We start from the raw sequence: 72,089 nt of genomic DNA on the forward strand, positions 1-72,089 counted from the left end.
TGATTTGACTGGGGTTATGTGTTTTGGGGAGAAAGAACACAGAGGTGAAATGCCATTCTCATCACATCGTATCACAGTACAAACTATCAATGTGACCTATCACTGTTCATGTTGACCTTGATTACCTGGCCAACATGACATTTGTCAAGTTTCTCTACTATAAAGTTACTCTCTTTTCCCCTTTCCACACTCTGTATTTTGGAAGGAAATCACTATATGCAGCTCACACTTCAGGAATGAGGAGTCATGCTCCTCTCCTTGAAGGCAGAGTATCTACATTAATTAACAGACGGTACACCTTTTATATGTTTCATCCATCAACCAAGGGTAAGGAACCTGTGCCAATGCAGCCAGGACACAGTGGCTAACGTGGGGCTTCTCCATATTCTTACTCCTCTGATAACTAGAACCTGACTACCTCTGACTTAGACCCCACTGCTGCAGGTGACACTTTCTCTGCTACGGTCCCTTTTCAGCCCCAGCATTTCTACCACAGGGCATGATGGAAAATCTAGGATTCCAGAACCAAAAAATAGAAGCTCCACAGGAAATGGTTATAGAGGAACCCTGTTAATGGTTGAAGTGTATCCCCCAAGATGCATATGTTGAATCCTAACTCCTAATACTTCATAATGTGAATTTATTTGGAAATAGGGTCATTGAAGATATAACGAGTTAAGTTAGAGTGAGGTCAAACTAGAGCAGGATGGGTCCCTATCTGGTGTCCATTATCCATTATCTGGTGTCCTTATAAAAAGGGAAAAGTTGGACATAGAGAGACACACACAGGGAGAATGCCATGTGAACATGAAGGCAGAGATCAGGATGATGCGTCTATAAGCCAAGGAACGCCAAAGGTTACCAGCAAACTGCCAGAAGCCAGGCGAGAGCCAGGGGACAGGTCCTTCCCTGGAGCCTTCAGAGGCAGCACGTCCCTCCTGACACCTATATTTCAGAGTTCTGGCCTCCAGACGGTGAGACAAGAAACTTCTGTTGTTTAAGCCACTCAGTCCTAGGAAACTAACACACCCTTCAAAGACTCTCCTCTCCATTGCACAGAGGAAAAGAGAACTCTTTCACAGATCTATATAGCTCCTTCCACGACCAAGCTGAATTCCATGGACGCTCATCCACTACTGTATTCAGCTGTTGTTGACTGAGCAGCTGCACCGTGCTCAGAACTCAGGAGCCCCTGAGGAGCAGTGGGACCTTAAAGATCTGGCCATCAGGCTGAGGACAGAGACAATGCAGAGACACCGTGGCATTTTATTTTACTGCCTATAACTCTATGCATTTCCAATTCTATATCTGTAAGCGTTGTTGATATGTTTCTCCCCCACATATTATCAAGTTGCAGGATGTCTTAGATCAGGTTTCCTACAAAACAGACTCTGCGATTTGTGTGCAGGAGGTGTTTACTGGGGATCGTTCTCAGGAATGAGACCTGTACAAAAGTGAAGGAAGCAGGACTGGGCAGACGGAGAAGTTGAACAGCGATGCAGCTGCAGCAAAGGCCTCAGTCAATCCTCTGGGGAGCTCTGGAGCTGGGATGAGCCCTCAGAGCCGTCCAGACTTGAGGCAAGGGGCTGGGTCTTTGTACTCCTGCACTGGCCACTCATTAAATAACTTCGATCAGGGCAGCATGCTTCAGGCAAAGGCAACTCCTGGGGAGGGACTTACCTGTGAGCTCCCAACAGTCAACGTTCCCAGAAGCTGGAAAAATAAATGCCTGAGTCTTGAGGAGAATTCTGGATAATGTGTTACAGCACTCACTTCAAAAGATATCCATTTCTGGAAGAAAAAGAAATATCTATTAAACAACATTTAAGTGGGCACCTAAGGGAATTAGTAGACAAAGCTAACTAAATGGGCTCCCTGAACCATCTTCCTGGAAGGCCATAAACCAAGAGATAGGCAACCTTTGAGGTGGAGAAGGTAAGTCAGCTCTAAGGAGAGTGGTGCAAGATCAAATAGCTAAGAAATAGGCATTGGGTCAATTAACTCCTAGATTTCGCAAAATGAAGAGCTGATCTATTCTATCTCTTTGTAGGGAAATGGCCCTGGGCACAGCTGTGCAATAGACCAAGTTGGGCCATCTCCTCTTTCTTTAGGCACCTGTCCAAGAATCTGATCCTTTGTAAATTGTGCAAGTCTGCTCAGTGATCCCAGGCTCCTCCTGAAAGTAACGCCCCAGAGCCTTAGCAGAATTCAGACTGGCTTGCAACAACTTCTCCTGGATGGAATAAACCCCAGGGCTGAAAAGTTACCCACACAGAGCCATTGGTGGCTCCTGCCTCTGACCTACAGCCATCAAGGGAGATAGTACACTGCTCTTACATCAAACCCAGCTTCTCTTTCCAGTCTGTATTGTTTTCCCACAATTGCCTTAACAAATTGCCACAACCTAGTGGCTTCACACAACAGAAATTCACTCTCTCACAGCTCTAGAGGCTAGAAATCTGGAGTCAGTGTGTCAGCAGGGCCACTCTCTCTGAAGGCTCTAAGGGAGAATTTTCTCCATGCCTTTCTTTTAGCTTCTGATGTTGCTGGCAGTCCTCGGTATTCCTTGGCTTATAGATCCGTCACTGCAGTCTCTGCCTCCATCGTCACATGGTGTTCTCCCCGGGTGTCTCTGTGTCTCTTCTCCTCTTCTTATAAGGACACCAGTTTTATTAGATTAGGACCCACTCTACTCCAGTATGACCTCATCTTAACTTGATTACCTCTGCCTTCCTAAGTGAGGTCTCATTCACAGGTAGTGGGGATTAGAACTGCAACATACCTTTTAAGGGGACACAATTCAATCCATAATACCATCTAAGGTTATGATACTTACTCTAATTAGCTAATACATACCAAGACAAGAAACCTTGATGTTTACTTAGAGCCTCTCAGCACAATGCCTCCATCTTTATATTTTGGAGAACAATTGAAATCCTGCAGCTGAATCTCTGAGACCTAATGTATAAATAGGTCTTCAGGATAATTTCGTTGCAGGTCAGAGGGGCAAGATGAGCCAAAGTGAGACAAAAGGAAAGGTATTTTGAGGCCTCTGGGACCTTAATGGGGTCTCTCAAATAGAATGCACCAACTTCACCTACTTTTGGGCAAACTCCATTAATTCTATTGGTTCAACATATTATATTGCACATGAGGCTAAGATTTGATCTTGATCCAGAAGTATTATCTCCAAACTACAAGTTTCATCCTCACTGACCTTGTCACAGAGAGAGCAAGAACAGTGGTCCAGAAGAGACTGGTCAGAGAGGTCAGGGCAAAACCCATCCCAGTCACTCGATAAACCGAGCCAAGTATCTTTCCATGATTGGGTCACCAAGGCCTCCATACTGATAAAGGATCCCATCCTTTTCTAAGTAGTGTGACTTGAAGCCTGCTGCATTTTCATTATGTTCTTAAACAGAAATGATGACAGCTACTGCAGAACTCCAGCCGTCCATGTGTTGATACAAATCACTGTGAAGCTGGCACCAGAGGTTGCTGTAAATTTCAGGAAAGGAAAAAGGCTTCACATTTATATTTTGTGGCTGGAAGAGAGAGAGAAAAAAAGAGAACCTTTTTTTTTAGAGTCCTCTAAGTTCACATGTCATGTCAGGCCTACTTAACTGCTTCCTGAAAAGGTCGTTGAAAGGATAACAGAAGAAAAGGGCTCTATCCTAAAGCCCAGCAATGACTGGAAATTTCAGGAATTAACCCAACAGCCCTATCAGATCCCATAAATGGTGAGGTAACTTCCAACATTGATGAGCCTCAGGGCTGCCTTGGAAGAAAAAAACCACCCAAAGACCGTGAAGAGACATAATGGCAGCTGAGCAAGCTGTAAACTGTTCCTGTTCAGAAACCTTCCACAGGTTAACTAGACTTGGAGCCTAGTTCCTTCTCCCGTAAAATGGAGATGATCAGACTTTTCCTAGGAGTGGTGGAATGTAATGGCCAGGTCATCAATCCCAGTTCTCATACTGCCAAGACCTTGTGCAGAGAAACTACTTAACCTCTCAGAACCTCAGTTCTCTCGTCTATAAAATGAAGCTTTAATATTTATTCTCACAGGTTGCTGTAAGAATTAAATGGATACGATCTGTTAAACGTTTGCTATTTACCAGGTCCAGAATGTGCAATTTCCTGTTCCCACCTTGTATAAGATAAAGCACCTTTAAATTAGAGATGCTCACATCTGTTGGATCTTTAATGCAGCTCACAGACACGTCTACTACCTGGATGTCCTGCTTCATCCAGCACAATAAACCCAGGCATTGGAGATTGTTGAGTGGGATCGGTTAAATCCACAAGTAGATGGATGGGTGTTGACATTCTTTTGTTCCTTAGGTTATGGGTAAAAATGTAGCTCAGCTAGAGAACACTTAACCCCATTCCAGAAATCAATGAAGTGCAGTGTAACGTGGTTGGAGCAATGCGGTTCAACACAGGTAAACATAAATACAAATTAAACATTTGCTCTTTATTTATTTGCTCTTGTTTTCCCTTTAGTGTCTCAGTTCAAAATTTCTCTTTGAGGGCCCTCTGCCTCTGGTGACTCAGGGTAGGAAAGGGAACTCAGAGAGCTGCAAAGAGAAGTAGAATAGACAGCCTTATCCCTTGTGAGGCCCTGTCTACCAAAATAGTAACCGCAGCTCGGTGCTTTTAGGGGAAATTCGGGCTTATGACAGAAGAAAGCAGAAGAGGAGATTGTATTGATCAGGAGGCTGGCACCGACAATTTGGGGAGCCTTCTTTACTTATCAAGGTTTAGAATTACCCAGGAGGACCTCACTTCTTGCCTAAGTAAAATGACACATTCCACAGCCTGGTTTTAAAGATCCTTTAACCTTTCATCATGAAGAAGGCAGGACCTCTGTAGCAGATCAGAACTTGAGCAGGAAATTAACGTGACCACTTTCTGTTCCTTTTGTGACTCTGGGTTGAAGGCTTTTGTTTTCACACCTTTTCCTTCTGCTGCCAACCTCTTCACACATCCACACCTACCTGGAGATAGCTGTATTCTTTCCCCCAGCAGAGAATAGCGACTGACTTTAACTCCTTTCTGCCCCTAAAATGTTTGCATGGAGCCATGGCTCTCAACCTTAGAATCATTTGGGTAGCTTTAAAAAAATCCTGATGCCTAGGCCACATACCAGACCAATTAAATTAGAGTCTTTGGAGGTGAGACCAAGGCATGGGTATATTTTAAAGCTCTTGGATTATTCCAATGTGCAGCCAAGGTTAAGATCCACTGACTTAATGAAAGAGTGAACTGGAGCGTAATGGCATGGTAAACTATAGTTCTGGAGCACCCAGCCTGTCTTAGCTTAGAGACTGTCACTTGTCAGATCCTAGAGCACAGGAGTCTGGTTCTCCAGAATTCCTAAATGTTATGTGGCCAGAGCATCTAGGGTGGGCATCAGAGTGGCTGTAATAGTCTGCTCAGGCTACTGTAACAAAATACTATGGACTAGGGGGGTTGAACAACAGATACTTTTTCCGTCACAGTTCTGGAAGCCAGACGTCCAACCTCAAAGTGCCGTCATGGTCCTTTTCTGGCGAGAGCTCTCTTCCTGACTGTAGATGACCACCTTCTTGCAACGTCCTCATGTGAGATAATGAAATACACGTTGGTCTCTGCCTGCAGTTCCTGACACAGAGCTCCTGAAACCCTTGTGATTCCCTAAACAATCAGAGCTCTAGGAGCAACTTTGTTCTAATGTTTGGTCTTTGACCCCAGTTCCTAACACAGGGCTCTTGAAACCCTTATAGTTTCCTGGGTGATAGGAGTATGTCTTTTGTTCTAATGAGGTGACTCTGGCCGGGCTCCTGGCTGGCTCCTGGCTCGGGGCTGGTCACCAAAAAGAAGAAGCCAGGATTAGAAACTTGGAATTTTCATCCTCGTACCCCCAACCTCCAGAGAGGGGAGAGGGGGCTGGAAGCGGAGTTAATAATCAATCATGCCTGCGAGAGGAAGCCTCCTTATAATCCCAATAGTACAGGGTTCAGAGAGCTCCGGGGTGGGTGAAAATATCCACATGGGGAGGGTGACGCACCCCAGCTCCAAGGGGACAGAAGCTCCTGCACTCAGGACCCTTCCAGACCTCTCCCTATGTTGTCTCTTCGCCAGCTCTTCATCCTATATCCTTTATCATATCCTTCAACAAACTGGTAAACATGAGTGTTTCCCTGAGTTCTGTGAGCTGCTCTAGCAAATTAATCCAACCTAAGGAGGGGGTAGTGGCAACCTCCAATTTGTAGCCAAATCGGCCAGAAGTTGTGGGTAACCAAGTTGTGGGTAACCAGGGACCTACTACTTGGGATTGGCATCTGAAGTGAGGTGGGAGCAGTCCTGTGGGACTGAGCTCTTAACCTGTGGGATCTGACACTGTCTCCAGGTAGATAGTGTTTGAGTTACATTGTAGGACACACAGCTGGTGTGGGAGAGAATTGCTTGACGTGGAGAAAAACCTCCACACATTTGGTGACCAGAAGTGTCCTGTGTGAGTGTTCTATGTAAATGTAAAGTGACTCAAAATGGAAAACTGAGTTTTTACTTTGTACCTCAAATGGCCTTTCCTCTGTGCTCATGCTAGGGAGAGGCGAAGGGGAGCTCGATGGGGTCTCTTCTTGTGAGGACACTAATCCTATCAGAACAAGGTCCCACCCTTATGACTCATTTAACCTTAATTATTTCCTTAGAGGCCCCACCTCCAAATGCAGCCACACTGGGAGTTAAGGCTTCGACATATGAATTCTGATGGAGGACACAAACATTCGGTCCATTACATTGGTCATGGCCCTAACAGACGCTTTAGCAAGTATAGCTCACTCAAGTGTCATATGCCCTTATTAGTCACAATGTGGTTGAGGGGCCAGCAGCTTCAGTGTCCCCTGGAAGCTTGTTGGAAAATGCAGAATGCTAGGTCTCAACCCAGCCAGAACCACTGAACCGGAATCTGCATTTTAACAAGATCTCCGTGTGATTGGTGTGTACATTAACGCACGAGAAGTGGGTGATGGGGAATGAATTCAATGCTGTTGGATTTGAGAAGTCAAGACAAAAAGTCCAGAGTTACTCTATCCCCACCGACTCAACCCACCTCTTCCTTTAGCATGCTCCACCCTCTTCCCCTTTCCCTTAGCTTCCAAGGATTTTTCCTGAGAAAAACAATCAAGATGAATTTTGAGCCAGCTGAAATAAGCACTCATGAGAAATCTCACCTAACATTTCAGTCCAGTCCCACTGGTTGAGCAAGAGTCTGGTGCTCAGGGGTTCCCTCAGGGCCTGAGAGGAACTAAAAAGGGCAGAGTTGAGATGAGGGTGGGGCTGGCACAGTCACGGCCCTACAGCTCCAATGACTAAAGTGTGGTGAGTGAGGGCAGCTGGCCCTGGTCTTGGGGGTAGTGAGGCTTTGAAAATCAGGATGTGTGTGAGCAATAGAAAGAACTAAAGAGCCCTCCATCTGTCTTGTCACAACTGTTGCTCTGATAAAGTTGCTAAGAAGATTGAATCTTCTTAGAAATTCTTTTTTTTTTTTTTTTTTTTGTCAGTAATGAAAGCTGCAAGAGGATTGGGTAGTTAGCACCAGTGTCATGTGGGGGACATCCAGGAAGACCCACCCGTACACCAAAACTCTCCCATCTGGTGTGGATGTCTGAAATCCTGCCATTAGATTCTCTTCATCCCTTGAAGTTTGCAAGTCTGGAGAAGGATGAACACCTTAGGTAAATAAGAATTTTGGATTGCTTCTTCTGTGATGGGAGAAGGAAAAAGAGCATCTCAGATCTATTGAAAGAAGGTCTAGGTAGAATGCGGAGAGGCAAGAAGACCCCAAGGACAAAATTCGCTTGCCACAGGGTGGATTTACCTGTGGGGTGCAGCCTGCCTGACCCCGGGATCTGCACTCGAGTTCTCACCAAGACTTCCACCCAGAGTTCCAGAAAGTGAAGGACTCTCTGTCTTTCTCTCTCTAGGTGCCTGCATTTCACAGGGACTCAATTCCAACCTTGGTTTGCTCCAAACCATGTAGGCTTTTTAGAGCCTTTGGCCAATTCTGCCCTCGACTCCACACGCCCTATACCCACAGACTGCTCCAAACTGGCCACACTTGGGGGACATAGTGGTGGTGAAGTCAAACTACTGGCCAGGGCCGGACTTACCAGGGCAAATTAGATTCAATAGACACATACACAGGCATGCACACAGGCATACACACACGCATACACACATACGCATACAGTTTTGTCCAGATACAATAAATTGAATTAAGGGCAGCCTCAAAGGGAAAAACTGTCACAGAATGGTGTAGGCAGCCAAATGGGGATGTTTGGAGGGTGGGAAGGACCGTCCTGCTACATGGCCTTGGTAGGGTGGTGCCCTCATTTTTGAGGAAGAAAGAGAATTCCCATATTAGACTTATTTTTTACTCTTAAGTAAGAGAGGTGTGAATGTCAGAGCCTTGGGACAATGAGGCCACACCATCTTAGACTTTATCACAGACCAAAGAAAAAAGGGAACATTGAATTTTGTTCGGAGAAACAATGGGTCTGGTCCAACAGCTTCAGAAGGGCAAGTTCTAGAAAAGCTGAAGTTCCAGGGACATGCCCAGGAGGACAATGAGGACATTTCAGGCATAATCAGAGCCAGAAGGAGGAATGGCGGAGCCCACTGCTTGGTGCAAGTGATGCAATGCTGACAAGTAACGGAGAGAAAGTGGAGTTACCCCACCTATCCACTTTCTGTTTTCTCTGCCAGGGAAATAATGTTCAAAGTAGAAAGGATAAGATGAGCATTGTCAAGAACAAAATGCATAACAAGATACCAGGAGAATTTTCAGCTGCCTTAATATAGTTGAGATTTTCAAGTTTGTGTGTCCACGTGGCTCAGCTGCAGTTAGCTACATTTCCCCAAATCCCCTTCCCCATGTGGTTCTGGGAAGAGAGGGCCAAAGAGACATCTTGTCCCAGACGTGGGAGGTGAAAGGGAAGCAGCGGTCATGTGCTTCTCAGGTTCCAGAGGTGGGAGCAGCGTCCCCACAGCACCTCCCACTTGTCCCTATCTGCTGGCTCACATCGTTGGCCTTGGAGAAGCAGCCAGAACTCCAGCTCTTGGACCCCCCCAGCCAGGGAAGTTTAGGTCCAGACATGGAGACAGTGAGAGACAGAAGTGAGTTCCAGGCTGTCCTCTCTCGATTGCATCCACCTTGCCATTCTGACCTACTGCCCTGCAGAGTCCAGACTCTAAACCAGAGGCAGAACCACGGCACACAGACGCCTCGAGTGAACCCCGACAGCGAATCCCTGATTCTATACCACTCCAGTGGTCCTGTTTCTCTGTTCAAACCCAAACCGATGTGAGTGATAACCCAAAAAGCTGGAGAAAGTTGCAAAAGTAATTATGAACTTCTTGTTGATTTTATTTAAGAAGTCAGCTCAGAATAGGAGAGATGGGCATGCACACTACTTTCCTGAAAGGGAAGCAGTTTCAGAAAAGCAGGTAATTTGATATTAGTCCTCCAAAATTCTCGCATGGATTTTAAACTTATGCATTATGATCAATCAAGGGAAAAATGAACATGACAATCATTAGACACGAGCATGGGTTTATTAAAAATAATTTTATCTAACTAATTGCATTTAATTTTGGATGAGATTACTAAAATGGTATACCAGAGGAACCAGTAGTTACCATAACCTTAGTACCTGGATGGAATTTAACAAAATTTCTCTCATGTCCTTCTGTAGCCAGATGTGGGAAGAAACTTCCAGTTGCCCAACCTAACATCTATTATTGCCTCCTTCCTTACTAACAGAAACCCTATGTATCCAAGACTTCTTAAACGGAAGAGGTCCCTTTTGCTTCTGTCCTTTCTCCTTCCTACTGGCTGGATTTGGGATATAATGGCTGGAACTCCAGCAGCTATCTTGAACCATTAGGCAGTCTTAAGGATGGAAGCCACATGTGGTAGAGCTAAAAGAGAGAAAACCTTTGGGTCCTTGATACCTTTCAGAGTTGCCATACCAGTTCTGTGCTGCCTATTTTCATGTTTACTTTAAGTGGGAGAGAACTAAACTATCTTATTTATTTACTTTTCTGTTATATGCAGCTGAACTTAATCTTAACTGACATTGAAAGTAAAGAGTGTTATTATTTTAAAAAGCAAATATATGTCAACCTAGAGGAAGATTTCTAATGCCTCTGTATTTGGTCAATATTTTTATTAGTTCACTTAATAAACTTGTAGATGATCTTACTATATTTATGGATAAAAAATCTTGGAGGGTCAATTATATGTTAGATAATAGGTAAGTATCCAAAGAGATCTCAAGAGAGGGAAACAAGAGGTCAAAACTAAAAAGATAAAATTTAGTAAGAATAAACATAAAGTCTGGCTTTGGGATAAAAAATGTCCACTGTTTACGTGCAAGATGGGAGAAACTGATTGAGAATGATAAAGCTCAAAATAAGGACTATTAATACAGAGTTCCAGTATCCCCTACATAGTAGTATGTTAACACAGTCTTGGATATGACATTTCCTAAAGGTCGTTGTTGGCTCAGAGTCACAGCTTGGACACACACGTTTATCCCTTCTCTTCCCAGGGCCTTGTTGCACACGTATTTTTTTTTTGTCCTTCTTGCAATCTTTTGTCAATCTCAACACACCTACTAATTTGTAGAGTTTATTTATCCATTTACTCAAAAACTCATTCATTCACTTAATACTTGTTGAGCACCTACTATGTGCTCTGCTATGAGACTACATTGATGCGTAGCCCATGGTCACAGAGGGTATCAAGGACCAATAAGGACAACACGCGTGAAGGAAGACTCTACCTTTCCCCTCTAATGTCCACTCCTGATCCTGGAGGAAGCAGAAGCGGCAGAGAGAGGAGGTAGATGCACAGGCCAGTAACAAACCACGCCCCATTCCGCTCCTGCCGGTCCCCGGTCAGAAGGTCCAGTCTGAGCTGGAGGGAGGACAGAAGCACTGCAGTGAACGTAAGACTGCAGCTTCACTCTTAGGCTAGGATAGGCCTTTTAAGACCTAAAGGGATTTGGCTGATGTGCTAGCAAGAAGTAAGTAAACAAACTTCTGCTGAATGTAAGATAGTAATGAAAAAAACAAGTAAAGCTGTTTTCTGGTTGTGCCCTATGTGTTCAGCCATTCAGTGAACATTAAATACACGCAGAATCTCTTTAGAAGAAAGAACAAGAAACTAATAAGAGTGGCTGGAAGAGGGGAGTGGGTGGCTGGGGGCTGAGTGGGAAAGAAACATATTTGTATCTTCTGAGTTTTGCACTGTATGTGGGCACCACCTGTTCAAAAACCAAATAATTTTTCTTTGAGGACTTAGACAAAGAGATGGGCAAAATGGAGCTAATTCAGAGGAGAATGACTGGAATCATAAGGGGTCTGATCACTATATTCAAGGAGAAGTGGTTGATGGATTGGAAAATGTTTAACCTAGAATGAGAAGATTTTGGGGTGTGGCAATGAGGGTAGTGTCTTTGTGTTTTCAGAGGACAAGACTGGGAGTAAAAAGAAGAAATCATTAGTAGGTGAATGTTACGTCACCTTCACTTTCCTTTTTAGGTATGAGCTTCCATCTTGTTAGAGAGAAGAGATTCTAAAGTTTGCCGCATCGAGTGGAAAGTGGCCTAAACAACCAAAGTCATTTTCAATTTACAATCCAATGACAATGGAGTTTCAATGTGGTACGTACACGAGCCTCAGGTATTTTTGAAGTTAACCTCTGCCAACACTACCTTCCTAATTCCCACCTGTCAGTTCTCGCCACTGCTCAGATTCAGTAATCATAGCAAGAGGGATGGCAGAAACTGGAGAATAGCGGGAAGGTTCTGAGGGGTAAACTGCAGTCAGCTGGCTGCATTCACTCAGCTCTGAGTGAGCGGGCAGGAGTACAATGTGCTGGTGTGTATACATGCTGAGGTGGAAGAGTCAATGTCCGTCCAAAACCATCAAGGCTCTGAGATTTTACCCTGCTCACAAGCTAACAAGTTAACCTGCTGGGGGTTCATAGATGCTGGCAGAAGACACAAGACCCCAAGGTCAGAGATAAAGGACTTTACTACTCACGGCTGTACTGATTCTCCTTACCCCCAAGTCCCGTGGGGGCAATGCGGAGGAAGGCCCAGGTGGATGGATGCCGTGTGCATAGTGGGTCTGCGTCACAGCTGAGGAACCTTGAGCTGAAACCCCCAATCTTAGGGAGGCACTAGCAAATCTGCCCAACCTTTGCCCTCGAGGGAGATAATATCTTTCGTTAACTCAGTCAGGAAATACATTTGCCCTCTTTCCTGAAGAGACTTCTATCTTTGCTAAACAAACATCCTTGAAAACATAGAAAACATGTAGAAACACCATAGAGAATTGCTCCTCAACAGCATCTCTGTGTAGGAGTGAAGTTCCAGACTAATCTCCGTGTGTTGTAGTTGGATGTAGAACTGCCAGCTGGCTACGCAACTCTGTGCTTGAGTTAATATCTTTCTAGACCAAGGAATCAGGCAAAGGTCATAGGGTTGGACAGACCTGGATTACAATCTTAGCTCTGTCATTTAACAACTGAGTAAATTGTTGCTTTCTAACTTGGAAACTAGGCCAATGATACTTACCTCAGAGTGTTGTTATGAGGATTGAAGTAAATAATAGGTATAATTGTCTGAATAAGTGTTAATTCACCATCTAATATTCTTTGATTTTTACTTAGAAAAAAGTAACATTCTGGATACCCAAATTGTAAGAAACTTATAAATGCATATACGGAGTCAGCTGTCTTATTCTGTGATTTGGCTCTATAAATTGGAAAGGAAGGGATGTGGGGAACAGGAAAGGACAAATCTTTGAACTTCCCCAATTCAAAAATACTCATTTGTGCCTCTCAGTAACTCTTGGGGCAGAAGATCTCAGATCCTAAAATTACAATAACCCTCCAGGTTGGAGAACAAGTCATCTTTGCTTTCTCTTCTCTTGGCTCACATTACTGCTGACTAGCTTCTTCTCTCCGCCTTCCCATTTCTCCATTTTCCAGCGCTTACCTCAACCCTGCTTACTTAGAATGAATTTACTTCCTCTTCCCTCAATTCTACACAATAAACACCCCATCCTGTAATAGCAGAGATTTCCCTAGCAGACTTCAACCCAGTATCTCTCTAATTAAACCCATTTGGGACATAGTTTTTTCTAGCAATTTCAAGCTTGATAGATGAAGAAACGACGTGTAAAGACTAGAAAGCAGCACGTTATAAAATAATGCTAAAACAGATGACTTCATTATAGGAGACTAAATAATTTGCCTCCATTGCTTCATAAGATTATTTTGCTTTGCTGGTTCCTGGTCCAGAAATAACAGTAGGGCCCCAGGTGTGTCTTTTGTGTTTTTTCATCTCAGGTGAGCCGAGACTTATCGCTTTATTACTGAGAGTCATCAGAAAGAGGGAATCTGGTTTTGCTGCAGGCAAGGAAATTAGAGATAACAATTTAAGCAGCTCAGCAGATTTTTAAAAAATACTCCCTTGTCATCTAAACTGGTTCTCAAACTTTATTGTGCAGGAGAATCACCCAGGAGACCTGTTAAAACTGATTGCTGGGTCCTGTTCCCAGAGTTTCTGATTCCATAGGTCCAGGGTGGGGCCTGAGAATGTGCATTTCTAACAAGTTCCCGGATGATGCTGATGCAGCTGGTGTGGGGACCACTCTTTGAGAACCAGGGCTCTAAAGCAGTGACTCTCACCCCGGCTGTCCATTGCAATCACTTGGAGGAGCTTTTAGAAAGGATTTCGTGGATCCCAGCCCCCTGAAATTCCAGCTGAATTGGACGGGGGGATGGGCCTTGGCATCTGGATTTTTAAAAGCTTCCCAGGTCATTGAATAGGATAGCAGGGTTGAGAACCCCAGCACATCTAGAAGTTTCCCAGATATACATGGTCTTCTCTCACCCCTAGTTCAGCAACTCAGGCGGAAGATGGATGGATAGAAACAAGTCATTGTGATAGCCTGGTTGGATGTAAAGAAGTCATTTGAAAGCCCGCTGGAAAGTGAAGAAGAAGAGGATCTGATCCGCTTGGCATTGACTGCTGGGACGGGTGGTCTCTCCAGCATGCGGTGACCCCGTTTGGAATGCTGGGCTCCTGAGCGAACACCTCCCCCAGAGGCTTCTTTAACTATGAAATAACCAACTCAGTAGTCCCTCCCACTTCAACAGAGAGGCGCAGCCTGTGGGTCTCAGCCCAGTGAGAGGAGAACACAGACAAGCTGCTCCCTGGGGGTGGTGACTCCCTTGGGACCCTTGGAGGGGAGGAAAGGGTGCCATTTAGACTGGTGGTTCTCGGCACTAACTGTGCATTAGAATCATGAGGGACACTTGAGAAAACCTCCCTCCACCCAGGACGACCTCCTAGTCCTAGAGTTTCATGACGGTCTTGGTTTTATAGTGTAAGTTCTACATCCTGGGAACCCCTCAGTCCCGGGCAAACAGGGACAGTTGGTCACGCTGCCCCCCACCCCAGAACAATTAAATCAGCAGCTCTGGGCGTGAGTCCCGGGCATCAGGATTTCAGAAGCCCCCCAGGGGATTGGAATGTGCAGCCAGGGTTGAGAACTGGTGGCTTTTAGGTTAAATGAAGTTGTGTGTAGTGCAGTGTGTGGAGGCTGTCTGCAGCTCTGATAACCTCCAGGTTATATTAGGGGTGTGTGTGTGTGTGTATGTGTGTTTTCAAGTGGAGAGAAAATGGGCTTCCTCCAGTTACATGTGATTTCAGGGCCATTTACTCAGGACTATTTAAACAACTCTGACATTTCAGGTTTCATAGAGGCCATGCTTTAGCCACCGCATCATGTGTGACCATCTGAGAATGTTTAGCATTTGTGGAGTGTGGCACCAACAGGTTCCTACAGGCCAAGCACTTTAAAAGTGGTCAGCAGTGGCGTGGACAGCTGCTTCAGTCCTGTTTGCAGGGACAGTGGAAGTCACCGTTGGCAATGCTGACAGTCCCTGATAAGGAAAAGCCCCTTTCCACTTCCAGGCAGGTTTTGCAACTGGTGATAATTTTTTTAAAAACCTAAAAACGCATGAAGCTACAGAAACAGTCAAGTGGGCAAGATGAGACATGTAATGCGCGAGATGGTGAATGATGCTCTTTCAAGGATAATGTCAGGAATGTTCTTCCTTTAGAAACCAATAATTCAATTTCCACGGGCGCAAACCAGGAGGCCTCACAGTGAACAACTTTTCCTCAGTGTGAGAACTGTCTTGTTAATGGCAAAAGGAGACTACTTGCCCAGTTGTCCTGTGTACTACGTGTGTGACAGTGCATTTTACTGCACTGCCCAGAATTAAAGGGGTCCCGCCATCCTGATGAAGGATACGGGTGGTGAAGGGCAGGTCAGGTGCCGGGCCTCACTTCTAGGTCCCCCCGCAGCCCAAACCAGATCCTCCCAGGAAGACCAAGCTAAAGTGCAGACAGTCGGCACCTAGAGAGCAGAGCGTGGGAAGGCGGGCCCCACCCCCAGGAGTTAATACTCTAACATCTAAAGAAGAGCTGCCAACTGACAGCAGGAGGCCCAAGCAAATTACGGCTTCCAGTGGCTTCTTCCTACCTGGATAAGAGAAATAAGCATTTCTATGGAGAAAAGTGAGACATGAATTTTAATTCGCAACTATCCAACTCTCAAAAGTTTAATTTAAAAAAGACCAGCAGCCTCTTCCGACGTGTCTACTATTCTGGTTTTGGATGCCGACACTTGGAGTGACAATGTGGTATAGTGAAAACAGCAATGACTTTGGGCGTTGAAGATTGAGAAATGGCTTCCTCAGGAGGCTACTTGACCTCTTTCGAGAGTAAACAGGTTTTGGCTTGGCTCGCCAACCCGCATTTCTTAAGTGGGGTCCAAACTGACTGAAAGGAATGCCATGGTCCATCAGCCACACAGTCCAGTGTGGCAACTGAGAGCCAGGCCACCTGGATTGGATTCCCAGCCTTCCACTTACTAACTGTGTGACCGTGGGCACATCACTTAACCTCTTTATGCCTGTTTTCTAATCTGAGAATGGGGATAATAATTCTACCCACCTCATGGGGGTGGTTGTGAGGATTAAACGAGAGAATGCCTAGAAATTGCTTACTGCCGAGCCTCACACATAGGCATGCCCCATAAATGTTAACTGTTATTATTAATTAGAGTGATTTGGTTTATTCAGAATAAAACAGAGAAGGACCTAGATCATGGAAAGTCTTGAAAGCCATGGAAAAAAGGTGGAGAATATTGAAAGTAGTTGTAGGAAGCAAGGTTTTCCTTAGCAAGGAACTGTGCAAAAATGCCACCCTGAGGTCCCCCGGCTAGCACATAAGATGCGATCTGTGCAAAACAAACCCATGACCTTCTTTGTTCTTTTGGCTTCCCTGCTTCCACTGATCACCCTACTTGTAATGCACTTAAAACAGTGCCTGGTACATAGAAAGCTGTCAATAAAAGTCAAAAGTCGTGGTGGCGGTGCTGCTGGTTGGTGTTAATACTAATGCTATCCACAATCTGGATAAGAAGCAACACTGACAGTAAAATCGAATCAGACGATATGGGTGAAAGTGCTTTGCAAACTGGAAAGCATTTTACAAAACTAAGGTATCGTTATCCCCCTGCCCCAGTGAAAGTGATTAATCACACAAATATTTGTGAAGTGCAAACCTCAGGCTCTATTTTGTGCAGAAGGAGCTGATGATGTTACCTTATCTGGACTTGGGTTCTAACAGACTCTCTTACAGCCCAGTGGAGCTTTCCTCAAGGCTGGGAGATTTTAACCTGTGTGGGATTCTTGACGCCGATTGAGATTCCCAACAAATAACCATTGCAGTGTTCACAGAATCAGGCAGTTGACATGGCCCTGTTCTTAACAACCTGTTTAAATATTTGGAAAAGAGAGCAATGAAGCCAGAGAAGTGTGGGGACCTGCTTGTTTTCGATAAGCACAATATAAAGAAGCTGGGGACCCCCAGCAGGCAGGTCTGCATGACCCCCAGTCCATGCCCTCCCCCCAGGATGGGACAACTCCAGGCTCAGCTTTGTGCCAAGCAGACACTTGACACCATGCCAGCCGCTCTCTAGGCAGCTCCTTAAGCTGAGTAATGAGACTTGGTTTATTGGGAGCCTTTAATTACCAGTTTAATGTACAAACACATTTCTCTCTAGAGACGTTCTCGCAAGCACAGTCTTTGTGCAGCAGGAAAAGCAAGCTGCTTCCTCCTCCTGACAGAGAGGACATGGCTCCGGGGTGATATTTCTGAGTGAAGAAATCCACCCGGCTCCAGCTGTGATACCCGCACAGTCTTGCTCCCCGACCCAAGAACCCACTCAGCTAAGTCTCTGACTGTGTCTGCGAGCTGATGGTCCCTGGCTTCCCCGTTATTCTCTCTGTATGATGTACATAATGACTCTATTTAGAACATTGTCCTAAGCACTAAGAAGATTTACAAAGCAAGAGAAACATGAATTCATTGCTTTCCAGGAACACTGAGTCTAACATGGAAGATAAAGAAGTCCGCATAGTACGACTATCTGAACATGTTTGTCTTTGTTGATACAATAAAAGATCCTCTTGCAAAGGATAATGGGAAGACACAGTCATCCTAGAAATAGTTAACATTTGTTGCATACCATTTGCCAGACACCGTGCAGAGCCTTCTTCCTGAAATGGCTCTTTCAATCCTCACAAAGACCCAGAAGGTAGTAGCTGTTGATCTTCATCTCCATTTGACAATAACCTTCCTAAGATTACTTAGTAAGTGATGGAGCTGGAATCTAACCCTTACGGCAAGGCTTAACCCTGATGCTCTGCTGTCTCAGTTTCTGGACATTCATTCATTAGTTCATTGGCAAACTTTCAAATGAAAGTTTGAATGTGCCAAGGTGTATATATACATACATATATATATATATATATACACACACACACATTTTTTCCAATATTTTATCCCTAATATAATATATGTATATTGATTGCATTCACACCTGATGCTGCAGGAGCACAGAGCCTGGCCATTCCTGCCCTCCTTGGGACTCCTCTCATGGGGAGTCTTTGTACGCCCATCAGTCTGGCCAACACTTTCTCAAGCGGGACAGGACTCTTAAAAGCTTCTCCTACCCAATCTTGCTTCCTGCCCCCTCCTTCCGCAGGGCCAGAGCCCAGGGTCTGACTTCCCCAGATGTCAGACCTACACTGTGGTCTGACGGCTCTCGCCACCTACTCTCGCTCCCTCTCCCCTTTACCCTTCGTGGTGTTACCCCAATAAATCTCTTCCACATCAAACTCCCTCTTGCCATTTACTTCTCAGAGGACTCCAACTGATGCAGCCATCATGCCACATCCCTGGGAACTGCCCCACTTCTGAAATCAGGGGTTCCAATGCCCCACTCTCTGACCTCAGATCCTGCAGGCTTGCACTCTCAGCCTCTGCCCACTAGGTCTGATCTTCACCTGCTCATATCTTCCTGTTCTGTGACCTGCCTGTTTTTCCTCTCCCATCTTTACCTGCCTGTCTATTTGGCTTGGTTAGAGCCCACCGTCCTGCAGTTTCCATGTTGATCAATGGATAGATTGGTAATTTAGGGGGGAAATGATTTGTTGTGAGGTACCCTCCCACGCATTGCAGGACATTTAGCATCCCTGACTCCTGCCCACTAAATTCCAATAGTGTTCCCCATCCTCGTGACAACTGAAGACACTCCCACCTGCTGTGAGACACCAGGGCAGGGTGGTACTGCCCCTCCTCCACTGAGAACCTCTTGTCAGTTTCCTTTGCCATTGTCCTCCCATCATACTACCTGAGAACACCCGCCCGGGAAGACTAAAGCTGACTGCCTGCTCCCTGCCCGTGAGTAGGTGCTGAGTGCTGCTGGGAACAATCCTTCATGTGGACAGAGCGATCTCACTTTCAATTCCTTGTCATTAATCCCAAGCAGGCTCCTGATACTGATGGTAAGCTACTGCTTGCGCTTCCACGGGATGACCATTGAGACCTTCCTCATTCTTCTGAAATCTCCAATCCTCAGGCCTCACAATCTCAAAGAGAGAACTTTGTCTATCACTGCACAAAGAGAGTAAATACCATCAGACCACATGTCTTGGATTTCCTGCCCTCGGCAGCTAATTCCTGATGCATCTGCTCCCTCTGCCCCATCCTTCCTCTGTCTAAAACCATCCCACCATCAAGATCCCATCCCTTCCTACATTTTCACAGCTATTAACGTACGTAAGTATTCCCTGTCCTTCATCTTCCCTCTCCCCCAACTCGCTAACGTCATCTCATCACCATCAAACCTGTGCTTCTTTTTCCAACATGAAAGATTCATTGTTTAGATGAAATATGTAATACAATTTCACATAACACCTTTCTAATGCTTCATCCTGGCAGATAACTTAGCGTGACTAAGGATTGGAAAAAAAAACACTTCCCTCCTTTGATCCCACGTCACCTCTACGAATGGTCAACCCTCTTTAAAAGACTGCCTACCCCCATGGTATCTATTTCCTTATCTCTCACTCATTCTTGAATCCTTCTAAGGAACCTAGTTCCCAACATTGCAATCAAAACTACTCTTGCCAAGATACCAAAGACTAGATGCAGCAGACATGTTTAGCCCTCACTTTGTCTGTCCTCTTGGCAGAATCTGCCGTGTTGATTTATTCTTGTAGACCCACTTTCTGCCTTGGCTTCTATAACATCTCCTGGTTTTCCTCTTACCTTTGGCCATTTTTCTCCAATGGTCAACTTACATTTCTAATCATCTCTTAAAAACTGGTGTTTCTGAATTTTCTGTCCTAGGCCTTCCTTTCTTCTCACCCTTCAAATTCTTTCTTGGCAATATCTCCCTGGATGATCTCACCCATTACGATCCGTATGTCAATGACTCCCAAATTGCCAGTCCAGTCCTCTCTCTTAAATTCCAGATCCATATATCTTTGTGTCATCCATCTGGATGTCTTGCACGTTCTACAGACTTGCTGTTTCTATATCTGTTAAGTTTCAGTTGCTGATAGCATGAGCATTCTAGACATTTTAAGAAGAAAGGGGCTTCTACAGGGATTGCATCCTTAAACATAGTTGGAAGGACTGGAGAAGGCTGTAGGCGAGGTGTCCAAGAGTGATAGCCAGGATAACATTGCAGAATGAACCCTCTAGGAGAAGCATTATCTTTGCCATACCAGGAAGCTGAAGCATTAGAAACCTGCTTCCCCAAATGTGGACTTAGCTCTGATGCAGCCATCAGGAAACGGTGGCCAAAATCATTGGATCCAGAGGCTCTTACACCTGCTAGATCTGCATCAGCAGGATGGATGCTTCGGGCTCTGCTGCCTCTATTCTGAGTCTGAGACTTGTGCGAGTGTAGCTAACTGATGGATCTAAACCGTGCCTTAATTTTAAGGGAGTGTAGAAACACAGTTTTTGGCTGTGTAGACTCTGGATGGGCCAGACAGAGCGTAGACTAGAAGCCAAGTGAGCCAATCTACTATATCCCTCACAACATCTAAAAGAGCTCATCCTTTTCCCAATAAACTGCTTTTCTCCTAATGCCCTGTATTTCCATAAACTGCACTCTCTCTAACCAGTTGGTCAAGTCAAAATTGGGAGTAATGCCCTTGCCTGCTCTCCTCTGATCCATACCCGATTCATGCCAGTTCTACTCTAATTACCTTTTAATTCCATCTATGACTTCCTCTCTCGTGCATCCACCATCTCTCACCTGGGCTACTATAACAGCCTCCTAACCCCTAACAAGTCCCTCTGCAACCATCTCTTTTCTAATGCATTCTCCACAAGATAGCCAGAGCAATCTTAGTAAAATATAATGGGAACATGACACTTCTCTGTTTAAAGAAGAATGGCTTATTTAACATATGTCATCTCCTCCCGCTGGTAATCTCCATGAAGGCAAGTATTACGTCTTAGTCACAGCTGTATGCTTTGCCAGAACCTAGCACAGTACCTGGCACAGAGTAAATATTGTTTCTATGGCAAAAGATTTTGCTCTTCCTCCATGTAAACAATCCCATCCTCATGTGGTAATTAGCAAGGTTTCCTTCTGCTTGGTTGTAAGCAATAACTCAGTGAGTGAAGCACAGCATTAAACAATATGAGTCAATAGCAATATGAGCATGCTTGCTGTTTGAGGTTAATTCCTCAAAATAAAGTTGCCTCTTAGAAATGCCTATATAGGGCCAGCCCTAGTGGCCACTATAGTGGTTAAGTTCAGTGTGCTCCGCTTGGGCGGCCCAGGTTCTGTGCCCTACATCACTCATCTGTCAGTGGCCATGCTGTGGCAGTGGCTCACATACAAAAAGAGGAAGATTGGTAGCAGATATTAGATCAAGGCAAATCTTCCTCAGCAAAAAAGAAAGAAAGAAAGAAAGAAAGAAAGAAAGAAAGAAAGAAAGAAAGAAAGAAAAACGTATATACAGCCATGCATTGCCTAACAATGAGGATACATTCTGAGAAATGTGTCATTAGGTGTTTTCATCATTGTGTTAATATCACAGAGTGTATGTACACAAACCTAGATGGTATAACCTATTGTGTACCTAGGCTATGTGGTACTAATCTCATGGGACCAGCATCATATATGCAGTCTGTTGTTGACTGAACCATGGTTATGTTATGCAGCACATGACTGTATGGTCTTAAAAACAGTTTGAGGAAGGCAGAGGAATTCAACTTTCCTTCCTGCCATTCTGTCTTCTCTTGCTCTGTCTAACACTCATTCTCTCTTATGGCTCACTCGTCTTACTCTTTTTCCTGTTTCACCCCACTTGTCTCTTTTCTCTCCCCCACCCTCACTCTTCTCATTTAATACATACCTCCTTGCAACCCTAGTGGAAAGCTACAGGGCCTTCCTCTTAGCCCTGATCCCTTGTGAACATGGATCTCTTGTCAAAACTTGCACTGCACAAGTGAGGGTTTATTTAGTGCTTCCTCTATAAAACCTTCTTATTCCAGAAACGGTTTTCCTCTAGAACCTTTGCCCCATAACCCAATATTTCCATTAGAGCCAGGTCTCTGCCAGCCCCATACGGTTGTGTTTATCGTGGCAATTCCTCTCTACCAGAGTTTTCTGGGAAGTCTTTTAATAATCTCAAAGCATTTTCTTGGAACCGGATTCAGAATGTCCCTGGAGGAATAAACAGGTTGCAAAAAGGCTTCAGAGGAAAACAGCAACTTTTTTCAAGGTATTCTTACTTTTACTTACATCAAAACAGTAGGACACCAGCATCACGACAGGAAGGACACAGACAGCGGACTGCAGGACGCCTGAGGGAGGGGTCTTGAGAGGCGTTCCTGCTGCTCTCCACTCGGGAAGTCACATTCATCAGTTTCCTAGATGGAATCACTGCCTGTCACTTCTTAATGCCAGCTCTTGGGCTTTCGGTTGGATGTTACTCCAGGAGGAGATGAGAGAAAACACAGAAGCCAAGGGAGGCCAAAGGACCCTGAAGCTTCTGTTACCTGTTTTTATACGTATTATCTCTCTGCAAGGTGGATGCTTCTCATGGCTAAGGGGGTTGCTGCTAGGAGGGGACTCCCTGGCCCTTAATTACTCCCTCCCTGCACTTCTTAGAAGGAGACCATGTGCCATGAACAGAACTGTGCATGCATTTTTTTAGTGCTCTATATCTCCTTTTTAATGATAAGTGCTGTGTTTTGTGATCTTTTATACATCTGGGAGACTACTATTAACTTGCTGAGGTAGTTTATTCATCCTTTTACTCCTAATTTCATTCATGCATTTAACGAACATTTGCTGAGTACCTACTATGTGCTCTGCTATAGGAATACGTTGATAATATCGCATAGCAGGCACTAGATAAATACGTGTTGAGTTAATGAGTAAATGACCCTCCCCTCTTTCCTAGCACTTCTGAAGATTGGAAATGAAGGAACGTGACTCTTGCCTGATGCTGGATTAATAAGTTTAACATAACATTAATTCAAAGACGTGTATGTGCAGCTGACAAAGCCTACTTTGCTGCTCTGCCAAATGCTAAAGCTGTGCTGTTTCCATTAGTGGCTGAAACAATGTCCCAAGTCTCATCATTCAGGCTCCTTCATGTGAATCCCTGTGATTCCCTTTTTCCTCACCCTCCTAAGGACTTGAGTTGTTACTGGTCACCTCAGGGGCGTGTCAGGCCAGACATTTAAATGCTGCTGAGTTTCACTCGAGCTCATCTAGAGGAAGAGCATTTATATCTGCATCTGATAGCAGCCTCTTTTTCTCCATTTCTCCAGACTGTTTTTCTAGAGAATAATAGTTCACATCTATTGGGGGCTTGCAATGAGTCTCAGGGCTTAAGATGTCCGGAGTGCTTCATATGAATGAATTTGTTTAATCCTCACACCTATGAGGGAGGGCGCTCTTATCCGTCCCTGTTGAACAGATGGGAGAGGTGAGTAGAGAGAAAAACAAATCTGCCCACAGGTGCACAGCTGGGAAGGGCAAGAGCTCAGCTCTGAACCCAGGCGTTCTTGTGCCAGAGCTGAGAATCTGTTTCCACCCCTGCCTTTTCCTCAGGCAGGGGTCCTGAGAGACCACCTCCAATCTACAAAAGAGCCTTTCACCCTCCAACCAGACACAGACCCACTTCCCACGCATTCCGTTGGGGCTTTCAAGGGATGAATAAATAATACCCTTCTCTTCGGTACCCCAATTCAGAACCACTGAAGAGACAAATCACATGATCAGATGAGATGGAGACCAAAATCTGAGCTTTATCCTGATGAAGTCCAAGTTGGAAGATGTGGCTGTAGTAAGTGACCAAGTGGGCCCGTGAACGCTCTCAGCCACGTCACTCCCTGTCCCTTCTCCCGACTCTAGTCTCTGGTACTGCCCACATGAGAGAAAATTCTGGTCTGTAGAGCAGACACATTTATCTAGAATTGCTGCCTTGACCTGGACAGGGGCAGAGAGAAGGAAAAAAGGCCAAAGCTGCAGGTTGTTCAGTCTTTGAACAGCACTACCCAACCGTATTAGTTTCTTGGGGCTGCTGTAGTAAGAGTGGGAGGCGTAAAACCACAGACATTTATTCTCTCACGGTCTGGAGGCCAGAAGTCCAAAATCAAAGTGTCAGCAGGACTGTGCTCCCTGAGCGTGGAGGCTCCGTTCTTTGCATCATCCAGCTTCTGGTGGCCATCAGCATTCCTTGACTTGTGGCCTTATCATTCCCATCTCCGCCTCAGTAGCCATGTTGCTGTCTCCTCTTCTGTGGCAGCCTCAAATCGCCCCCTGACTCTATCTTACAAGAACACTTGTGAGGGCATTTAGGGCCCACCTGGAAAATCCCGGATAACCTCCTGTGATGGACTGAATTGTGTCCTGTGTAGAATTATTTTGTCAAAGTCCTTATTGCCAGTGTGGCTGTATTTGGAGATAAGGCCTTTAAAGAGGTAATTAAGGTTAAATGATGTCTCAAGAGTGGGGCCCTAATCCAATAGGACTGTGTCCTCATAAGAAAAGGGAGAGACACCAGGAATGCACACACACAGAGGAAAGGCCATATGAGGACACAGAGAAAAGGCAGCTGTCTGCGAGTCAAGCCGCCCACTCTGTGGTATTTTGTTATGGAAGTCCAAGCAGACTGTCGCCTTATCTCAGATGCCTTAACTCAATCACGTCTCCAAAGACCCTTCTCCCCAGTAAGGTAACATTTACAAGTTCCATCATGACTTGGTAGCCTTGGTTGCTATTATTCAGCCTACACTAAAAACCATGGACCAATGCCTGATCCCACCATCAGATAACTCATTTCTCCCCCAGCAGGAGGAAAGAATAAGGAGAGGGGCAAGAGGCCAGGGCTGTCACTTGTTGATCTAGTGGTTGTCCCTGAAAACATGAGGAGTAGGCATTGAGTGCTGCCCCCAATGCCTCCCACAGACCATTGGTGCACCAAGAGCATCCTGTCCATTCACACGGCATCTGGAAAGCTCCTAACCTGATGCCTGACCATGACAAGTGCATATTTGACAATACCTAGTTCCCTCCTCTCCCTGCTAAGCCCACTCCTACAAAGTCTGCTGTGAACCAGGTCCACTTTCTCCACCCTATTAACAACCACTCTCCCGCTTCAGCCTGCAGGCCCTGGTCACCAAATACTAAAAATGGAGATGAGAAGACCCAGAAAATCATGGTATGTGAAAATCTTGCCACAGCGTCAGAAATTAAGGCAAAAAATAACCAGAGATAGACTTTACCTCCAACAGGATCAACAGCTGCTGAAGCAGCCAAGAAATGTTATTAAGCCTGATACTTGGCATTGCGCCTCTGACGATAAGTAAATAGACACAGTCCCCAGCCTATAGCAACCAGAAGTCTCAGACAGACAGTACTGATCTGCATAGGCAACACAAAAACAGAGCAACAGCTGTCATGCATTAACAAGGGGCGGCAACATCCACGGTACAGATTAAATAGAAATTGGCAATAAATGGGTTTCTGGGAGACTTATATATTGCATGAGGAGCGAGTTTCTTCCTGGAGTAGGGACTGAAATCAGGAGTGGAATCAATTATTATTTCTGACCCGCACTTCCTGCTTTCTTCCAAAGTAGCCTGTACGAGAGTGGTGGGAATTCTCTAGTTCTTGGGGAAATTAATAAACCATATTCTTGAGCATCTGCCATGAGCAAAGCACCATGCAAGTCAGAAAACACCAAGTATTGGGCGTTTAGCACCCAGTGAGTGGTTCTGGTCCCCAAGTCTGCATTGTCAGGACCACTGGCCCATCCACTTGCCATGTAGCCAGCACCAGAGACATCCCAGTCTCGTGTATACAGCTCGATGCTTTATTTGTGCATCTCTACTCGTGAATTAGGTGGTATCAGCCCCACCTTAAAAATGAGACTGTGAGCCTCTGAATGATCATTACTAACAACTCACATTTGTTGAGTTCTGACTATGTGCTAAGCAACTTAGGTGCGTCATGTCAGGGAGGTGTGTGGAAACAGTTAAGGGACAGACTCAGGGAGCTAGAATGCCTGGTCCAAATCCTAGCTGTGCCCCTTGGCAGTGGTGTGACTGGGCAGGCTACCTGCCCTGTGCTTCAGTTGTGCCATTGCTAAATGGGGTAATACCGCTATATAGGAAGTTGATTGTTCTGAGGGGAAAAAGAGGGAATCCATGTAAAGCACTGAGGACAAGGCACTCGATGGAGGCTGATGAGCTCAGAAATTTGGTTTTACAGACAAGGCAGCTGAGGCTTTGGGAGGTTCATTAATGCCCAAGGTCACAGGCAATCAGACAGAGGAGGAGCTAGGACACAAACCCAGGTAGTCTGGCTTTAGGGACTAGACATCTACCCAGGATACCAGCTGCCTTTCTCACACCTAATGCACAGGAGAACCAAGATTCACACTCAGGTTCCACTCCGCCATGTAGAAATGCCTTGCCCTGTCCCACAGGTTGTCAGTGACAGAACTAGGATTGGAATCCAGACCAGCTCTAAATTTCATTCCCCAAATGCCCCCTCTCAAATCTCCTTCTCATCTAGATCCGCTGTGGCTCCTGTTTGCAGCTGACATCTTCCCCCTCAATGGGACTTTCCTAAGCATGGTGAACCCTTGAAGCCCCGTGCTCTAACCATGTAAATAACCAGTCCCCTCGTGCCCAAAGCTGGCACCGGGGTCCCTGGGGGCCTGTTCTGACTTTCTGCAGCTCTGCTTTGGTGTTTTCAAATTTCCAGCCGTTTTGAGCATTATCATATGCAAAACATGCCACTAAATATTTTTTCATATAAAGAGAAATAAGAGATGTATTTGCTCCCAAAGGAGTTTGTCAGCTATTCGAGGAGCTAGGCAGGTGCACAAATCGCAGAGGCATGAACAATTTGGAAGGAGAACAGAAACGAGCCACTGCTGTGGAAGCACCCCACCCCAACACTGGTTCTCTAGTGCTGCTGGGGTTGGGGGGATGACACACAGCCTCCCAGGTCTGAGGAGAGCGGGGAACAGGCTGCTTTTCAATCCATTCCTGTGCGCCGAGGAACCAGAGCATTCTGGGATCACTGGGGACCTTCCTCTAAAGCTTCTGAACAGCTTCAAGGACACCAAGATCACAGAACAACGCCGTTTGGCAGATGGCAGAAGCTGCCTCAGGGAAGGAGAAAGGCTGGCTCTGATGTCAAGCCAGGGATAGAAAACATTTTCTCTGAGTTAGAGAAAGAGAGGAGTGTCCTTTTCTGTTTAGAAGCAGCAGATGGACCCAATAATCCAGCTCTTTCTAATCATTTTGTGGGTCATAGACCCTTCTGAACATAGAATGCACACTGTGGACCCAGGCCTCAGAAAAAAGAAATTGAGCTCATACAACATGTTGCATAGCTTCTGTGGTTTCTCAGACCCTTTGGACACCATCTGTGGATTCCCAATGGGTCCATAAACTCTAGGTTAAAAATCTCCGTTTGTAGGGGCTGGCCCCGTGGCATATTGGTTAAGTTTGGCGCACTCTGCTTTGACGGCTCAGCTTCGTGGGGTTCAGATCCTGGACATGGACCCACACCACTCATCAGTCATGCTGTGGTGGTGACCCACATACAAAGTGGAGGAAGGTTGCCACAGATGCTAGCTCAGGGCAAATTTCCTCAGAAAAAGAAAAAAAAACTACTTGTATGTTTTTTAAAAATGACCGCAAATTCTTTGCTACTTCTCCCATCTGGAGGTGAGGTCCATGTCCTTCTCTTGAAGCTGGGCAAGCTGTGACTGCTTCTACCAACAGAGTATGGCTTCCAAAGCTAGTTCATAGAAGGCCAAGCAGCTTTTCCCTGGTTTACCTGGAGTGGTCGCTTTGGGACATTTTCTCTCAGAACCCAGCTCCATGCCCTGTGGACAGGCCATGTGTAGATGCTGTGGTGGACAATCCCAGCTGAGCCTGGCTGTTACAGTTTGAATTGTGTCCCCCCAAAAGATGTTGACATCCTAACCCCCAACACTGGTGAATGTGACCTCGTTTGGAAACAGGGTCTTATCAGATGATCCAGTTAAGATGAAATCAGTAGGATGGGCCCTATGTTCAGTGTTCTTACAAAAAGGGGGAATTTGGACACAGTGACAGACACGTGCACAGGAGAACACCATGTGACTATGAAAGCAAGGATCAGCGTGATGCATCTACAGGCCAAGGAATGCCAAAGACGGCTAGCAAACCACCATCTTGACTTCCAGCCTCCATGATCGTGAGACAATAAGTTTCTGTTATTTAAGCCACCCAGCTTGTGGTACTTTGTTATGGCAGCCCCAGGACACTAAAAAATATATGTCTTTGGAGTCATCTCTGCCAGGGCTTCAGGTAGGAAATGAAGAGGCCATCTCAGAAGTAGATCCTCCAGCCTCCAGCCATTTGAGTCCCCTGCAGGCATTCTGGTCTTCCCAGCTGAGGCCACAGACATCGCAGGGTAGAGACATGCTGTGGCTACTGTGCCCTGATTGAGTTTCTGACCCACAGAATCCATGAGCACAATAAAGCGCTTGTTCTTTTAGGCCACAGAGTGTATGATTGTTTCTTTTTTTTTTAAAGATTTTATTTTTTTCTTTTTTCCCCCAAAGCCCCCCAGTACATGGTTGTATATTCTTCGTTGTGGGTCCTTCTAGTTGTGGCATGTGGGACGCTGCCTCAGCGTGGTTTGGTGAGCAGTGCCATGTCCGCGCCCAGGACTCGAACCAACGAAACACTGGGCCGCCTGCAGCGGAGCGCGCGAACCTAACCACTGGGCCACGGAGCCAGCCCCTATGATTGTTTCTTATATGCGGTAATGATTAACTGCAACACTGCTTAAAACTCTCTTGACCTCTGACCAATCTAAATTATGTCCTCTTCCTTCTTTGTCTGCAAAGGGAGCTCGCCTGATGAACTAATTTGAGCTAAATATCCATGGTAATGGCATCATAGAACCCAAGAATTGGAAGGAAGCTTGATACTCAGATTTGGGTAAAAACAAATTACCCATAGTCCCAACTTCATACAAATCAAACAGCTTTCATTTTCCCTTTCAATCCTTGTGCATACATAATTTGTGCATAGTTGATTCAAGATTCATTCAACATGGTTATAATCAGAGTTAACATAATTTTCAAGTCTGCTTTATTCAACTTGCAGTTTATCATAGCATTTTCCATGTTGCTACATCGTCTTTATACTATTTTAATTGGCCACAAAGAATTTCATAAGTGATAGTAGTATAATTTACTCAATCACTGTCCTTTTGACCAACATAAAATCTTTTATGTGAATCTTCTTTAATTGCAACATTTTGATTACTGTTCTACCTCAAAGTTGGCAATTTATGGCCAGAGAGCCAAATGCACCCACCCCATTTTTCCACTGCCTCCAAGCTAATGATGCTTTTTAAAGTTTTAAATGCCTGGAAAAAAATGAAAAAGAATAATATTTCGTGACACATGGAAATTAGATAAAATTCAAAATTTAGTACCCATAAATAAAGTTGTATTGGAACACAACAACACCCATTCATTTACATATTGTCTGTGGCTGCTTTCACAACACAATGGCATAGTTGAATAGTCGGGACAGAGACTGCGTGGCCCACGACGCCTGAAGTATTTACTACTGGCCTTTTACAGGAAACATCTGCAGACCCCTGTTTTAAATACACATCAAGCCACCTCTCCCAACCCCCTCAGCATTTGTGTCCATGTTCACTTTTTTTTACTTAGTCAAGAATCTCTTTTGCCCATCTTTCTAACTATCCTTATTAATTTATTCAGCAAGGATCTGTTAAATGCTTGGTCTTTGCTAAGTACCTGTTCTTGCCAGACACTGTGGGAATGTAAAGCTAAATAAGGCAAAATCCTTGTTTTCAAGGAGTTTACAGTCTACCAAGACATTTAAGACAGAGACGCACATAGCAATACTACAGTTTCAAATGTCCTGTGAGGCATTAGAGAGGCACAGAAGAAATGCCACAGGGTCCAGATGTGGAATAATTCCTGACAGCTGGGAACGTGACATTTGAGCTTTGGAGAAGCAAATGCCAGTCTCTGTAGAAAAAAACAACTACAGCATGGAGACTATACAGCATATGTGTGGAACAAGGTGGCTGCAGTAGAGATGATTTAAGAAGCCACAGTGGGAGATCAGATGGAAAGAGGGGGATGCAGAAGAGGGGAGTGGGTGGAGGTGAAGGAGGAGAGGGAGGAGGTTGGGGTCAAGCTAAGACCCTTGTGGAGGGAGATGACAGGATACAAATCTGACAAAAAAAGAAAACCCTTTTAAACCTCCAATTATCTACCAGAATCATCAATGTTTTCATTTCCCTTTGGCCAAAGGCAGAGAAGACAGATGAGATTTTTAAGTTCTTCTACCAAACAAAAGAATCCACGCTCTATAAAACTTAACAAATTGGAGATGCCAATTAGTTAACCGTAAGAGGCATTTCTCATGCAAGTCTCAGAGATGAACTGCTACATTCCATAGGAAATAAGACTAAATTTAAGAAGTCTGGATGCTTCCAAGAGGATTTCTTACACATATCCTAGCAAGAATCCTTTTGGGGTAACTAAATGCAAAGCAGGATAGTTATAAATATAAATTTTCCCACAAGGGTCTACCTTCAGAAGAGCAGGTAGGGTTTTATTCTGGCATTTTGTCTTCATATCTAGCTAACTGGTTGTTCCAAATGACCTTATTCTTTGGAATTCCATCTTCTTTCTGCACGAATAGCCCCTCGTCCCCCAACTTTATCCAGCATTCCTTTTGCTAATTAGAAGGGCTTTCCATATCAAGGCAGCAGAGAGGATTCCATATACTAAGCCTGAAATGGAAACAGTGGGCTTAAGGAAATCTAACAGCAATAAATACTAAGCTTCTACAAATTTTACCCATTTTTAAAATCTAGACTCATGAACCGACTCTCCTAGACCAGTGGTTCTCAAACTGTCAAGTATATACAATAGTCTGAGGATATTGTTAAAATGCAGATTCTGATCCAGTAGGTCTGGGTGGGGCCTGAGATTCTGCATTTCTAACAATTTCCCAGTCATGCTGATGATGCTGGTCCATGGACCACACTTTGAGCAGCAAGGGCCTAGACTATTCTGGACCCCATCCATCATCCTCTTTTGAATGCCAACGGCACTTACACTCTGTTCGCTTTAGTATTTCTGTCTTGAATTGTTTCCTGTTTCGTGAAAGTTTGTCTTAACTCCTCAAATCGTGAGCTCCTGAAAGACTCTCATCTGATACCCATCTCAACACGCAATGCAACTCAGTGCTAAGCAGAGCAGGCACTCAAAGAGTGTTTTGAAAATCATGAAGTTATTTGAGACAGCCCAGCACAATCTCCAGTAAGAGAACCAGAGCCTTGGGCAAAAATACCAATTCAAGGCATCCTCACTGCCACCCAGTAGTTGTACCTGTGAGAAGCGGTCATTGTTTTGATACACAGAGCAGGTACAAATTTGCAAACTTTATATTTGGATGAGCAAGAAATGGAACCTATTTTTTTTCCTATAACTAAATTTAATCATAATTTCTAGCTTTATCTTCTGCCTGATTGCAGAAAACATTATCTTGACCAAATTTAGGTGAACCCAATTACTTCCAGGTTTCTCTGCCATTTTAGGATTTCCCCTCCCTCTCTCTCTCCTCTTGTCAATCTGCCTCATTGACATTCTTTGCTGCTGTCACGCTTGCCATTGGTCTTCAGTTGTCAGTCCCACACTGCATCCTTCTTTTGCCCCCCTATGCCCAGTGGTCCTTTAGTAGCCATTCCATAGCCCTCTTGTAAGGCTCAAGGACATTTAAGTTCCAAAAACCTGCCTCAAGCCCTGGTTTTAAGCAGGGAAGTCTGTAAGTTATTAGATCAAAATATTAGCCATGATCCTGCCACATAGCACATGGAGGAGGTATCCTCTTTGTTTTCCAGAAGCTTCTTCTCAAGAGAAAAACAGAGTTCTTGAAATACACATGAGCTTAGGTGAGTGAACATGTTTAATAGTTGATGTGGTGTTCAAAGGTAGACTCACCATAATGTGAATAATATAAATATGAAGCTCAAGATTCAGGGCTCCACATTTGCATAGCCTTCTTCCAAAACTCTGTTCCTAATTTTGTGTTCTTTTTCTCAAAAATAGCCCCTCAAGATGTATAAGATTCTATCTGCACAAAACCTAGATGTGCCCCTTGTGTGTTCTCGAAGGGCTGAGTGTGATGGTTAGTAGTGATGACACTGGTGAAGAAAGAGCCAGGGTAAAGGGACAGAGGATGAAGCTCAGTGCAACATGACTTGGTGAACACAAGTCAGATGTCCTGTGTGACGTACAAGTCTAAAACCACATAGAGCCCCTTCTTCCCTCCAGAATCAGATATTTCTCCTCTTGGTTGTGCATGCCTGTAACTGGCATCATTGGTCATTCAGTCTAGTCTGAGAACCCTATGGTCACACCGGCTCCTCCGTTAGTATCCAGTGGAATGGATTCTATCTCAGCCATGTTTTTAGCCCATTTCTCATCCTTTTCAGTCCCACCACCATCACCATAGTTCAGGCTGCCATTATATCTAATCCCACACCCCACTATAGACTGCCAGTGGTCTCCCTCTAGCCCCATCCCTCCTGGGCACTATGACCTGATCTCCGACTGGTTCTGTTTCTCTGGATAACCCTGACTAATACGGCACCTAATATACATTTGTGAGATTAGTAAAGCTATAGTGAACAAGAGAGATCCTGTACATTTGGGAATGTCGCTGGGCTATGGGGAGTTAGTTTAGAAGGCCTCTGGTACACTTTACCTAAAGAGAAGAGCATGGGCTGGAGAGTGATTCAGTGAGCGATAGCTTGGTTGTAAGGAAGGGAAATCTACACAACCCAGGCAGAGAAAAGGGGACCTGTGGGAAGGATACAAAGACCCTTCTAGAAGCCCAGGGCAGGAAAAAGAGCAGGGCCTCACAGAAAACAGACATCACAAGGCAGTTCATCTTTCATCTCTCTGGTCTGGAGTCACACAGTCACCTCTCTTCCTGCATATCTGTTCTGCTCTCTGATGGAAGGTCGAGTTGCTCTGCAAACTGTACCTCCAAACAGAGGCAAACACCCACAAGGCACTGGAGGTTAGCACTTCAACGTACGAGTTTTAGGGGAATGCAATTCAGTCCATAACAAATCCCTCTGACAGGAGGTCTAAGCAATCTACTTAATCTGAAGTTCCTCTTCAAGAAAATGGGGACGATATTACCTCATATGATTTAAGTGAAGACTGAATAAAGGGATGGACACAGAGCATAAATAATAGCTATTGTGACTATTATTTTCTCCCAAACAGGCAGGCAGGGCACCCACTTCCTGTGCTCCGGAACTCTTCTGCGTCATATCGGCTGGCTGTACTCCTGCCCTTTTCTTCTGTCTTGGGTTAATCATGGTCACTGCATAGTTCACACCTTACATGGACTAAGTAGGGTATTTTAAGCATGAATTTTATTATCCACTTACGTTAATGGTGCGTGAAATAACATGTGAAGAGCCCATTAAACATTGTGAAAGAGTTTCCATTTCTTAAAAATGAGGGAGTAATAAAAGAGGTCAACATAACTCATTGCTGAGGGGGAGAGAGACTGACTTTCATGTTCAGATGCCCTTCGACGAAGCACAACTTCATAATTTGAAACTCAGCGTTTCAAAAGAATTTGGTGAACAACTGACCTTCCTAGGAATTATCCAGTCGTGTGTTTTTGACCAAGAAATAATTAACAGTGTGTGTAAAGAAACATAGGAATAAAAATTAGTAGCTTGTAACTGAGGTGAATTTTGATCCAAAATGGTAATTTTTTCCTTTCATCAAATTCCATTCTGGTCTCTGGCTCACCTCATTTTAGGACCACAGTCTTTCATTCCCAGTATAATCTGCTTAGAAAAGCTTGAAGGATAAATCCATAAACAACTTCTACCCAGATCTCTCTCCCCACCTGAGACTAACAGCAACCCCACCCTAAGCTCTCAGCAATTTCAGGAAACAACGAATTCTAATCGCCTAGGCACGAATCTCTGATGGCTGTCTACATGTTTCTTCAGACTGTTTTATGTGCTAAAATTATAGATTCCTTGGGACACTTCATACACCTAGTTTCTAGGGCACCACACTTTCCTGGATTTCCTTCTGCCTCATGGTCACCGCTTCTTGGGAAGCTTAGAGGTTTCTCCTTGCCTCCCCGACTCTTCACCATTGGAGACCTCAGCCCTTGGATTTGGACTTCTTCTCTTCTCTATCTACAGTGGCTCTCTTGATGCTTGCCTCTGGACTCATGGTTGTAAATACCATCTACAAGCTGACAACTTCTAGATTTAATTCTCTCCCCAGGAGTCCAGACTCCTATGTCAAGCTGCCTACTGGGATGCCTAACAGGAAGCTGAAGTGTAACTTTCCCCAAATCAAACTCTTCATCTTCCCCCACAAACTTGCTCCATCTCAATCAATGTCAACTACATCCTTCCAGTTGCTCAGGCCAAGGCCAAGAATTCTTGGTTTGTCCTTGACTTATCTCTTTGTTTCATGCTCAGCTCCCTATTCAACAGCAAATTCTGCCGGCTCTACCTTCAAAATATATCCCACGACTTACTACTTCTTACCACCTCCACTGCCCACCCCCTGGTCCAAGCCACCATCATGTTTCATCTTGACTATTGCTCTGTCTTTGCTCCCCTGTAGACTATTCTCTACAGAGTAGCCAGAGGGATCCTTTTAGAACAGAAGTCAGACCATATCACTCCTCTGCTCAACCCATCAATGGCTGCCATTTCACTGAGAGCAAAAGCCAGAATCTGTACAAAGACCTCAAGGCCCTGCAGGATTTGGCCTCCTCCCATCACTGCTCTGACTTCATCTCCTCCATCACTCTGCTCCAGTCACACTAACCTTCTCTCTATTCCTCGACCCATTCCAGGTGTGTTCCTCCATCAACATCTTTACTGTTTCATCTACCTGGAAGATGTTTCCCATAGGTAGCCACATAGCTGGCTTCCTTACCACTTTTTGAGGTCCTGATGAAATGTCACCTTCTCTTTGAGGCCTTCACTTCCCATGCTGTTTAAAATTACAGCCAGCTCCCCAATGTGTGCCAGTACTTTCTCTCCCCCATTCTGTCTGGTTTTCTCCATGGGCTTTATCACCATTTGACATACTAGATGTTTTCTTACATGTTCTGTTTGCTTTCTGTCTCCTAACACTGAATGTAACCCCCATCAGGGCAGAGCTTTGTCTATTCTGTTCATTCCTGTATCTCCAGCACTCAAAACAGATTAACCTATTGTATGAATATACGAATGACTGTTGCTGCTAGAAAATTCTTTAAACAACATCTAGTCCAATCACCTCCTACTATATAGCTGAGAAAACTGAAGCAAAACCAACAACAATTTGTTGAATATCACATAATTTGTTAATGGCAGAGTTGAGATTAGAACCCAGGTTTCCTGACTCTGAGCTCAGCCTTTCATCAAACAAAACATCACCCAGCTTCTGTCCCAATGGATTACAATGTTTGGGGACAGATATCATGGTGTCAAATTTCTCTCAAATCATGGTACCTGGCATGGTTTAAAGTAATTGGAGATGATGAAAAAATATTTATTTTAGGGTCACTAAACTAGTGGCAAATCCAAACATTTAAGAGTGTAAAGAAAGGGCTATTTTATCTGAGCTTTAGAGTACACAAGATTTGATTGATGAATCAGCTTCTCACAGAGATGATAATAATACCAATGATAGCCAACATTACTTAGGGCCCACCAAATTCCAGATCTTCTTTGTACATTATCTGATTTAACTTTTACAAAAACCTCTAAGGAAGATATTATTGTACTCCCATTTTACAGATGAGTAGATTGAGGCACAGAGAGGTTAAGTAACTTGTCCAATTCCATTTGGCTAATAAGAGGCAGAACTGGGGTTCAAGTCCACGTTTCCTTGTCTTGGAGCCCATGTTCTGAACCACTGCACTGTACTACCTCTCATACATAGTTCCACATGGACGAGAATCTTCAAAGCCCACTCAGCAGGGAGCATTTGACTCCTAATATGGCCCAGAACCTGTTACTTCATTCCTCACACACAGTGCAACACGGGAAACTTCCACTGCCCCCGGGAGGTAGCCATGCAGCTAATCCATATGCCATCTGGGAAATGTTGACCCCAAAGCAAAAGCTTTCACCACTGGTTTAAGCAATTAAATCTTAGAAAGCCCATAATGAAATAGTGAAAAGAACATGGAACTCTTTTCACTATTCATACGGGAGTGGATGGACACAAGATGGGAGTGCCAGGCACCAGCCTTGGAGGACAGGTGCTCTCAGGTGACTTACCTCCAGCAAACGCTGTTAGTACCCCTGGCCCTCTGCTCCAGAATGGCCAGTTGGTCCCCTTCCGTGTGGTCACACTTTTTGCTTATAACCCAGCTCGAGTTAGCTTAGGTGAAAGAAGGCAAATGTTGGCTCATGTAACCCAACTGCTGAAGGGAGAGGAGCAGAGTTGGCCCCAGAGCCCGCATGAACCAGGGTCTGCGGTGGCCTCAGGACCACCCTCTCCATTTCTTCTCTCCCCTTTCTCTGGACTCCACCATCATTTTCTCATGAAGTAGGAGTCACAGCTTTTAGCAAATCCAGGCTTCCCTTTCTACAGCTTTGCAAGCAGAGAAAAAAATAGTAAGAACCAGTCAGCTTAGATTGAAAAATCCCGACGAGAGCTTGTGATCTGCCTGCCTTGGATTACATGCCTGTCCTGGATAGTCTTGTGGCTCCCTCCTTCACTCCTTCAGATCTTTTCTCAAACGTCCCCTTGTCAGTGAAGCCTTCCCTGGCCATTCCATCTAAAATTGAGGTCCTCACTCCCCCAAAATCCCTATTTCCTCTCACTCTGCTCTGTTTTTTACCATAGCACTTATCACTTCCTAACATATAATTTACTAATTTGTGAAGTTTCTTGTCTGGCTCCTCCCTCTATACTGTAAGCTCCATGAGGCAAGGATTATTGTCTGCTTTGTTTATTTCTATAGCCTAGTGTCTATAACAGTGCCTGGCATACAGGGGCTCAGTGAATATTTCCTTACGGAACAAACAAATGGTCTTGATTGTTAATCTCCCCTCACTAGACTATAATCCTCCCATTAGGTGGGGATTTTTAAAATCTTTTCTGGGTTTTTTTGAACTCACAAGTCTCAGTGCCTAGAATAGCACCTGACAGCTCAAGGACCCTCACTGAATGTCTGTTGACTTGATGAATCAATGAATCCCTTGTCTGTGGAGATGGCCCAACCATAGCACTCCATCTCCATGGCTACAGTGATTCATTGATTCACTTCCCAGAAGTGGCGTTTTATTGTGGTTAATAAATACCCACTGTGCTTTCCTAACCTAAAGGGAAGTAGACTCAAGTTTGAAGTTCTAATGCTGTATAAGGTTATAGCTGGGTACAAAGCAACAAAATATGGTTGTCCACATGAATCATAGCACAGTGAGGATGAGTGCAATTGAGCCAGAGTTGATGACCGCACTTGACATAAAACACCAGGCTTTGAAGCCATCCTCCAATCTTACAGGCACTGCCAATAGCCTGCCAGGATCCTTCTGCACTTTTCTTGACCTTGCATTTCAAGAAAAATGCAGGTTTCCATTGATGAGCAATATTAAGGGCATGTTATACTAGTCTGGATGTGTATTAGCTTTCATATCATCTGCTACAGACATCATAATTTTGTTTGATTTAAAAAAATCTTCGTATGCAAACCTTGCATTAAACCAAACCTTTGATCTCCCCCTACTCTGAATGCCTCCATATGACTTGTTACCATGGAGATGATCACATACACCTCATTTAATTGTGTAAACAGCATCCAGTTCTGTCCATCTTATTCTCACCAATAGGTAGTTTCATTTTTCTCCTTTCTGCTGTAAGTTTTGATCTTAGCTTAGGTGAATTTACAGCACTGTGTTAAGGATTCAGGTGTTTCAAGTCAACAATAAAATTAAATTTCTCTTGATGAATTAACTAGACTCCCCCTAATTCAATATGCAATTAATTCAGATGGAGAAGACATCATCTTTAACAAGCTGAAACCTGAATTCACAAGGAGATCAGAGTCTCAATTTCAATTTAATTATCTGAAATGCAGGGCTGCCTTATTAGAGTTAAGATGACAAAAAAATATTTTTAAAATAAGAGATATTCCCTAGATATGGAATCTGAAGAATATCAGATGGCTGCCATGATGACTCAAATGCAGCCAAACAATCCAAAATATCAATTGTTCTTATTTATTTTTGAGTAGGGTTGCCAGATAAAATACAATATTTAGAACATACTCCTACTACAAAATTATTTGTAGTCTATCTGACATTCAGATGTAACTAGGCATTCTATATTTTTATTTGCTAAGTGTGGCAACCCTATTTATGAGACACAGTTGACCATCAAATACTCCATGAACCATTCCAATTTTTCCTAGTTACCAGGAAAAACCAAGGAGTCTGTATTAGGAGAAAAGGGAGAGATGCCACTTGGCAGAGGAATAAAAAGACAGAGCCCAGATCTGGCCTGTTGGTTCCTCAGCACAATTGAGGACCCCTAAAACTTGGTGTAGCAACTGAAGACCACATATCCAGTCTCATGCAGGATGGAAGTAGGGAAAATAGTTGCAATTAAGGCCTTATGGTCTTAAGGTCTAGTGGTCTTAAGGTCCAACATTCTTGACATGGAACCTTTTTCTGATACACGTTGTCACTCTCTTTTGATGTTGGTAGGGGAAATGCTACAAAATTCTCTTAGGCTCCTGCTTCTGGTCAGATTTGGAGTAGAGTCAAGAGAACAGAGTTCCGGTTCCTACTCTCCAACTAACTCACTTGGTGGGCTTGGGTCAGTGACTGACATTTTCTGACCCTCTCTGAGCCTCCTCTCACAGTCTTTGTCAGATGGGAATGAACCTGACTCTGTGGAACTTGTGATACTGTTGTTTTCAAATAAGATCATATATGGTGATATAAAATGATATGTTTACTATAGAGTGCACGCAAACATCGCTTGGACACAAGGTGGTGATGTTATTATGGCCCCTTTGTGATTTCCAAAGGTCATTCAGTTGTGTGCCTGACAGGAAAGACCAGTTGGGGTGAGGGTAAGAGTGGGCTGCCTGTCAGAACTGAGGGGCCTCATGCTTTTGACATTCCACTCTTCCTAATGAGAACCCAAGCACAGTATCACAAGAGCAACAACCTAGTCCACTCTGAGACAGCCCTTTGGGATGGCCATGGGACTATAAGCTGCCCTCCTTCCCTGAAAACCTTGCCTGAGAAGTCACCAAATTACACCTCAGCGGGGCGTGTTGAAGTAGTTTACAGTTACTGCAGAAGCCAGATCACTTTCAAACCACTGACCAAGTCACTGGTTCCCATTCTGAGGCCAGGAAACATCATGTTACGGCACACAAAAAAGGGGAAATTATCTTAGCCCACAGCACTTGAAAAAGGAGCTGGGGCAAGGGAGAGAAATGTTCTTGCTTCAGGGTTTTAGATAATTGCTCTGTGTGCACAAAACCCCTGAAGGGAGACCAACAAAGATAACATGTTCCCAGCTGATACTTGGGCTCAGAAGTCTTGGTGGCCTTCATCGCTTGGGGCTAGGAAGGTACTGGTCAAAACCTGAATGTTGAGAAGAGGTTTGAAGAGCAGCTCAACTAGCCTTCAGAACCTTCTGCTTCTGTGTTATCCGCCTTCAAGAGAGCTTCCCTGCTTTTCTTCCTTCTTTTCTCTTTTTTTATTCATCTTTAGTCATAATGGGGAGCTGGAGAAAGTATATACTTATATAGTAGCGCACATTGCGAGAAATCTTGTATCTTAGACCTCATTTAAAAACGAGAAATAGCATTTGATAGTTGTTCTTAAAAAAACCTCTACCTAAGAAAATTAGGTTGATTTTGTTTCTGCATAGTCCTTATCTGTTTTAATTTTCGCTTTGGGTCTGCAGCTTTCAATAAATCGATTCCCTACCTTTGCCTTAAGTAGTATATCTTCATAATTCAAGTTCAAAATATCCACATTTCCTTTCAATAATAATTATTTTTCAAATTCTGCTCTGGTAGTCATTAACAATTTAGAAAATAACCTTTTCAATGAAATTAGATTTTTGTTTCTAGATATATTATATATATATTCTGGAAAACTGACATTCATGTCTATCTTGAATTATGTATTCCTTTTATTAAAAAAATTATGTCTATTTTTACTGTGGTAAAAGACACATAAAATTTACCATCTCAGCCATTTTTAAGTGTATAGATCAATAGCATAAGGTACATTCGCACTGTTGTACGACCAGTCTCTAGAACTATTTTCATCTTGCAAAACTAAAAGTCTATACCCATTAAACAATTCCCTCTTCACCGTTCCCCCAGCCCCTGGCAACCACCATTCTGCTTCCTGTCTCCAAGTTTAACTACTCTAACTGCCTCACATAATACATATAGCATTTGCTCTTTTTGGGACTGGCTTGTTTTACTTAGCATAATGTCTTCAAGGTACATCCATGTTGTAGTATGTGTCAGAATTTCCTTCCTTTTTAAGACTGATTAATATTCCATTGTGTATATATATACACCACATTTTGTTTATCCATTCGTCTATCAATGGCCATGTGGGTTGCCGTTCTGCCTTTCGGTTATTGTGAATAATGCTGCTATAAACATGGATGTAGAAATATCTCTTTCAGACCCTGATTTCAATTCTTTTGTATATATACCCAGGAGTAGAATTGCTGGCTTATATGGTAATTCCACTTTTAATTTTTTGAGGAACCATCATACAGTTTTCCATAGTGGCTGCACCATTTTATATTCCCACCAACAGTGCACAAGTGTTCCAGTTTCTCCACATCTTCGCCATCCCTTGCTATTTTCTATTGTTTTTAATAGTAGCTATCCTAATGAATGTGAGGTGGTATCTCATTGTGGCTTTGACTTGAATCTCCTTAATGGTTAGTGATGTTGAGCATCTTTTCATGTGCTTGTTGGCCATTTGTATATCTTCTTTAGAGAAATGCCTATTTAAGTCCTTTGCCCATTTTTTAAGCAGGTTGTTTGTTTTATTGTTGTTGAGTTACAGGGGTTCTTTATATATTGGATATTAACCCATTATCAGAAGTATGATTCTACAGATGAATGAATAAAGAAGACGTGGTATATATATATGTATATGGAATACTACTATATAATGGAATACTACTCAGCCATAAAAAAGACAAAATTGTCCCCTTTGTGACTACATGGATGGAACTGGAGGGTGTGATGTTAAGAGAAATGAGCCAGAGACAAAAAGACAAATACTACATGATTCCACTCATATGTGGAAGATAACAAATACATGGATAAAGAGAACAGATTAGTGGTTACCAGAGGGGAAGGGGGTTGGGGGGTGGGCGAACGGAACAAAGTGGCACATATGTATGGTGATGGATGAAAATTAGACTACTAGCGGTGAGCACGAAGAATTGCATTCAGGAATTGATAAACAATAATGTACACCTGAAATTACACAGTGTTATAAACCATTATAATCCCAATAAAATTACCTTAAAAAAATGAAAAAGTATGATTTGCATTTTTCTCTCGTTCTCTAGGTCACCTTTTCACTCTGTTGATTTTGTTCTTTGATGCACAGACATTATTAGTTTTGATATAAATGTATTCCTCTTAGAGGGGAAAAATAAATATATATATTATATATGTTTCCAGTTAAAGATACACCGACTATATACACACACACACGATTCTAGTTTAAAATACACTGACTTAAGAAACTTCAGTGTTAGTCTTTCTTAGACATTTCTGAAATATCTTTTAACCAAAAGTGATCAATTCCTAGAACTGTACTCACTACAGGACATATGGTAATATGCATATTGGTTTCAAAGAGGAAATTCCAGGGAACTAGGGAAAGCCCAACCACCTCTCCAAAGTCCTTCCCATGTACACAGTGGGCAGCTCCACTCTTAAGCTCAAGACACTATTCCCAGTTAACATGAAAACATGCCCAGAAGAGGTAATATTTAAATGCTGTTATCAATCTCTATTAAGGAGGCATTGTAAACTAGAGCAAGCTTTTTTGCAAGGGCGAAGGAAGGAAGCAGGGCATGAGCAAAGAGTTGAGGAAGAACTAAAATATAAGGCTTTCAGGATGGAAATTGACAGTGAGAACTCACACTTACAAGGTGCTTACAATGTGCCATGTGTTCTGTGTGCTTTGCATGTATTAGCTTGAGATGGGTGTAAGCATTTCTATTTTATAAATGAGAAAACGGAGACAAAGACTTTAAGCAACTTGCCTAAGGTCACTGTGAGCCAGGCTTCAAAGGGATCTAGCATCCTAAGCATAATCTTTATGTTCCCAAGATGAAGAGGACCCCCACCTCCTGGTATTCACACCCTGTGTATATGTTGGATATTATACTTATATATTATATATTATACTTATATATATATATACTTATATATATACATATACTATATATATATACATATACATATAGTATATTATATATTATACGCCCACATTATACTAGGGCTGATCTGTGTGATCAATAGAACACAGCAGAAGTGATGGCATGCCACTTCTAATACTAGATTATAAAAGACATTGTGGCTTCTGTCTTGGTGTCTCTCTCTCTCAGATCACTTGCTCTGGTGGAAGCCAGCTGCCAGGTCAGGAGCAATCTTATGGATAGGGCCACAGGGCAAGGACATGAGGCTTTCAGCCAACAGACACCTGAATGAGCTTGGAAGTGGATGGTCCAGCCCCAGGCAAGCCTTCAGATGATTGCAGCCCTGGCTTACATCAACATCCCTATCACAATCTCGTGAGAGAACCTGGGCCAGAACCACCCAGCTAAACTCCTCCCGGATCTCTGACCTTCAAAAATTGTGTGAAATAATAAATGTTTGTTGTTTTAAGCTGCTAAATTTGGGGATAACTTGTTACAGAACAATGGACAATTAATACAGCTTCTTGATATTCTTGATCTAATTTATAATTTGGTTCAGGGTAGGGGCTTGATGACCAGGCTAAAATGCCAACCTGTTGCCCACCCCTCAGCTTGATTCTCTGTTAAATCGATTGTCATGCACATTCTATCTTAAAGCAATGCAGCTCTTCTAGGTAAGCATGACCTTTGCAGTTATACTGGGTCCAAGCTACAATTCATCTAAGATACTCAAACTATTCTTTCTCCGGGAATAAAAGTCTTTCATTTTCAAATCGGCCTTTGAAAAAACATCAAAATTCCAATTTCAACTTCTTATCCTAGAAAGCAATCTTCCTTCAAAGTAATAAGTCAGAGAAATGGTTCAAAGAAACGCCATTTTTCTTAAGGAAATCTGTACTGAACGTCTCTTAGCTAACTGAGAGGTATTTTCTTTCATTTTTTGCCTAAAACACCTCAAATCTCATTACTTTAAAACTACAGAATAGCGATTGCTAAACTAACATTTCTGAAGCCTGGAGGAGGGGAAATGGTTGGTCTTGACTATTTTTTAAATGTATTAAAATTTGGAATGTGCCACTGGACTCTTACCCATTCCTTAAAACTCCTACAAATGTTAAGTTAAAGTTAATTGAAATTCATTTCCTTTGAGAATTTTTAACACCCACTGAGACCACTGGAGACCACCTACAGTGCCTCTGGAGTTAAGATTTAGTTCTCTCTGAAGTATTCTAAACACTAACAGAAAGCATTCAAAGCAAGGCATTCAGGCTCTCTAAGTAGCAATTCATCTGTTGTCTTCATTGCCTGGGGCCGGGTTTCGTCTGAAGCATTCTGTCTCCATGCTGATTCTATCAGGGAAGATCATGCTACCGTGGCTTGGATTTAGGTGCCTAGAGAAAGCTGAGTCTACTGAATGGCATAATGCACTGTGCACACACACTATTAGCTCATGTCACCCCCCCAACACCTCTGCAAGGCCTGTCTTTACCTTCGTTTCATAGGTGAGGGAGGGAGGCTCAGAAAGGTTAAACTACTTGCCCCAAATCTTGCAGTCAACAGGTGGAGGGAGCAGGATTTGACCTCAAGACTGCTGGCCACCGAAGCCACCTCGCCTGCCGCCCGCTGTCCTGTGGTTTCCAGGAGCTCTCCCTGCACCCCATCTGCTGAAGGGCAGCCTGGCACGCTCCCCCTGAGAACCGTGGGGCTCCCAAAGGCTAAATACCCCTCAGTCCTCTCTACCCCCCTCCCTAGGCTCTTTGCTCATTCTCAGAGCTTCCTTTATGGCCTTCCTCCCTCCAGGTGCTCAGGGCTCTCGTTATCAGAGATGAAAACAACCCTCCTTATCACATGAATGTGTGTTTCACGTGAAAGTTGGCATCGCAACGTGGCCTGCTGGTCCAAGAGCCGGCCCCTTCTTGCCACTCCCTTCCTCACCTCTCATCACACTTCACACCGGCCTTGTGGATCTGCCTGTGGTCTTCCTTATGGCTACACACACACACATCACAAATGCACATCCTAGACACACACACGTCCCAAACTGCACAAACATACCTCCCTCATACACACGCACCTCATACCACACAAACACACACCCATCTATACCTCATACACACACCCCCACATACACACCTCGAAGACCATACGTAAACACACACACATGTACCTCACATACCACACACACATACATACCCACCTCGTACAAACATACACCTCACACAGGCACCCCACATAGACGTAAGGCAGGAAAACAATTTCTCTCTACCCTCTTAGGTTCTGTCACTGGGATCTATGAATTAAACTGATAAAAGACAGGTTAACAAGAGAAATGGTTTATTATGTTTGCATTTGGAGGTCTCCACAGATAAATAGTGAGGACTCGAAGAAGCAGTTAGACCCAGGAGCTTGTATATCATCTTAACAAAGAGCCATAAATTTGTATAGAAGTGACAAGACAAAGAAAAAGGGGGTTAGGCTTTTAGGGGCAGTAAATTGCGGGAAGACGAATAAATCGGGGAAAGCGATGGCAGCGGAGGGCTGTTCAGTCAGGTTCTGTTTGTGCAGACTCATCTCAGGGCTGTCCACCGTGGTGAGATTCAGCCTCCCCTTCCCGGTGTGGAGAGAGGCGGGGGGCCATCTTCACAAAGGGAGTGCTACGCTTGCTTTCAGGTGGAGAGGAGGAGCGGGGAGAGGTTCGCTTGTGCTTACTTCTCAGTTGCCTTTAGCTCAAAATAATCCTCGTGCCAAAGCGGTCCATTTCGAGGTGATCTATTCTGATCCCCTTTATATACATCTCAAAGACACGCACATAAACATACACCTAGACCTCACGTACGACACACACATACATACCCACCTCACTCACGTCTCATACCACACACACACACACACACACACACACCCCTATACCTCACATGCCACACACGCACCTCACCCGCCTCATGCACGCTCTTCCCCATTGCTCTGCCCACTAACTGCCCCTCCTGCTTTGAGATCCACCTCCTGTGAGGACTACCCCAGGCTAAGTGAGGAGGCTCTCTCTCCCATACAGCTACCCCTGCCTACCCATCACTTCGTCCCTGCCTGCGTCTGTCTTCTGCAGAAGGTAGGCCCCCAGTGGCCCGAGCCTCTGCTTTATTCACATCCGTATCCCCAGCCTTCACCCCACCACCTCGCACCAGACACAGCACTTGTCACTCAGGAAAATCTCAGTCAATGTTTCTGGAATGAATGAGTGGATTCTGCTATTTCTGTGATAAAGAGCCCACTGAGTTAGTAAGTCAGCATAGGCTGCTGATCCCAGACTATCTGGGTCCAGATACAAATCGTTATAAGCTGTTGCTTAACCTCTGAACACTTTACTAATCTGTGAAGAGAAGAAGATGTCAATAGTAACTAGCTCCTGGCCGGCTGGGACGATTCAATAAGGTTTTCTACGCATGTAAGATTCTGCCTATTAGAACTAAACAAATAAGATTATCAATCATTACGCTGGGGACATAAAGCCACACAGCCGAGTGTTAAGAATATCTCGTCTGTCCAGGCAAAATGCTGATTCTTCCACCTTCCTGGGCCTCTCTCTTATCTCAAGCAGACAGGTGTCCCAAGCACAATGGATTCCAGAAAAGCAACTCTCAATCCAGTCTGACGGGCTGAGCATCTCTGCTCGCAGGTGGACTGAGCCGTCAATAAACAGACCTGCCTCCCAGCTTGGGTCCAGAGAAGTCTGCGTGCTCCTGTTTATAACTGTAGCCTTTGTTCCAAATCCATGCCAATGCCCCTTCTGACAGGTTGGTTCCTTCTATTAGGTGACTTTCTGAATAAATGAAAGACATTTCCCTGTGGCCTGCTGTCACACATTTTTTCCTGTCCTCTAATTGGGAACATTTCAATCCTCTCCAACTCTTGTTTGTTTCATAGTGAGGTGAAGATTTAATCTCTTTCCTATTAAAATATCCTTTTGAATCAAAATGGGTATACGGGTAAAAAAATTATAGCTAAGGAAGAGAGTGAGAGCAAAACAGCATACAATTATGAGTGAGTTAAAATAAGTTTAGTGACTCACGTCCATTAAGACGCCGGTGTGAGGGACATCCAGGCAGGGGCTGATCTGGGCCGTAGATGCTGGCGGGCCTCCCGATGCGTCTGCGCTAACCTTCTCATGGGACATCTGCCACCTCAGAGACCAGCATGTAAAGTTCCTGCGTGGCAATTTTATCCACTGCAAATGCCACACATTACAGCACATTAGAGAGAGGGGGAACATTTCACGATCTTCTTGCTGAAAGGCTAAGTGGGAAAAGGGGGAGAGGAGGCCAAATCCAGCACAGTTCCACTTTAACTTGCTGGAAATAGATTTCATTCCTCCTTCCTGTTCCTGACTGTGCTGCCTTCGGCATTTCAGGCCCACATGGGCACAACGCATTCCTGATTCAATTACATTGCTTGGTATTTCACAGATTCTGAAGGATGGCCTAAGAGCGGTTGGGGGTGGGTGGGTGGAATCATTTCTGGGTGCCGCTCTCCCCAGGTGCTCAAGTTCCATCAGGGGTTATAGAGCCACCAGGGGACACTGCCTGGGGCTCAGCCCAGCTGAGTGAAGGGGAAGCCTGCATCCCATAAGAACTGGGGTAGGGTTCCAGCCACCTGCTTCAGGGCATTTCAGCTGAACACCTGCTGTGAGTAGACACGGCCCTAGGCACTCGACATCATTTCGCCATGTGAGCTATTTGACAAAAGATTGGAGGTTCCGACTCTGTGGAGCATGGACGCGTCTTGTTTGCTTTACACACAAAATGAAGACACCAGTAAGAAGTGGCACCTAAGCCAGGATTAGGAGGGTACAGTAAGTGTGAGAGATACATCCTGAACACTTAGCTGGAAACGGTCTCTTCCTCCTAGGCCCCCAGCCAACGGGCCTTAGTGTCCCCTACACTCTGCTTTACCAAGGACCGTAGCAGCCAAGAGAACTGAAAGGAGGAAGAAGGGGGAAGTGAGTCATGAACAAGAACTATCACACAGCCCTTTATGATTTAAAAATATTACTTTTAAAAATAGGTAGCGCGTGAATTGGGTCCCCAGTTCAACAGTCTGAAAAGTACACAGTGAAGGATAAGTCCTCACCCACCCCCATCCCAGCCACTAGTTCCCATCCCCAAAGACAAGCTCCATTCCCGGTTCCTGGTCGATGCTTCCAGAGGTGTTCTGTGCATATCAAACACCGGTATTGCTGCACTTTGTGAAGCTCTTTAACACAAACAACAAAGTACGCTGAGTGCCAAGCACTCTGTTGTAGCAAAAGTGTTGTTACGTTGAATTCTCATAACCATCGACACCATCCAGATCTCACGCCACTCAGATCTCTCAGATGAGTTACAGCTTGGTTTAGGTCGCTGTCCAAGTCAGGTAGTCAGCCCAGTAGCTGGTAGATGCCTACATGACTGTATTCACTTGCAAGGGCTGTATTCATTGCCACAAACTGGGTGGCTTAAAACAATCCCGATTTATTCCCTCAGTTCCGGAGGCCAGAAGTCTGAGACAAATGTATCAGCAGGGTCGGGTCCTTGTGGGGCCCTGAGGGAGGGATTTGTTCCAGATCTTTCTCCTAGTTTCTCGTGGTTGTCAGAAGTCCCTGGCATTCCTCAGCTTGTGGCAGCATAACTCCAGTTTCTGCTTCTGTCTTCACATGGCCTTCTTCCCTGTGTGTCCCTCCGTGTGTCTGTGTCCAAATTTCCCTCCTTTTGTAAGGACACCAACCACCGGATTTAGGGCCCACCCTAAAGCTTTTCCTGGTCGCCTTCCCATAACTGGTATCCTCCACACTCTTCTTTCTTTTGTTTTTGGCTGAAGATGGTATTCAAGCCTAAATTCTAAGCCACCTCTGGGAGTTCCTGTTTTTCCCTGGGTATCTGCTATGTATACATGTTAAAAAACTTCTGTTTGTTTTTCTCTTGTTAATTTGTTTTGTGACAGGGGCCCCAGATAAGAATTTAGAAGGGTAGAGGGAAAATGATCTTTTCCTCCCCTACAATCTCATCTTAACTTAGTTAAAGCTGCAAAGACCCTATTTCAAAATAAGGTCATGTTCACAGGTTCCAGGTGGACGTGAATTTTGGAAGACACTAGTCAACGCAGGGTAGTGACCTTAACAAACCATTTAACCTCTTCCAGCCTCAGTTTCTTCATCTGTCCCTCAAAGGATTTCTGTGAGGATGAAGTGAGAAGACCCATGAAAAGGGCTCAGCACTGGCTTTGGCAGTCAATGGATGTTGGTTACTGCTATTGCTCGTATGCCCTCATCATGATCACCAACATCATCATCTTCATGTCCATCATCCACTGGAGTTATAGGAGCTGTGAGAGATGCAAAGATGCACAGCACATAGTCTCCCCTCTCAAGGAGTCTATGGTTCAGCTGTGGATGCTGCACTAACATACCTAATACTGAAGTACTAAGCTCTATGGTACCAGTGAGAACTGTGGGGGAAGAGGAGGCCAGTGTGAGAGTGATCTGAGTAGACAGCACAGAAGACGTCCAATGCAAGCGAGCTTTTAAAAGATTCTCAAGAGCAACATGGGCCCCACAGAGCTGAGACCCGCTACCTCGAACAGAGTGGCCTCTTCATTCCCACACCATGAAACCTGGTCAAGGACCCACAGTCACCTCTTGGTGACACCCACGTGTCTTATCACTGATTGAGTCTAAACTCCTGATTCTGAGAAGCTTTCACTTCTATCTTGGGAAAGTACATCTCTGACCAAAATAACATTGCCTGCCATTTTGGAGAAAAGTCGTGAGACTGGAGTACATGGGAGCATCCAGGGGAGGCAGACCCATCTGACCTCCTTTACTTACCTGAGTGCTTCAAACAGCATCAATCACACAATGAGTGGGGCTCATCGCTTCCAAATTTGCAACACTTGTGCAATTCTAGCTGCGATGTGAAATCTGTAAAGGGTGTTATTAGAATGCTTCTACCACTACTGGAACGCCTGAGATGTTGATGAGGATCTTAGTAAGGCAAGAGACCAAGATCAAGAAAGAAGACAAATAAAACCAAACTTTGGAGAGGTCCGTGGTTCTTGAACTAACAGTGCAACTGGCACTTGACCTACTCCAGCCGTTAGCTCTAGACAGAACTTGGGAAACCAGCCACACTGTCAGCCTGTGGTTGTGTACCTCTGAAGTGTCCTGCTGAGGCAATTGGCTCTCTTTCATCTCCAGAAGGCCTTGCCTTTCATGTGAGTATTATAAATAAGATGAATCTTATTCATCAATGAGTAGGGGCTGAAAGGCAAAATTGTTCCTCTAATAATAGATTCCCTGAGCAAAAAAATCTGATTGGATTTCTTTGATGAGAAATGAATGATAAATCTGTTCATGTAAATGTGTTTCCCTTTGAAGAGTACTATGATGCACCGAGTTGGGGCAAAACACGACACAGTCAGGTTGTCTAGCAATGGGTTATATCCTTAAAATTCGGATGTGAGTTGGCTGTTGGAACTTCACAATACAAAAGGGGCTGCCTTCTTAGACCAGCCCACCAAAGCTTCCATCCATCCAATATATCTTTATTGTACCTAATAATCTTAGCCCAAATTCTTTGTCCACCAAGCAGAGGTCAAATGTACAATGATAACATAGCTGGAATTTTCTAGAAGTGTTTGGATATTAATTCCTTTCCACTGAATGGCCAGATCATATATCCCGATGTTCATTTTGAAAATATGGCCACTGTAATCTTTTGGTATGATGAGGAAGGATGAAGAGATGAAGAGAAGGGAGAAAGCTTCTTTAGAAGCCAAGGTGTAGAGGAAGTCCCTGACAATTCTTTAAAAAGATAAAGGACTCGCTCCTAATTTATCCTCTATATCCTTCTCTTATTTCCTGGTAAAAATAATAATTGCAGCAGTAATGATAGCACTAGTAGTAATAATAACAATGAGGGTGATAGTTAACAATTTATAGAAAGTTTAACATGTGTCAGGTACTATCTAAATGCTTTCAGGTATCTTCTCATTTAACCCTGCCAGCAATGTAACGAAGTCAGTACTGCTATTGTCCCCATTTTACAGAGTAAGAACTGAGGCCCAGGCTCACACAGCTGGATTCAACCTCAGTCAGCTCAGAGCCTCACTCCCTTCGACAGGATCTCCTGCCTTTTGTGTTCTTCTCACGCTGTTGAATCATTTTTTTTAAATTTATACTGTTTTATTTTGTGATAGCATAATCGAGCTATAATTCACATACCATACATTGAAAGTGTCCAATTCAGTGGGTTGTAGTATATTCAGAATTTTGCAACCATCACCATAATCAACGTAGAACGTTTTCATCACTCTGAAAAGAAACCCCCTACCCTTCAGTGGTCGCTCCCACTTCTCTCCAGTTCTAGACAAACACTAATTTACTTTCTGTCTCTGTAGATTCGTCTGTTCTGGACGGTTCTTATAAGTGGAACCAATAATATGTGGGTTTTTGTGATGGCTTCTCTCACCTAATGTAAAGTTTACAGGATTCATCCACGTTGTAGCATGTGTCAATACTTCATTCCTTTTTGTTGCCAAATAATATTTCGTCATCTGGATAGAGCAGCCTGTATTTACCTATTCATCAGTTGATGGACATTTGGCTCTGATGAATATTGGTGCTATGAACGTTTGTGCCCAAGTGTTTGTGTGAACATATGTTTTCATTCTCTTGGGTATATAACCAGGAGTGGAATTCTTGGGTTATATGGTAACTGTATGTTTAACTTTATGAGGAACTTCTAGTTATTGAATCTCTTAAAACATCTGGACAGAAAAGGATTAAACACAGTCTGTGAGAGAAACTGGAAGAGGCCAGGACCTGTGGGGACTCTCACAGAGAGGCGACCACACCTGCAGGTGGAAGTGGGATGATGTCCCACTGGTGGTTATGCACAGGGGATGATGACAGGCAAGTGGGAACGCTCTGGGCAGGCACGCAATGTTAACGTCCAGGGACAGAACATGGCAACTCCCAGAATAAGCTATTTACAGAAATTCAGAAAGGCAGGAAGCACCCGAGACCTCTGTCAGTGGGCAGGAAAAGTCAGCCTCTGGACAAAGACTCAGAGACAGTCCCTGATATTCATGAGTGCAGAGTCACCTGGAAACCTGATCGCTAGCAATGGGCCAAGGTCCAAGTCAGGCGACAGCATGTGAGGACCGCGCCTGAGTCTCCTAGTCACTGGACAAGAGGTCCTGGATTGGCCCTGAATATGGGCTAGCCAGTGTTTCCCAAACTTCTCTGCCTTCTTGGTGAATTTACAGATTCCCAGGACCTCCCCCAAACCTCTGAATGAGAATCACTGGGAATGCAGCCTGGGAATCTGTTTTTATGAGCATCCAGTTGATTCTTGTGATCAAGAAATTTGGAAAACACTGACGGAGGTTATTCAGAGGCTGGGGGCCACACCTGCAAGTAGAGGTTAAGAAGGCTTAGCCATGAGGCGAGGAGAGTTGGGGGAGCAGGGAGCCAGAGGGAAATCAGGAATATTATCCAAAGACTTTAGGGTCACCAGGTGTCCCAGTTTGCCTGGAACCGAGAGGATTCCTGGAACACAGGACCTTCAGTTTTAAAACTGGGACTCTTCTAGGAAAAGCCTGTTTCTGTCATGAAACAACTTCCATTCTTGCCTGAGGCCTCACATGACCCCAGAATTCTAAAACTATCTATTTTCTTTTCCCAGTAGAATCCACATTCCCTGGGCTTTAGAAGGAAAGCCTTGCTGAATTGTATTGCATAATAGATCGTGTATGATTGATAGCTCCACTGGCCTCCCAGAGGTATTTGCATTTTTTAAAAAGAGGACTATAATTTGTTTTGCCTCCTGCATTTCCTTTGCAGCTGAAATTACTTTACAGAATATCTTCAAAAACCAACATAAAACTTATAGCTGCATTTCAGAAAAGTGATCCAAGCATCTAATTTGCAATTCCTTTCATGTATGCTAGAGAAAATAAAAATTTACACTTCTCTCTCAAAACTGTGCTTTCCACTAGTCAAACTTAGATATGAATTCTTACTGTCCTTTCAGAACAATTTTCACTTCTGTTTCATTTCCTTTCCCTAAATTTCGTACTATGACTTTAAGAAAAAAATCTTTCCACACGTGTCTGGAATCATCTGCTTGGGGCTTGCTTAGGACACATTAGAAAAGCAAGGTGGATAATTAAACCAAATATTGTATTAGAGTTAACCCAAATTCCAGAGCAGAGGGGGGCTTTACAAAAAAGTAATTATAATAAAATATAAACAGAAATAATGGGATAACCCAAGCCTCTGAGTTGACTTTTGCTGGGGCGTTTGACTCACAGCAGGTTGATGAAGAAGGCGTTTCAGGTGTGACTTTTCCCCAAAACCACCAAGTCCATGGTTGGAAGGGAAAGATAAGTAGACTGGGAAGGGGCCTTGACTCTGGAGCCCTGAGTCTGGTTAGAAGAGAGAGAAACAGTCTTTCCCTCTCCTTCCATCACTGTTGCTGAAGCTTAGCACAGAGTGAAAAGAGGATGGTAGCCCCAGGAGGGAGCCAGTTATACATCATGGTTCCTATGCACAGAGTACCTTCTCACGGCCTAGGTTCAAATCTCAGCTCTGCCATGTCTTAGCTGTGTGACCTTGGGCAAGTTACTCAACCTCTCATTGCCCAAGGTGAAATAGTAATAGCATCTACCTCACAAGGTTGTTGTGGGAATTCATAGGCTAATGTATATAAAGCAATTGGAACAGGGCCTGCCACTTAATCAGTGCTATGTAAGCGCTTATATTAAGAAGAATAATGGTAACAAGTAGTAAATAAACCATAGAGACCTAACGCACGGTATAATGAATATAGACAATAATACTGTACTCTAATTATGTAATGTGACAAGTATCACTACACTGGCAATCATATTACAATATATAAATGTAGCAAAGTAATGTGCTGTACACCTTAAACTTACACAATGCTACATGTCGACTTTATTTCTAAAAAATGAAGGATAGTGACAGAAATCTCCACATCTATCTCAAGTATCTTGGTTAATTTTTAAAATTGCTCGCTATACAACAGGGCCACAGTCTGCCAAGTTGTTCTGCTGCTTGCCCAAGGTGGCTGTTGTCTGAATTAACTGCCAAATTTTAAAAATTGGAAGCTATCACATAAAAATCTACATTTCCAGCTGTTTCTGGAAAATAGGAAGATCTGGCCACACTGGGCTCACATTCTGCACGGCTGCTACCAGCTGGAGCTGAGTGGGGTCAGCTGTTAAACAGAATATGTGCTTCCTGATTTGTCACAGACCCTGCTCCACTTGCTTCACTGCAGGCAACTGAATTCACAATACAGACCATCCCCAATTTCTGATGGTTAGACTTAAGATTTTTCAACTTTATGGTGGTGCTAAAGTAATATGCAGTCAGTAGAAACCTACTTCGGATTTTGAATTCTTTTCTTTCTTTCTTTTTTTTTTGCTGAGGAAGATTCTCCCTGAGTTAACATCTGTTGCCAATCTTCCTCCTTTTGTATGTGGGCCACCTCCATAGCATGGCCACTGACAGGTGAGTGGTGTAGGTCCACACCCAGATACCCACCAATCACAGGCCACCAAAGCAGAGTTCACCAAACCTAACCACTAAGCTACTGGGGCTGGTCCTTGAGTTCTGGTCCTTTCCTGGGCTAGAAATAGGCATTGAGATCCTCTCTTGTGATGCTGGGCAGTGCAGTGAGCCACAGCTGCCCATCAGCCACGAGATCACATGGGGAAACAACCAATACAGTTACAACCATCCTGCACCCATACAACCATTCTGTTTTTTACTTCCAGTACAGTTTTCAACAGATTACATGAGATAGTCAGCACTTCATTACAAAATAGGCTTTGTGTTAGATGATTTTGCCCAACTGCAGCCTAACGTAAGTGTTCTGAGCATGTTTAAGGTGGGCTAGGCTAAGCTATTATGGTCGGTAGATTAGGTGTATGAAATGCATTTTCAACTTACGATATTTTCATCTTACAATGGGTTTATCCAGATGTAATCCCATCTTAAGGGGAGAAAGATCTATACTTATTTTAAGGCAGGGATCTGCAAACCATGGTCCAGCCCACTGCCTGGTTTTGTAAATAAAGTTTTATTGGAACATGGCCTCACTCATTCATTTACATATTGCCTACAGCTTCTTTCACGTTCTAACAGCAGAGTCGAGTAGTTGCAACAGAGACTATATGGCTCACAAAGCCTAAAGTATTTACTCTCTGGCTCTTTACAGAAAGTTTGCCAAATTCTGCTTCTAAGGTGTTATCTTTCAGCAGAGAGTTTGCTTAAAGATAGCTTATTTTTATATTTTAGAAAATATATAGTTTATTCAAAATTTGAAAATGTATTATTGTTGCTTAGAGGGAGAACGACTTAATGAGAGCCATTGTGTTGAATCACAGAAAAACTGAAACACTTCAGGAGCTCGATCCAGGTGACTGTAGTTCCCTATCTCCCCCTGCTGGCAATGTGCCTAAATTGCAGGAACAATTCTTAAATTACAAGGCAAACACTAGGTTAGTATAATCTTCACATCTTTAAGAACAGACACCATATAATCAATCGTTATATATATATACATATCAATCTATAATCAATTCTTATTGAGTATAGAAATCTTTTCCTAGGGCACCAAATGAAATGGGCATTTCCTTTTGCTTCACCTTGAATAACTTTAATCTTCTTGCTTCTTCACTACCAAAATAAAACTAGGCAAAAGCATAAAAATCAGTTTGCCTATGTATCATAAACGTTAGGAAAAAATATGTAAAAATCATAATAGTGGTGGATCAATATTTCTGCCCTCATACAGTTTAGGTTTTAATACACAGAATATTATTATTTTACTAAAACACTTTGACATATACATATAACATTTTATGTATCACTTATACATAGACTTGTATTGTTATTAATTCTAATATAAATTCCTACAATATACAATGTGCAAAAACACTCAGCTGACACTGCCTCTGAACTTAGAATACCCATGTTACTCATTCTCGTAAGATAAGGCAACAAAGCTTATCCCACACAGAGAGACCCCAAATGTTACCTGGGACCTCTACCAAAGTAAACCATTAGGTTCCAGTGATGGTATCTATCGACAACTTCTTTTTCAATTAGTTCTAGGGGAATTAATGCAGTTAATATGATGTGGTTCATACTGTTTGTTTCTATCACATAATGATTTAATGAGAGTTTCTGCATTTTTTTTTTTCTCAGCAGGGACCTAAGCAAGGAATTCATATTAATATTCTGGTAAATTCGTTTCATCCCCAAGGACATCTTTTGCATCACGAACATGATGCAGAGTCCACTCTTGAATATATTTTGTATATACTCTTGCCTGCAGTTTCTGATCAAGAAAGTGCTCAATAAATATTTGTTGAATGATTGAATGTGCTGGAAATGGGGATGAGGATGGGTTGAAAGCAATAGCCAACCCTGCAGCAAATTCTAAACAGGGGATCTTTCAGAACTGCCCCGGGTGGGCAAGAGTGCAGGGCCTTTATCACCTCCACCCGTCCCCCTACTCCTACAGTGTCCTCCCCCAACCCTGATTCAACCAGTCATTGGGTGAGGGCCACTCTTGGATGAGTTGGGGGTTAAGCCTTGAGCAAGGTAGCTCTCTTTATTCAAGGCATTCCTCAAAGAGAACCAACAGTTGAAGGCTGCCTACCAAGGGCCCTCCCACCAGCTGGAGTAATCAGTCCTTCATTGCTGAAGGAGGATCTGGGAGGCACATTATAGCATCTACCACATGGTGATTGCTCAGTAAATGGTAGCCCTGCCCCATAAATAGTTGCCCAGCAAATGAGTAAACCAATGAACTGACTTCTCTGCCACTTGGTAACTCACATGCCTGTGTATGCTTGGTCATTCCAAGGGTGTATCTCCTTGGCCCTGTGGACATTTGGGGAAAGAGAGAACGCTCCTTCTCCATCTTCCATGCTCATCAGAGCCTCCATTCTGGGGTGACCCAGAGCAGGTGGTCAGGGCAATGCTGCTCTACAGCCACAGCTTGAAGGACTTGTGGGAACTCTATTTACTCTACTTACAGGATTCCAGCCATCAGGAGCAAAGAATGATGTTATTTTTAGAGGAGGTATTTGGTAAATGAGATCTTCCCAGCTTCCTTGATATTGGATCACAGCTGAATCTCAGACAGACCCTAAATATTGAATTGCCCTATTGTTACTGTTTTGTTTACTTTCTTTTTAGGGAATAAAATGATGAGTCTCACTAATGATCTCTAAAGTCTGTTCCAATTTTAACATTCTATGATTCTATGATCCAAAAATCAGGAGCTAACACTATTGGGTGTTTGCCATGTAACAGCTATAGTGCCAAACTCTGCATACATTAGCTCATTTACTCTCTAAAGTTTCCTCATCGGGATAATAGGTATAATAATAGGACCTCCCTCATAAGTGAGGATTAAACGAAATAACAGGTAAAACACTTAGAATACAGCTTGGCGTGTAGGAAGTGCTCAGTAAAGTACAGCTATTATCATTTTTACTTCTCCTTATTTCTGACTACTCAGAACTCACTAGGGTCTACCCTTCCTTGAGAGTTCTAAGCTCCATAAATTTCCTGACTCCATCCCATCTTAACTGTCCCTTCTTTCCTCATGACTCTCCTGGGTGATCAAAATAACCTGAGTTTCAGCTCTCAACCACTGTTAGTATGTGTCCGTGATCTGCATATTTATAGAAGCAGCTTCTGAAGGGGAGTATTTCCCACAGAGTATTCAGCACTCTGAATTCAGTAGTTGGTTCATAAGCCAATTGTATTGTATATCCCCAAAAACCCATTTACAAGCCAACTCTTTAGTGTCTTTCATTATAACCTGTGTTTGTCCACCCTGAACTAAATTGCCACATGATGTGATAATTAAAATTTCACATCTGCAGTCTTCTGCAATATACAGAAGCCAAACTTATTTGTGTATAATTAAACCAATCACAGGCATATTAGAAACACATGTTTACCAATTAGAATTCTAAAACAATGAGCCAAGTCTCTAACATTTGTCTTAGTCTTCTCGGGAGGGGAGATATTTCATGAACTCATGGACAATTTCCAAGTGGCCCAAATCAGCCCCCAGAAATTCTTCTCAGTCTCGCATCTCCTCTTTGTTTTAGGATAATCATTTATACCTTTATTTCTCAACTTTGGCTGCACATTGAAATTGAGAACCACTGATCTATACCATTGTCAAATGAATACGGTTGTTTATTTGGCCATTGCTTCATTCTTTTATGTATATATATATTTAGTGCACTTTGACCCATAAAGATTCACAAAATACCTAAAAATTTTCAACATCTATAGGCTCTATTGTTTACCAAGTCATGTAGAGGGAGCTATGCATTTCCAGAACATTCTGTGCTCTACTATGTTTTGGAGTGTTGCATAATTGTAAAACTTAGTAATGGGTAAAGAAATGTTCCACTAGTTCTTAACAGAGGTTATAGGAAAGAGAGAGGTTCAGAACCACAGAAATAAATAAAATTAAATAGTTCTTTACTGTGGGATTTCTCAGAAACTTTAATACACTAATGTGCATATAAATCTTCAAGAGCATTTCCCGAGCTCATTTGTCACAAAATCTTCCCATCCCCGCCTCCGCCATGCCAGTGCCTCATAACCTCTTCCAGAACATTCTGCTGAATACTTTGGGAAACACTGGTTCAAAGGGTTCGTGTTCTGGAAAGAGGAAAAAGATGAGGGTACTAGAGGAAGCCCAGGACACAGAGCCGGTGCCCACAAGGACCTGACTCTGTACCGGGAATAAGGGCCCTGACTTCTGGGAAGCTGACCTTGGAGGTCAATGGGTCCTTTTTTACTGTTGCCTGCTGAGGTTGGCAGCAAGGCAGCCAGTTGCTCAGTTCTACCTACAATTGGATGAGCAATGTCTTTGTCTCCCAACTCCCATGGGTCATAAAGAGGTTCCCACATGTAGGAACTTTAAGTTAGAGGCACAGGACATTTAGTGTCCCCACAAAGAGAGTGAGGATAGATGCCAGTGTTTGGTGCTCTCTCTTGGCCAGGGCAGAAAGGAAAGCAGAAGGAGGTAAAGGATACAGTCTTGCACAGAGCTAACAGTTCTGCTCTTCTGAACACTACCAAATTCCAGCAGTGTGAGCTTGGGCCAAATTTCTCATCTCTAAACCAAGGATATATAATACCTAAACGTTCTTGTGGAGATTAAATATGACCACGTAAGTGAAGGGGCTGTATGAAACATAATGACCTATGCAAATGTTGGAAATTACTTTTATTATCATGGCCATTATCATCAATAGGATTCTCACACTAAGTCTATCTGAATAATAACCCAGGGGAAATTTGATTTGAAAATCCGTAACCGTGCAAAATTTTTTCACTAGTTTTTTATAAGTGCCGCAAAGCAGGAAAGAGAGAGAGAGCAAGATTGATTCAACAATGTGGGGGCTCCTAAAGTCGTTATAAGTATTCTGTTGTACTTGTTCTCCTCTGAGACCTTGAAAATGAGCTGAAAGTTCACACCATTCCTCTGGTTAATAGTCCATTGTCTCCTACCATCATTTCAGAAGCACCTTATTGACAGATGGTTCCTTTGGGAGGGCACCTTAGTGATTAATTGAGTAGGAAACACCACTCATCTTTCTACAGGTCTGCACTTGTTTAGTGAAGTTCAGTTGAAGCAGCACACAATGAGGTGACAGAATATGAATGGTAGTTTATTTCCCTCTAGGTTTTTCTCATCGTCCCAATTCTCTCTTCACAGATATGACCGTGAACATGGCTGGGAGGTAGTTTCCACCCACCTTAACCAGACTTTTATCGTCCTAGCTGCTCTGAAGCTAGAGCCTAGGTACACTTTAAGTCATGGTTCTTTCATGAATAATCCTTCTTGATCGACAGTTTCTCATCCCATTCCATTCGCCAATTTCCCGAGATGCGCACTTTTATTTATTCTCTAATTGGCACTGTAAACTCTCTGTTCTTTTCATTGTGCAATCTCACACTGGATGCGTTTGTTTTGTTTCCCACTAAGCCCTTCCCTCCCTGTCCCTCCACCCATCCTGTATGGAAATCTCCCTTTCTTTTTCTGGTGCCACTTTCGGGCCACTTGATGCCTGGCCCCGGACCACCATCTGTCTTTGATGAGCTACAGGCACAACTCCTTGGAGTTTTCCCTTCCCTTAGACTACCCCATGTGGTGTTTGGTCTAACACGCCCCAGCTTGCTTGGAGGGATAGAAATACACACATGCTTTGAATGGCTTTACTCCTAATACTTGAGAGAATTACATCTTCTGCTTGATAAATACAACCGTGCTGAGTACCCTTGACTTCCAAGCTCATAACAATAACTAAGATAGCAATAAGCTTCCACGGAAGTACGTATGTTTGAGTTTCACAGGTGCCATCTCACTAAGCCTCAGTAAGTGAGAAGTGGGTGATTGAGCAGTCTCCTCCTTCAAAGTCAACAGGAAGCAGGCAAGGGGCAAGCTTCATCTTCAGTGAAGTGCCAGGAGCTATGGAGAGGCCTTGAGGTAAAGAGAAACTATTTAATTTGAGGACTGAAGGTAACGTCTTCAAGCTTTACAAAATGTAAGAGAATCTATTATAAAATATAAACAGCAATATTATAGCTTGGGAGATTCTATAAATTAGGCATGAATGTGCACACAGAGCCAAGTGCATCCTACCTTGGGAACCCTCTCTCCCCACCCACCACCCCGATATCGCCATTGATTCTCTTCTTCCTTTCATTGAGGTCTCTACTCAAATATCACCTTACTGGGGAGACCTCATCAGAACTCCTCTTTTAAAGAAACGTCCAGGCTTGCCCTTTCTCATCCCCTTATCTTGCTTTACTTTTTCTTTTAGCACTTACACTACATACCTTTGCTGATGTCCCCTAATTAGAATGTAAGCTTCATGAGAGCAGGGATTTTTGTCCATTTTGTTAACATAAGACAGTGCCTGGCATACAGTAGGCACTCAAACATCTGTTGGATGAACAAATCAATGAGTGACTGCATAAAACCAAGAATTGCTAAAAACAAAGTGATTTTCTCTCCTTTTTCTACCCCTTTCAGTAAATATTCAATACCATGTAAAAAGTAGTAAAGATTGTAATTCAAAAAGAATAAAATAATTTTTAAAATGATAGACCAGGGCAAGTTTAAAGAAGAAGATAAGAAAAGTACTTTAAAATGGCTTCATGTGGGGCCAGACTTGTGGCATAGCAATTAAGTTCAACACACTCCACTTCAGCAGCCCAGGTTTGCAGGTTCAGATTCTGGGCGCAGACCTATACCACTCATCAGCCATGCTGTGGCAGCAACCCACATATAAAGTGGAGGAAGATTGGCACAGAGGTTAGCACAGGGCTAATCTTCCTCAGCAAAAAAAAAAAAAAAAAAAAGGGCTTTGTGCTAGTTCTTTAGCTATGCTGTTGTCTGAGATGCAGTGGGATATGGAGGAAAGAAGTTGGGTTGGAGTTTGAGAAGACAAAGACTTGGATCTCAATTCTGACTCTGTCGTGTCCACGCTCAGTAGCTTTGATTCAATCCCTTATCTGTTGAAGCTCCATGTCTTCATCTGCAAATGGAAATAACCATTCCTACCTTTGCAGGATTATGGTGAAGATCAGCAATGAAATCTACAGTGTGCCTGGCACGTGGCCGGCCCTCATTAAATTAGAGTTACTATTATCATCTTGATCTAAATTTCATAAGTGATATGTTTCCTTATTTAATTCAAGTAAGTGGTAGCATTGAATTTGTGAAATCAGCATCAAGAATGATATTTCTAGCTTTGGACAGTAACTGAATCTGCTCATTGCCGTAGAAGAGTAAGCTCATTCGCTTTGTAACGACAACATGAAGGTAGATTACTGGTAAATCAGGAACTGTTCAACCTTGTTGGTACATGATTTAAACATTTAAGTGAATAATAGTAACAAAAAAAAGAAAGAAAGAACATGTCCCAGCAATCTGGCCTCACAAAAGGAGCCAGAGAAGCAGGCCTAAGCCGCTAGCACTGATCCCTGAGCTTAGAACAAGGACCCAAAGTACAGAGTGAGCGGATGGTAGCTTCTGAACAACTGAACCACTCTCGGGGAACCTGTTTTTTTTTGTTTTTTTTTTTAAGTATTTCCCTTTCTGGATATTGTTAAATTCAATTTTAAAATATGGTCAAGTGACTGCAACTGGTCAGGCCCTCTGCTTGACCCTGGGATATCGGCATGCACAAGTCAGACCCAGACTTGCATCCCCAGGGCTGAAACTATAGTGGGAAATAGAGACAAGTATGGAGGCCATTACTGCCCAGTGTGGTAAGAGCAGTGATGGACAGGAAAGCAGCACACATTAGAGTTTTGGCAGCTATCTGGTTCTTAAGGTGGGTTGGTAGGTACATAGGTGTTTGTTTTTGATTATGCTCCATCACTTACATATGGGTTACATATATTATTTGTATGTACCAAATGTTATATAATTTAAAATTTGAAGTACAGGGGGCTGTGGAGGCAGCCAGAGGGCTCCCCTTTATAAACTAGTGGGTGCCACACCAAGCTAAAAGCAGAATGATGAGTAGGAGTGAGCCAGAGCGGGGAAAACAGGAAGGGGAGACCATCCTTAAGTGACAGGAACACAGAGGAGAGGCCTGGATGGAAGTGCGGGAGAGCAGCCCATCTCTGAGGAAGGCATTATAGTCTAACATGGCTGAAATGTGGCGTGCAAGGCGGGAAGAGATGAGGGATGATGGTGGAGACCGAAGCAGGGACCCAGACACTGAGGACCTCGTGAGCCAGTCAAGGAAACAGAACTTTCTCCCAAGGATACGGAGGAGCCATGGAAGAGTTTTGCATAGCTGAGGCTCAGATTCACATGTAAGAAAGATCACTCTAGCTGCAGGGTAAATAGTGAATTGAAGAGAGCAAGGCTGGAAGGAAGAAAATCCCTTGAGATATGTTTGTTTACTTATACATTTTGCAACGATCAAAAAGTTTGAAAACGTACAGCACTGGTAAGAGTGCAGAGAGGCAGGGAATATAAATTGACATGCTTTCTTCAGAGGGCAATTTGTCAATATCTACCAAAATAAAAAATTCATATACCTTTGATCTAACAGTTCTACTGCTGGGAATATATATATCTGGCAAAGAAACCTGCACACCTGAGGAGAGATGTATGTATGAGATATTCCCTGCGGTACCCATAGTCTAAAGATTTGTAAAATGAGTTACATCATTCCACATAGGCATGAAAAGAGCTCTGAGATATATTGTTAAGTGAATAAAACAAGATCCCAAATATAGGGTATGGTGTTCTCCCATGTATGTAAAAACAGCACAAATATGTTCACTGATACATATATATTTTTGTCCATGCATAGAAATATATTTGGAAGGATATATTGGATGTCTCTGATGAGAAAGCCTGAAGGTCTGGAAGAGGAGAAAGCTTACCTTTCATTGAATATATTTTATTTTATTTTATTATGGTAAAAACACTTAATAGGAAATCTACCTTCTAACTAATTTTTAAGTGTACAATACAGTATCGTTGTCTGTATGTATAACATTGTACAGCAGATCTCTAGAACTTGCTCATCTTACTTAACTGAAACTTTATGCCCACTGATTAATGTTCTTACAACATAAAACACATGACAAAAAGCTCACATCATATAAAAGTATATGGGAATATATGTATGTAGTATGTTTTAGTTAATCATTTTGGGGATTTTGTGTATGTGCGTTTGGATCAGATTTTCCAGTACCTGGCAAAAGAGAGCTTAATATATCATTCTTCAGCTGAGGCCTAATCAAGCCTTTCTACTCCCAGAGGCCCTGTAAGAAGGAATTTCCAAATGGCCTGCATGCTTCACTGTTGACTATGGTGAGAAGAAGAGAGAGCAAAGATGGCCTCTGGCCCCCGGAAGGCCCTTCTGGAGGCCTAATCCACAGGAAGTGTCTGGTCTGCTTTGGAAACTCAGAACAATAAGGAATCTAATTATAAACCTTGTACTGTTCATCGTTCCATTCCAAATAATCTTGGGTCAGGCTTTCACACCCTGTCCGATTGTCTCCTGTTTGTCTGAACCTTGCTCCAGGCAGCCGTGGAAACCCTCTGCAGTGGATGGGCCGTGGGCGGCAGGAAATCACGCCTTGGGAAGGCAGCCTGGGGAGGGCTTCCTGCGAGCCCTCTGGGTCCGCCCCTCTCTCAGCCTTAGCAGAGACAGCGCGTCTTCACAGTGGTTGATGATGCTCAGACGGTGGAAACCAGGCCTGAAAGAGATGATTTTTCCCAACACACACACACAGACACACACACACACAAAGCACACCTCAGAGAATCTTGTCACTAGACTCAGAGACAGGGGCATTATCCCCAGGGATTCCCAAAAGCTTTCCCCAGCAGGTGAACTTAGACTCATGCAGGGGAAGTAATTTTCCTGAAGGTTAGGCAGGGGTTGGAATCCAGTCCATCCACTTACATCCCTGTTCGCATCCTTCAGCCTATTTATAAAGAGCTCTTCATTTATAATTTGATGTTTACTTCAAAATGCTCCAGGGAACTTCTGCTCCATCTTCCAGCCTCCAAGACCCTGAATAATTGATTTTAAAAGTAGCTCACAGCGTATTCGCTCTATGAGTAGTGGTAGGGGGAAAAGAGAGTGTCATTTTAAAGGGAAATTTAAGTGGGCAGAAAGACAAGGGAACAATCTTTTTTATGTTCTGAAAACCTCAAGCAAATGTATATGTATATGTAATAGCTAATTATAAGGAGCAAATTTGGCTCAGCATCAAATGAGATCCAGCTCAGTATCAGAGGAGACAAGCAGCAAGATTGAAGATGTCAGCCTAGGTTGCTCCCTGATCATTCCTTTCATTCATAGAAGTGTTTCTTAATTTTGAGAAATAAATAGCCCCTTTTTAAAGAAATACAAAAAGTATCTTGCAAAGTCCAGTTGGAGAAAAATTGATTTAAAACAATGTCTTCTCACGCAGACACACACACACAAAAGGTAACTATGTGAGGCGATGGGTATGCTAATTAGCTTGACTGTGGTAATCATTTCACAACATATACATACATCAGAACTTCACATTGTGCACATTAAATATATGTAACTTTTAGTTGTTCATTATACTTCAATAAAGCTGGAAAAATATTAAAGAAAAGATAGTGTCTTCTATAAAAATTGCATTCACTTGTAATAACCATGGCAAAACAGAAGTTTTGATTTTATAACTAAAAAGTTAATAAAATGTTTTGGAATGTCTTGTCAATGAAAACACAAGATTAAAAATTCTCAGAGAAACCACAGACTTCCTTTTGAGACACGTCCCTGTAGACTATTCTTCCTGAGAACCCTCTGGTATGTGTTATATATGACCTGGGAACTGTGCCATCAACCGGTAGGCCACCTCTTCACAGTTTTCTATGCATTGTGCCTAAGTAGTCACTTCATTGTTACTTAATCATCCCAAAGAGGGGAAGGCCATGAGGAAGTGGGACATGGGAGTGGGACATAAGACTGACAACTTTTGATAGCCAGAGGGCAGAGAGGGGAAGAATTGCCACTTGGTGTGCTGCCAGAGTGGGCCATGGCAAGGAAGGGACCCCGGCTGAGAGGCGGGCGTTTACATGTGGTGGGAAGGGAGGAGCAGCATGAGTACCACGCTAGGGCTGCCGTAACAAGGTACCAAAAACCGGGCGCCTTAAAACAACAGAAATGTATTGTCTCATAGTTCTGGAGAAGTCTAAAATCAAGGTGTTGGCAGGGCCATGCTCTCTCTGAAGTCTGTAGGGGAGATCCCTCTTTGTCTCTCCTGGTTTCTAGGGTTTGCTGGCAATCCGTGGCTTGGGGCTGCATCGCTCCAGTTGCATAGCCATCTTCTCTGCATGTGTTTTCACTGTCCTTCCTCTGTGTGTGTCTGTCTCTGTGTCCATCCTAATGACCTCATTTTAACTTGATTACCTCCATAAGACCCTGTCTCCAAATAAGGTCATATTCTGAGGTACTGGGGGCTAGGGCCTCAACATATCTGTTTTTGGAGGACACAATTCAACTTATAACAAGTGGGGATTGAGAGAACTCTGAAGAGAAGTTCTGAGTGAAGAGAAGGGATGGCCCACCACAGAAGAGGGAATGGAGAGGTGGGCAAATCTAGCTTGAATCCACTTTATAGCGGTACACTATGTTGCCTGGATCTGTTCTATGAGGATAGAAAATGAAAGCATTACTTTCTATATGACACAAAACACCACAGAGCCCCATCATTTGCCTCTAGACTGTTGTGCAGATGTGGCTCCAGCACATGGGGCAGACAAGTTAAAGCACCAAGCAAGACAGATTTTTTAGGGCATTAAGAGAACTCTCTGGGGCCAGCCCCAGTTGCCTAGTGGTTAAGTATGGTGTGCTCCACTTTGGCAGCCTGAGGTTCAGTTCCCTAGGTGCAGAACTACACCACTTGTCTTTGAGTAGCCATGCTATCATGGCAGTTCACATGCAAAAAGAAGAAGATTGGCAACAGATGTTAGCTCAGGACAAATCTTCCTCAGCAAAAAAAAAAAACAAAAAAGAGAGAGAGAGAGAGAGAACTCTCTGGAAAGAGCTACTCTTCATGTGATAAACTCAGAGAGATGAAACACATCCTCTCAAGAGAGATGGCTCGGCAGAGGTTGGCCATCAGCCAGAAAAATCACATCTGTTGGTGCTCAGTAGGATGCCCCAAGTGGGTGATAGTTAAAGTAAAATATAGCAGCTCTAATGAAGTTTCCACAGTGGTTATTCGATAAATTGATGATTTATTGAGGTGAGGAGAAATACCAGGGCGGAGGAAGGGTGAGATTGAGAAAAAGAGCAAAGCTCGCCAGTCAGAGCACTTGTGATTGAAGTCAGAAAACCATTTTAAGCTGGACTCCAGTTTTAGGACATGGGAAGACCTAGTCTTCCAATCCCATAATTTGGAAAGTGATTACAGACATTCGCTGCACACGTAGCTTAAAAGCACAGCCTCTGCTTTCAAGAGAAATGTGACGTTTCGGAGGAAGTTCGAAGAGCTGCTAGAAATGAGTCTAAAACTGACAAGTAACTTTTAGGAGACATTCATTTTTCATCGAGAGTCTAGCTAAGTAGGTAGTTGTGACAGGATGTTAAAAACCATCATTTAACCATGTGTCGCTTCCCTTGTAAATGGGTTGTCCCATTCAGGATGGAAAATGTGCTTGGGCTGAATCATACAAACGCCACACCCAAGATTCTATTGTTAAAGGGCTGATGGTTTCTGGCTGACTCATAAAAGTGGCAGCAAAACCAGCTGACTCTTCAGAGTTCAAAAGAGCCATCCTACAATCTACAGATTACAAGATATTGGATAAAAAAGCCTAGTCCTAATGTTCAGTTGCTTTAAATCCTTCTGGGGAGTAAGTTGGGCACAACTAATAAAGAAAGAAAGAAAGAACACATAACTCTTCACCTAAGCACCAATTCCAATGATCATCGTGCTGAAAGAGCATCCACTGAGTTTAAACTCTGTTCAAGGAACAGTGCTAAGTACCGGAGGTCCAGGAGGTGTAACACAAGCCCTACTCTCATGGGAACTGCAATTTATTTGTTCGTTCGTCCCTTCACCCAACCAATAAAGCAGCAAATGTTTGTTGAAGGTCTAGCATATGCCAGACATGGTCCCACTGACCAGGGAGATGGGGGCCATAAGGATAAATCCCTCCCCCATCAAGGCAGTTCAGAGGCTACTGGGAAGAGGAATGGGTAAAATTATGTTGCATCATATAGATGCACCAGGGCTATGGGGCATCACAGAGGACGGCGGCAGCACTTATAGGAAACCAACCTCAGAACAAGTAGAGTGCTCTAAGAGACAGAAGAGGTAGCGATGGAGCATATCTGGAATAGAATGTATTGGTTTTCAAGTGTATTGGAGAAGAAAATAAAAATTAAAAAGAACTTCATAACTATGTTTTTATGTAAATATTCCATTTCTCTTGTTTCTGCCCCACAATCACCTCTGTATTAAATATAGCTCTCATAACAAAACCTGGAGCACTTCAGTGATTTGGGGTAAGGTGAGGGGTGGTAGCTTGGATGTGGGAATGGAAAAAGGACGGATTCAGTTGAAAATGACCATGAAAAGAGGTTCTCAGAGATGATTCCTCCTAAGTCCGTATGGGAGCCTCTAGAATCCTTTTCTCTCCACTCCTTTCCTGGTAACTGACCCTCTTTCCAGCTGTCTCCTTGTCCATCTTCCTTCCTGGACAATGATCAACACGACCTGGCTTTATTGGCATTCCCAGTGAATTCTTCATCTGAAAACTACTGATGAACAACCAATCCCTTCTCCAGTGATAAACAACAGCTCTCTTTTGGTTGTAGACAACCAAGATCTTCTGCACTTAAGCTCTTTGTTTTAATGGATTCTCAGTCTTCTCCACTTCCTCTGACGAGAGACAGTTGAGAGCCCTTTGAAATAAATGTATCTATACACGCTAAGGTTGTTCAAATTGGGTGGTAATGCATGAGAGGAAATGATGGAAGCAAATATCTTCAATGGGACTGCAACAGCAAGTTTAAATTACTCATAGATGGACAGAACAGAGGAGAAAGCCAGGTGAAACTTCTCTGACATATTGGAAAGACTATGTCATATAGAATACAAAGAGTACTATCGATAATGAGTATTTGTCTATCTTATGTGGGAGGAAATCAGAGGAATTGTCCCCAAAACTTACATGAAAGCTCAATATGCCAGGAGGTATAGAGAAGCACAATCTTGCTGACTAGCGGGCTGGCCTAGGGTCCCACTTTTGGAAGAATGATGCACAACCAGGTTTTAATTGTTCTTATGCCTATTTTAATTGTTCTTGTTTCACTGGGTGACTCTCGAGATGCTGTCTCTTTGTCCTTGTCTATGATTTCTCCCATCTTCTCTAGCTCTTAGAATTCTACGCACCCTGCAAAGCTTAGCTCACTTCTACCCCATGCTGTGAAAACTTCACTAACTACGCCACCCCATGTACCAGCTCCCTCCTCCCGTCCACCGCTGCGATTATCTCCTATCCACACTGTGGGCACCTTCCACATACTCTCTTACATCTGTATACATCCTGTCTCCCCGATTTGATGGCGACTACCTCAAGAGGAAGGACCTAGCTTAGTAACATACTTGTACATGGCTCCTTAAACATTTATTTATTTAACCTGCTGCATAAAAGACAGTAAAAATGTAAAGATGAACAGCGTATATGCACTGCTTTAAGGAACTAACAGCTTGACAGGGCCATAAACAAATAATTTTTGGTGAGTTAGTCAGTTGGAGATGGAGTAGGAGGGATCATGCAAGCATTTGGCCAGGGAGAAAAGATGAGAGGAAGGGAAAAAAGGTTGGCAATTATTAGTCAGGGTAGGCTTAATTGCTAAAACAAACACTATGACTAAACAATAAAATTTCTGTCCAGTCACATTCCAAGGCGATCACTGGAGAGCTCGCTCCGTGCAGTCATTCAGGGACCCAGACTCCTGCTAACCTGTGACTCAGTTCTGTCCATTCATGAGATGCGTAAGGAAGGACTGAGAGAGCGTAGAAGATACACCTGGGCCTGCAAGTGACACACTTCTCCTCTGTGGGAGGGGTCACATTGGCAGGAATCAGTAAGATGGCCTCACATAGATGCTACAGGATGGAAATTGGTCTACTTGTGTGCCCCAAAGAGGAGAACTCAGATATTGGTAGTCTCTGCCCTAGTAGGTAAGGTTGGACACAAATAAAAAGAAGGAAAGGACTTTGATAGAAACACAGCCTCAAATGCCAGGTTTCTCCTCTCCCTTCCTTCAATGAGATGGACACCAACATAATAGATGCCTATTTCTAGAAAGATCTCCATGAAGTGTATGGGATGGTGGTGTGGCAGAGTGAAATGCTCCCTTTTTCTTCAGAATAATCTTTGCTCTGTGACTAATTCAACATAAGGCGAAATGAAACAATCAATGAGGAAAGCATTCCAGCTATGTAAGTATATATATCTCCTCTGAACTACTATGTGAAAAATAACTAGGTACTTTTCCTTTTGCGTCCTCAAAGGACCTCCCTAGTCAGTATGAAGACAGCTTGTGCAGGCCCTGAGAAAAATAACTGTTTAACTCTCTCCTTCAGGGTTTCTGACTATTCTGCGAATATTCTGATAATGAGCTGACAAGCTATCAGGCCAGGAGCATTGGAGGCCACGTGGGGCGCAGACACAGGAATACTCTGCTCAGCTGAGAATAACAGTCACCAAGAGGCCAGGCGCATGCAATTTTAAAGAGCATTAGAGGGACCCGCCCACTTGAAAGGGGCCGGAAAGGGGGTGAAATTGGGAGGAGGAAGAATATTATTTGGCCCTACGGAGGTAATAATTGGAGGGAACAGCTTAGTACTCTTGGCTGTCTCATTTAACCCTTTCTAAGCCTTTATTTCTCAAAGGTTCTCATAAGTCTCAGAAGCTTGGTCAACCTAAAAGAAGCCCGGAAAGTATAGAAATTCTTGGATGCTTCCCTCCTCGCTCTGCGTATGCTTTGCCATCTCCCAAACTTTCTCCTCTGCCTCCCAGATGCCCTGTGTCCTCCTGCTGCCTACTGACCCCTCAAGAAGAGTCACCCCATTTCCTCCTGTGCTGACTCAGTGAACTGGAATTTTGCTAACTCAGTCTAAACTGTGAATGATTGAGAGTTATATTAACTGTCCTGTCGCTATGTTAACCTTCCCAGTATATTTGCATTTAAAAGAGGAGTCTATAAAGACAAATGAATGACCTCTTAGAAATAGGCGTTGAGGGTTGAAGGTGGGAAGACATTCTTGATCTGCCTATGATACCAGGGGGTGGCCCTACATCAGCTGTGTAACATCCCCCTGAAATAACTGATCTGGTAACTATTTGATCTAGTTAAAGGTCTAGAATTTTCTTGAAGTCATAAATCTTGGTTTAAAGCAATCATGGGATTATGCATTGAATTTTTTAAGTTCAGACTGTCACATTTTAATTTCCTCACAATTTGAGCCTAGAATAACAAAGCTATAGCATTTGTTTTTTCTTCCTTTCACATAGTTTTGAACTATGACCCATGAAGTGAACAGTTTCTTTCCAAAGCACCACATGACTCAAGGGTCACGTGAGAGCAGGCCAAATATGTAGTGCTAGTGGGTATATTTTAGGAAAAATTACATATAAAGTGAAAACCTCTTTGATGGCCTGTATTTGTAGTTGTTTATCACTGTGTTGATTAGGACATCACTGCTGTTATCTATTGCTGTGTTTCAAGCGTGCGGCTTAAAACAACAATTTCATTTTGCTCACAATTTTTTTGAGTCAGGAATTTGGGAAGGCCTTGCTAGGGCAGAGCATCTCTGCCCCATGTGCGCCTGCTGGGGTGGCTCGACTGTGGCTGGAGGGTCCATTGTGGGGTGACCTATTCACCTGACCGCGAAGTCGTTGCTGGCTGTAGGCTGGGACCTCAGCTGCAGCTCTCAGCCCAAGGCCTCGGCTCCTCTCCATGGTGGCCTCTCCTCAGAGCTTAGGCCTCCTCACAGTATGGTGGCTGGGTTCCAAGTGTGAGTGTTCCCAAAGGCCAAGGTGGGAGCCAAAAGGCTCCTGCCCACCCAGACATGGAAGCCATGTAGCATCACTTCCATGGCACTGGGCTGATCAAGCAAGTCACTGAGTTCAGCCAAAATTCAAGAGGAGGGAAATAAGACCCCACTGCTGAATGAAGGAATAACAAAGAATGTGTGGCCATCTTCAATCTACCACAGACATTCTCAGGCAGGAACTACCATAAAAGGTCAGAAAATATTGTTGGCCATGTTATTAAAACCACCAGAGGAAATCTTCCAATGGTATATTTCGTCCTTCTCCCTGAATGCAACCTTTTATCCACTGGCCACTGTACCACTGAAAAATGGCCTCCCATGTTAAAGACCGCTTAGTCTCCTCATTCAGAGGCTCCCTGGTGCTCTTCTAGGCTATGGGCACACGGACTGGAGTGGACTGTTTATTTACTTCCCCTATAAGCCATCTCAGAAGTGACAGATGAGTTTTAGTGTTTTTAACTCCTACGAGCCGTCTGGTTTTGAAAGAAAAGAACAGGAAAAATTCTCTAAACATATTTACTTATTTAACAAATACTTATTAAATGCCCACTATGTCCAGAGCACCGTGCTGTGTTCTAGAACATGGAGGGAGCAGAGGGAGAGGAGGAAGCCATATTTGCTGTTCTCCCAGTTGCAGTCTAATAGAGGAGACAGATGTGGTCGTGAATAACAGAAAGCAGCAGGAGAAAGAAAGCCTTGAAAATGCCAAATGTGGGTTGAGGACGGAAACGGTCAACTTTGTGTTTTTGAGTCTTAATACCAGTACGTGTGTGTAGAAGGAGCAGCATTCCAGGGCGCTAAAGGTGGTCCCCATCAGCAGGAAGGAGAAGACCCGGATTCAAGTGTCACACCAAGAAAGCAGAA

This window comes from Equus quagga, chromosome 15, assembly GCF_021613505.1.
Source record: "Equus quagga isolate Etosha38 chromosome 15, UCLA_HA_Equagga_1.0, whole genome shotgun sequence".
Lineage (NCBI taxonomy): Eukaryota > Metazoa > Chordata > Mammalia > Perissodactyla > Equidae > Equus > Equus quagga.